This window comes from Schistocerca serialis, chromosome 2, assembly GCF_023864345.2.
Source record: "Schistocerca serialis cubense isolate TAMUIC-IGC-003099 chromosome 2, iqSchSeri2.2, whole genome shotgun sequence".
Classification (NCBI taxonomy): Eukaryota; Metazoa; Arthropoda; class Insecta; order Orthoptera; family Acrididae; genus Schistocerca; species Schistocerca serialis.
Genome location: NC_064639.1, coordinates 479,169,900 through 479,241,988, shown reverse-complemented (window position 1 = coordinate 479,241,988; position 72,089 = coordinate 479,169,900). Strand labels below are relative to the sequence as shown.

At 40.5% G+C, this 72,089-nt stretch overlaps 1 protein-coding gene across 5 annotated transcripts; it reads left to right on the top strand.

The window, feature by feature from the left end:
• The first annotated feature begins 16,824 nt into the window (after positions 1–16,824).
• LOC126457403 (gametocyte-specific factor 1 homolog) lies at positions 16,825–52,514 on the top strand. Of its 5 annotated transcripts, none has more exons than XM_050093667.1 (3): positions 16,825–16,963; positions 28,738–29,123; positions 51,283–52,514. In XM_050093667.1, the coding sequence occupies exons 2-3, from the start codon at positions 28,746–28,748 to the stop codon at positions 51,625–51,627; spliced, it is 723 nt and encodes a 240-aa protein (XP_049949624.1). In that variant the 5' UTR covers positions 16,825–16,963; positions 28,738–28,745; the 3' UTR covers positions 51,628–52,514. The 5 variants fall into 5 exon arrangements, with proteins under 5 accessions (XP_049949624.1, XP_049949621.1, XP_049949620.1 ...); XM_050093664.1 differs by having other exon boundaries at positions 16,911–17,060; XM_050093663.1 differs by lacking the exon at positions 16,825–16,963 and adding an exon at positions 17,099–17,254.
• The last annotated feature ends 19,575 nt before the right edge of the window (positions 52,515–72,089 follow it).

Here is a 72,089-nt window from a genome sequence, read left to right as displayed (position 1 = left end):
CATCCTGCAGATCACCATCAGCGGAGGCAATTCTGTGAGTGCTTCCAACACCAACATGAAGCCAACGATGACTTCGTGAACATCATAATATGATCCGATGCTGCAGCATTCACTCGTGAGAGTGTCTTCAATATGTGCAATGCTCACCATTGGTGTTAAGTTAACCCACACGCCACCCGCGACTGTGGATATCAAGTTCGCTTTGGTATCTTCATCTGGGCCGGAATGTTGGGCGACGGGTGTTTGGGCCCCTACATGTTGTCTAACCGGTTGACTTCATGAAGGTATTATGCATTCCTCTCAAACTACACTCCTGGAAATGGAAAAAAGAACACATTAACACCGGTGTGTCAGACCCACCATACTTGCTCCGGACACTGCGAGAGGGCTGTACAAGCAATGATCACACGCACGGCACAGCGGACACACCAGGAACCGCGGTGTTGGCCGTCGAATGGCGCTAGCTGCGCAGCATTTTTGCACCGCCGCCGTCAGTGTCAGCCAGTTTGCCGTGGCATACGGAGCTCCATCGCAGTCTTTAACACTGGTAGCATGCCGCGACAGCATGGACGTGAACCGTATGTGCAGTTGACGGACTTTGAGCGAGGGCGTATAGTGGGCATGCGGGAGGCCGGGTGGACGTACCGCCGAATTGCTCAACACGTGGGGCGTGAGGTCTCCACAGTACACCGATGTTGTCGCCAGTGGTCGGCGGAAGGTGCACGTGCCCGTCGACCTGGGACCGGACCGCAGCGACGCACAGATGCACGCCAAGACCGTAGGATCCTAAGCAGTGCCGTAGGGGACCGCACCGCCACTTCCCAGCAAATTAGGGACACTGTTGCTCCTGGGGTATCGGCGAGGACCATTCGCAACCGTCTCCATGAAGCTGGGCTACGGTCCCGCACACCGTTAGGCCGTCTTCCGCTCACGCCCCAACATCGTGCAGCTCGCCTCCAGTGGTGTCGCGACAGGCGTGAATGGAGGGACGAATGGAGACGTGTCGTCTTCAGCGATGAGAGTCGCTTCTGCCTTGGTGCCAATGATGGTCGTATGCGTGTTTGGCGCCGTGCAGGTGAGCGCCACAATCAGGACTGCATACGACCGAGGCACACAGGGCCAACACCCGGCATCATGGTGTGGGGAACAATCTCCTACACTGGCCGTACACCACTGGTGATCGTCGAGGGGACACTGAATAGTGCACGGTACATCCAAACCGTCATCGAACCCATCGTTCTACCATTCCTAGACCGGCAAGGGAACTTGCTGTTCCAACAGGACAATGCACGTCCGCATGTATCCCGTGCCACCCAACGTGCTCTAGAAGGTGTAAGTCAACTACCCTGGCCAGCAAGATCTCCGGATCTGTCCCCCATTGAGCATGTTTGGGACTGGATGAAGCGTCGTCTCACGCGGTCTGCACGTCCAGCACGAACGCTGGTCCAACTGAGGCGCCAGGTGGAAATGGCATGGCAAGCCGTTCCACAGGACTACATCCAGCATCTCTACGATTGTCTCCATGGGAGAATAGCAGCCTGCATTGCTGCGAAAGGTGGATATACACTGTACTAGTGCCGACATTGTGCATGCTCTGTTGCCTGTGTCTATGTGCCTGTGGTTCTGTCAGTGTGATCATGTGATGTATCTGACCCCAGGAATGTGTCAATAAAGTTTCCCCTTCCTGGGACAATGAATTCACGGTGTTCTTATTTCAATTTCCAGGAGTGTATCTGCCTAATGTGCTGGAAGATATTCCACTAAATGTTCGACAGAGGATATGGTTCCAACATGATGGTGCACCTCTATACTCTGGAATTAATGTGCGCCAGTATTTGGACAAAACATTTTCAAGGAAATGGCTTGGGCGTGTGGATTTCTTCCTGCGGGGACACCTGAAGGAGTACATGTACACTACTCTGCCGATGAATGTGGAAGAATTGGTAGCGCGTGTTCATGCTACTCTTGTTACTGTGGATGCAGCTTTGCTGTGAAGGGTCCAGTGCTGTATGATCTGGCGTGTTGCACAATGTTTGGATGTACAGGGAGGTCGCTTTGACCATCTGTTGTTCTGAGGACAACGTATTCTGTTGTGAAGGTCATGCGGTCATTAATATGGACATTTTTATTGTCACTGGTTTCTAATGTGCGACATCTTAGTGCTCATATTACATGCAGTATAAATGAAAAGTACTGTGCTATCATCTTTAGCGTCTCGAAATTGATATTGTTTTTGTAGTTATTCTGTCCTGTGACAGGTCGTTCGTTTCAGCTGTCTATTTCTTATTTTTCTAACCATGTGTTTGATGCTCAGCGTTACAAAATGTAGTAAATTTATGATACATGTGATCTAAGAAACGGTGTATATTACAGTATGAAATCCCAGAATGAAATTAGCAAATGAAAAAAATGCGCCCCAACCCAGGATCGAACCCTCAACCTCCTGAATGCTAATCCAAAACGCTATCCAGTGCACCAACTGTGCAGCACAATCTACTTCTGCTGATAGAGAAAGTTACCATGCATATGGTTGCAGTGTTGCCAGATTGCCACTCTTTAACTTACTTTTTCTGCTTGATGTACTCACCCAACGAAATTTTGTGACAGACATTTTTTTATCACTGGCATGTGAGGATTCATGCTGCGAAGCCCGAGTGCATGAACTTCGCTTCACCCTGTATGTACACAAGGTAACACTGTTTCTCAATGCATGATTGTTTCACATACATACAGCAAATATATTACTGTCTGCAAAACTTGCATCTTGAAGATGATGTGCAACAAATATAAAATTTTCACGAAATATACTCTATGTTTGCATATGCAAACGATCAGCATTTCAGTACAGCCGCACATTATGTAAATAAAGATTGTGCAGAGGCTATCTCATTCAGAAATAAAATTAGAATTTTGACTATTTGCAGCGAGATCGTGTTACAGCTCACAAAAGAAGAAGGCCAGGATCTGACCGCATGCATCAGAAATCGCCAGTGATAATATTATGGTCTATTGAGACTGCAGTTTATTGTTCCCTGATGTTGCTACTCTTGTTGGTCACGATCCCATGACTGTCATACGAGTATGGAACTACTGGGTTAAGGAGGGACGTAGTAAATGCCATGCAGGATTACAATGATCCCACATGACTAGTGCATGAGAGGCCAGACATACTGTCAGCTTAGCCATAAGGGATTGTAGAGGCATCTCAGGGACACTGAGTGAGGAAATGTTTCTACATGTCGTGTACATAGTTCCACGTAGTCAGTGTGTACACAGCTTTCCCACTAGAGCATGCCCCGCCAAGCACAACAGCACAGGCGCAGCGCTCGTCCGTCTCCGCACTACGAGATGGTGCTGCCTTAGAGACGGACAAAATTCTGCTTCCGCCAATCCACGTATTGATATGTAACGCAGCCAATGAGATTGCTGCTAATGTAGAACCTTTTCTCCTCGCGGATCACACTCGCGTAGTGATACCTGAACGCGTGAGGTATTATAACGAGTGTACAGACCTCTGATCAGTCCGTCTGCATTTGTCTGCATTAGTCTGTACTAGTCTGCATTTGTCTGTACCAGTCTATAGTCAAGTTTCAGTCTGTGCCAATTAAGATTACCATATTCCTGTACATAGCCATGAAGATAAATGAATAGACACTTTGTCAAGTGTCAGAGATATGTGAGAATAAGATTAACATACCAAGACCAAAGGAACTTCAGATTGTCAATTGTAAATAGCATCCAGAACCAAGTTAAATTACTTTTATGCTTGTTATTATTTTAATAAATGTGTTTGAAAATTAATCAAGTTCTGTTTAAAGATGGTCACTGTCAATCTGCTACTCTAAGCGTGCAAGTGGCATTTCTATCATCTGACCTAATGGCAGAAGATAAACACACCACGCTAAGACCACAAGACATATTGCTGACACTCGCCTACTTCTTTAGAGGGACAAGTCAAATAATCTGATGGTGTGTGTACCGAAGGTCTTACAGTGCGCACACCACATTACATTTTTGTAGGAAGACAAATATCCACTTGACAAGTGTGAAAACATTTGTAACATAAGTAGAAATCTCATAATTGGCTATACTGAACAAGGGGAGGGGGAAGGGGGCACTTAAGAGAACGCTATTAACTTTGCATTTGCTGAAGTCTTTATGGACATGAACTACAGACTAACAGACATGAGCACTGACGTAAATGCAGGAGCAGTCCTGCACAGAAACTTGTAATAGAAGAAAATTACTATATACAAAATGCCAAAGTAGACAGGAAAGAAATAATCAATGAAAACCCAGTACTCTGCAATGGAAGCCTATTTTCCCAGCTCTAAAAAGCTATTGTAACATTAAGGCACACACACACAAACACAAACACACACACACACACACACACACACACACACACACACACCAGAGCTTACTGACTTCACAAAATTCGAAATTTCCAACCAAAACACAGAAAACAAAATGATGGAACAAATGAATATCTGATAAACACAGTGCATGTAGTGATATGAAAAATCGAAATCAACAAAAATTAAGTACACTCAGTTTACATACAGACTGCCTCTCCCAATAACCAATCTACAAAGCTCATTCATGATCAACACATCCTCACAATATCGAAGAACTATTACTTTAACCTAACAATGGTAGTTAAAGAATAAAATAACAAATCAGTGTTGACAAAAGTATATAATAAATGGCAGTATTGTAATCTAATACTAGCAATGTGGAAAAAAGGGTTAGTTTCATTTTAGGCCAATGTTCTGGTAATATACCTACATAGTACAATATTGAAAAACCCTGACTAAGTGCAGATGCAAATGATAGACAGCCACATAAACATCAGTATATGATATTAAGATACACATTTTTCTGTTATGAATCTAAATACTGAAATATCAAAACTGGGTATCGTCATGCTAGACGGCTTTATATGTTATTGGAAACAGAGTAAATTAACCCACTGACATTGGTGAAACGTTACTGAAACATATTTTTGTGTTAAAAAAGGAGAAGTTGTCTTTACTCAAGGCAGAAATGTATTTCCATAATTATATAGTGACCAGTGTTGCAGCTTCCCTTGACATGACAGCAGAGAGTGCTACATCGAACATCAACAGTCGGATCTTGAGCAGCACCACATCACTGTTTCACATGAGTTTAAGTCCTATGTACAGCATAGATGTATCTATAGCCTATACATGGGGGGTGGAAGCGTGTCGAGCACTGCTCTTTAGAAAGGTAAACTAGAGTTTGAGCATAACAACATAAAAAGGCATTTCTGTTAAGAGCAATAAAAACAGTTAATTGCAAATTCTATAAACATTTTAGAATCTATATCAAAGACAAGTAAAGCTGCTTGCAAGTGCTAATTAATTCAAGCACATTTAAATAAAAGATATATGATTTGGATATTAAGACACATATTTTTGACAAAAGTAACAAACCTAAAAATGTAATTAGTCATGGTATATTATAAAAGTATATAATAAATTATGTTACACTACTGGCCATTAAAATTGCTACACCATGAAGATGACGTGCTACAGACGCGAAATTTAACCGACAGGAAGAAGATGCTGTGATATGCAAATGATTAGCTTTTCAGAGCATTCACACAAGGTTGGCGCCGGTGGCAACATCTTCAATGTGCTGACATGAGGAAAGTTTCCAGCCGATTTCTCATACACAAACAGCAGTTGACCGGCGTTGCATGGTGAAACGTTGTTGTGATGCCTCGTGTAAGGAGGAGAAATGCGTACCATCACATTTCCGACTTTGATAAAGGTCGGATTGTAGCCTATTGCGATTGCGGTTTATCGTATCCCGACATTGCTGCTCGCGTTGGTCGAGATCCAATGACTGTTAGCAGAATATGGAATCAGTGGGTTCAGGAGGGTAATATGGAACGCGGTGCTGGATCCCAACGGCCTCGTATCACTAGCAGTCGAGATGACAGGCATCTTATCTGCATGGCCGTAACAGATCGTGCAGCCACGTCTCGATCGCTGAGTCAACAGATGGGGACATTTGCAAGACAACAACCATCTTCGCCGACGTTTGCAGCAGCATGGACTATCAGCTTGGAGACCATGGCTGCAGTTACCCTTGACGCTGCATCACACAGGAGCGCCTGCGATGGTGTGCTCAACGACGAACCTGGGTGCACGAATGGCAAAACGTAATTTTTCGGATGAATCCAGGTTCTTTTTACAGCATCATGATGGTCGTATCCATGTTTGGCGAAATTGCGGTGAACGCACATTGGAAGCATGTATTCGTCATCGCCATACTGGCGTATCACCCGGCGTAATGGTATAGGGTACTACTGGTTACACGTCTCGGTCACCTCTTGTTCGCATTGATGGCACTTTGAACAGTGGATGTTACATTTCAGATGTGTTACGACCCGTGGCTCTACCCTTCATACGATCCCTGTGAAACCCTACATTACAGCAGGATAATGCACGACCGCATGTTGCAGGATCTGTACTTACCTTTCTGGATACAGAAAATGTTCGACTGCTGCCCTGGACATCACATTCTCCAGATCTCTCACCAATTGAAAATGTCTGGTCAATGGTAGCTGAGCAACTGGCTCGTCACAATAAGCCAGTCACTACTCTTGATGAACTGTGGTATCGTGTTGAAGCTGCATGGGCAGCTGTACTCGTACACGCCATCCAAGCTCTGTTTGACTCAATGCCCAGGCATATCAAGGCCGTTATTATGGCCACAGGTGGTTGTTCTGGGTACTGATTTCTCAGGATCTATGCAGCCAAATTGCGTGAAAATGTAATCACATGTCAGTTCTAGTATAATATATTCGTCAAATGAATACCCGTTTACCATCTCCATTTCTTCTTGGTGTAGCAATTTTAATGGCCTGTAGTGTATATAGTACAATATTGTTACAGCATTTTTGTTTATATTTCAGTTTGTGACTTTAGGCCATAAGTTAATGTAAACCTATAAATAATAATAATGAATATAATTTAAAGTTTTATAATCAACCTTTTATGTCTTATTGCTGACTTATTTATGATTTTAGAGCAAGACCAGTAAGTCTTTCAACTACCATTTTATTTCTAGTGCATGTTTGTAGCCTTGTTGGCGTGAAGTAACATCTTTAAGGGGCTGGAGTAGAAACTGGGAGTGTGGCTAAAACGATAAAGAGCTTTTTTTATCAAATGGGAAAATTGTTCACCACACTGGTCAATAGCAGATTTATGGTGATTGTGCCATATCTCATATTCACATACAAATATTGTACCTACATTTTCTCCCAGAAATATTTGTGTAAATTTACGACTTTCCTTTATGATGGAGTCATTACTGGCTCTCACAAGTAGAAACATCTGAATCTCTTTGATCGTTTCTTCATGTGGTTTAAAACGAGCAACTAGTCATATGGTCATATATTCAGTAAAAGGGTAAAATACGTTTTGACGCTAATATACACCCTAAGACAAAAATGGATGCACCTCAAAGGAATAATCTAACCAGAAGTTTATGGAAGTGATGTACACGTACAGGTGTACATATGACTATAATTTCAGAAAATTTGGATGATTCATTCAAGAGAAAGAACTTCACATGTTGAGCAAGGCTATAATACATTGATCCACCTCTGGCCCTTATGCAAGCAGTTAATTAGCCTGACATTAATTGACAGAGTTGTTGAAGTCCTCTTGAAGGATCTCATGCCAGCTTCTGTCCAGCTAGTGTCTTAGATCATCAAATTCCTGATCTGACTAGAGGGCCCTTTCCATTATGCTTCCAATATTCTCAATTGTTGAGAGATCTGATGACATTGCTGGTCAAGATATGGTTTGACAAGCATGAAGACAAGCAGTAGACATTCACGCCTTATGCATTCGGGCATTATCTTGCTGAAATGTTAAGGCCAGGATGGTTTGTCATGAATGGCAACAAAATGTGGCATAGATTATTATCGAAGTACTACTGCGCTGTAAGGGTGCAATGGATGACAAAAAGGGAGTCATGCTATGAAATAAATTGGCACACCAGATCATCATTCCTTCAAGCTTGCTAGGCAGTATGGTGGGTAACAGTCAGGCTTGTATCTCATTGCTGTCCAGGGCATCACCAGATATACCTTCACTGCTCATTGGGGCTAAGTCACAAGTGGGATTTAACACTGAGGATAACTCTACTACATTCAGATTCCAGGCTGAATGTGTCTGACACCACTGCAAATGGGCTTGGTGGCGTACAGTGGTCAATTATAGTCGGCACAAGGGACGCTGTGAGTTCAGATTCCTTTCTGTGAGCCACATATTAATGTGATGATCATGAGCACCTTGCTTTTTTCCACATAAAACACATACTTTGCAAAATGCTCCCTGCATGCCATTTGAATACACAAGTCATGATTGTCTCGTAGTCCAAAGATTTTGAAAAGGAAGGTTTTTCCTGCCAGTTACGAAACATGTAAGTAACCAATGGGGTTCAAAGCTCTTTTAATTCTTTCAATTTCCGCTCGTCATTTGTTGGAGGGTGACTGGCATATCACCCCACTATCATAATCCATGGGTGTAGCTGGAAATAGCCGACCTGGCTATAAAAGAAAGAAAATAATTAAAATTAAACACTAGAACTACATGCTTTCACTGTTGTTGGTGTACAGCTAGCTCTAACGATGGTAGATAAATCACTGTTTGCTTCTTTATTGCACATATTTTGATGTCACCGATAGGTTGGTGATGCACCTCCTGGAATTCCTGTGACTCTTTCACAGGATAGAGCATCCCCATTAGGTGATGTCCTGTGTCAAAAATAATGCCTGTAACTGAATTGTGACAGTCTGTAAATGCGACAATCATACAGATCCTCCCTTAACATCCAACATTAATGTAGTTTCCGTTTTACTGAGAAGATCGCCCAAAATAACCTCTACACAGCTGATAATACAAATAGCCATATAGCTGTCCTTGAAGGAATAACAATGACAGTAACACAACAAATGTATTATATGACATCTTTATACAATTTCTTGTCACTTTTCTATAGAAGAAACTAAGTAATTTTTAAAAACAAGTGTTATGGATTGGTTATAATTCCTTGCTCAACACGAGAAAGCCTGCTGCCCTTCTTACGTGCAAGGTTTCAGTAAGATTATGTGAAGGGAAAAGGTTAAAATTTTGGTAACTGAAGCTTTGAAAAATTTTGATTTCTGACTTTTATGCAGTGTGAATTCAATCAAAATCAAATTCTCGTACCGTTTACATGAAAGATATTTTAATTTTTAAAACTTTTTTCTAGCAATGCTGTAAATTTGTGTACCTCAAAACATGCATTTCAGAGAAAACTTCATTGGAGAACTGACGCAAAATCCAAAAGATTACTCTCTATGTTGCGTAAGATTAATGAACATGTTGGTATTATCTACAGGAATAGAGCAGTGATATAATCTGTCTTACTTTCCTCGAGTCATGGGCTCCATCAATAGAATTCTTAAGTGCTGCTACTGACAATCCATACTTAGTAGCGCTGTCATAGTCATTACACTATGGAATGCTTGTTATTTGATCTTTTACTTGACCTTAATTAATTACATTTCAGATTTCACATGTATTGGTGTGGTCATTAATGTTGTTGTAATGCACTTTCATAAAAGGTTATTTCTGCAAATCATTTCTATCACAACATGTGATCAGAATGTATCTGCCTGCAGATATTGTTAGCAGTGAAGGAGATCTTTTTCCATCCTCAACACAACATTTCACAGTTCACAGCTCCCAAAGTGCTTAGCGCCTCCCTCTTTGCATGCTGTGCAGTTCATGTCTCAAGAATAGTTAGACTAACTACAGCTTACCTTGCCTATAACTTTGTCACACATACTTTTCAGCCAGTAGATGGTCAGCACTTTGATGCAGCACCTGTGGCACAGAGAATATGAAGCTACTTCACACGATCTAATGATCACACACTCACTCTTATTGAGTTATTGATACATAACCAACACGGATTCAGAAAATATCGTTCTTGTGCAATACAGCTAGCTCTTTATTCCCATGATGTAATGAGAGCTGTCGACATGGGATCTCAGATTGAGTCCATATTCCTAGATTTCCAGAAGGCTTTTCATACCATTCCTCACAAGCGACTATTTAACAAATTGCGTGCATATGGAGTATCATCTCAGTTGTGTGACTGGATTCGTGATTTCCTCTCAGAGAGGTCACAGCACGTAGTGGTAGATGGTAAATCATCGAGTAGAACAGAAGTGATATCTGGCGTTCCGTAAAGTAATGTCATAGGCCCTTTGCTGTTCCTGATTTATATAAATGATCTAGGTGATAATCTGAGCACCCCTCTTAGATTGTTTGCAGACGATGCTGTAATCTACTGTATAGTAAAATCATCAGAGAATCAATTCCAATTATAGAATGATCTAGAAAGAATTTCTGTATGGTGAGAAAAGTGCAAGGTCATCCATATGGGTACTAAAAGAAATCCGATGCATTTTTGGTATATGATAAATCGCACGAATCTAAGGGCTGTCAATTAGACTAAATACCTAGCAATTACAACTGCGAGCAACTTAAATTGGAACGACCACATAGATAATACTGTGGAGAAGGCGAAACAAAGATGCACTTTGTTGGCAGAACACTTAGAAGATGCAACAAAGCCACTAAAGAGACAGCCTACATTACACTTGTCCATCCTCTGCTGGAATACTGCTGTGCAGTATAGGATCCTTACCAGGTAGGATTGACGGAGGACATCAAAGAAGTGCAAAGAAGAGCAGCTCGTGAGGGGTGAGAGTGTCATTGATATGATATGCGAATTGGGCTGGTAGTCACTGAAACAAAGGCGGTTTTCTTTGTGGCGAGATCTGTTTACGAAATTTCAATCACCAACGTTCTCTTCTGAATATGTAAATATTTTGCGACACCCACCTACATAGGGAGAAGTGATTATCATAATAAAATAAGAGAAATCAGAGCTTGAACAGAAAGATTTAGGTGTTCCATTTCCCACAAGCCATTTGAGAGTGGAATAGTAAAGAAGTAGTATAAAATGGTTTGATGAACCCTCTGCCAGGTTCTTAAGTGTGAATTGCAGAGTAACCATGTAGATGTAGATGTAGATGTAGACTCTTCACTTTTACTCTTTATAAGATTGGTATCACACTGCCCTGTCCCAGTGGTTGTCGCTCCAGATAACCACACAAGTGAACTTCAAAACAAACCTACTTTTGTTATTCTACAGGGCTGAGAAAAAGATACTTTAGAAAAATTATAAAAAATCGTTTTTGGGCGATCGAAAAATTCTGTAAGTTGAGATTTGCACTGTCAATACATGTCCCTATAATCTATTAAAATTTCATTAACACCAGACTAATATGTTTGAAGTGCTTTAAACTGATCACTTCCTAGCAGACTCCCAAATTCCGGACAGTTCTTGCTATAATCATATATAAGAAATAGGTATTGAACATCAAACTCAAATTCTCTCATCTAGTGTACTGTAGAATTAAACAAGAAAAGTATTGATATAATACAAGTTGTGATAGCCCTTTGGCTCACTTGTAATTAAAGTCTAAACTTCAATGTCCATATTTGTAATACAAACAAAAATCTGAGAATAGGCAGCAAACCCTCCTATTTGCACAACCAAACTATATACATGAAACGAGTGAAACTGTTATGGTTCTGTACAATATTCCAAAAGTTAGTCACTACAACTGGCAAAAGGTGTGAACTACAGATCAGATGCAAATAAAATGGAGGAATAGCTTTTTTATATTCTTGTAGTTAAAAATTAAAAACCCTTTACACAAAGGTAAATAAGAAGCTTGTTGTTGTTGTTGTGGTCTTCAGTCCTGAGACTGGTTTGATGCAGCTCTCCATGCTACTCTATCCTGTGCAAGCTTTTTCATCTCCCAGTTCCTACTGCAACCTACATCCTTCTGAATCTGCTTAGTGTATTCATCTCTTGGTCTCCCTCTATGATTTTTACCCTCCACGGTGCCCTCCAATGCTAAATTTGTGATCCCTTGATGCCTCAAAATATGTCGTACCAACCGATCCCTTCTTCTAGTCAAGTTGTGCCACAAACTTCTCTGCTCCCCAATCCTATTCAATACTTCCTCATTAGTTACGTGATCTATCTACCTTATCTTCAGCATTCTTCTGTAGCACCACATTTCGAAAGCTTCTATTCTCTTCTTGTCCAAACTATTTATCGTCCATGTTTCACTTCTATACATGGCTACACTCCATACAAATACTTTCAGAAACGACTTCCTGACACTTAAATCTATACTTGATGTTAACAAATTTCTCTTCTCCAGAAATGCTTTCCTTGCCATTGCCAGTCTACATTTTATATCCTCTCTACTTCGACCATCATCAGTTATTTTGCTCCCCAAATAGCAAAACTCCTTTACTACTTTAAGTGTCTCATTTCCTAATCTAATTCCCTCAGCATTACCCGACTTAATTCGACTACATTCCATTATCCTCGTTTTGCTTTTGTTGATGTTCATCTTATATCCTCCTTTCAAGACACTGTCCATTCCATTCAACTGCTCTTCCAAGTCCTTTGCTGTCTCTGACAGAATTACAATGTCATCGGCGAACCTCAAAGTTTTTATTTCTTCTCCATGGATTTTAATACCTACTCTGAATTTTTCTTTTGTTTCCTTTACTTCTTGCGCAAAGCTTAGCCTTCTTTATTCTCAGGTTTCCTGATTAGGTCTGCTCCTGCTACTTCTTCATGGTGGGATTCTGCATCATATGGAGCCATGCCACTGTCTTTTGAAAGAAGTTCATGAGTGTTCAGTCTCTTTTTTAGGAAAAAACCTGAAAGATATTTCTGACATGATCATTTCATAGTTTTTGTAAATGTGAATGTTTAACAATTAAACACACATAGTTTAATCTTGCTAGATATATGTTGTCTAAAACTTTCGCTGTTGATTATTAGTTGCCCAAAGTGAACTGACAGGTCAGACTGGCTTGGGTCCACTGTGTGCATAGTGAGGGTAGGTAGGAATACACGCCCTGCTTCAGGTCACAGTCATACTTTTTTGCATCATACCCCCAAATTTTGCTACTATGTTAACCAAATGCAGTGCGTGTGTACTACTTTGTGACTTGAGGTTTATTTGGTGCTACACTGCTGACGTTTTAAGGTCAGTGGCAGTGTCCTGTCTTCAAGATATCCATGACAGACCCTTTCCATGAAATAACCCAAAGACCACGCATTGTCCATGATGCCCTGACCTACCTCAATATGGAAGGTATTTGACTGTTGATCTGTCCAGCATGTCTTACAGGTCTCTCATCTACTAAAAACTGTCACGGGTAGCCGAGAGATTGGTTCACCATCATCTGTCAGGGACAGTGATTGATGAACTATGGCATAGAGTAGAAGCAATGTGGAATGACTTACTCATATTTGTCATCCAAATTCAATTTGACTCATTGCCCATCTGGGTTAGATCTTTTATTGCTGCTAGAGGTAGCAGTTCTGTGTACTAAATTTGGCACCCTGTATATTTCCTATCCATCTACAAATTTAATCAAGCATTCTTCCTACTATATTGTATAGGCACAACTATTTCAAATTGTCCATATTTATTCTCTGTAGTGTTGAAATTTTAATGGCCAGCAGTGTACATATACTTCCCTCATGTATATGATGCAATCATGCACTGAGCAACTGTTGCCTTGTCCTATAAGCGCTGTAGGAACGAATTACATATATTTGGGATGGCTCAGCAAAATACAGCATTTGTAAATGCTGGTTACTTGTTAGACAACATTATAGAAACGACAGTAAAGATAGTGTTCAGAAATAAGTTACAAATTCTTTACATTTATCTTGCCCACACATGTTAAAAAAAAGAAAAACTGTCTTAAAAATATATTCTTTCCAAACAATAATTATCTATGTACAAGTCAAAGAGAAAACACTTCACGGGAAATCAAGGAAATCTTAAATCTGATTTTGTCTCAGACCATTTCTGTGGTTTTTGTGTTTTGGTTTGTTTCAAGGGCCTGTAGAAGAAATGATGACCTACTAAAGGGCACTGGAGAAAGAAAAAGCAGGGAAGTGTGTTTGGAAAGTAATGAGGGAAAGGTTTGTTTTCTCTTTTGTGATATCAGTTATTTATCTTATCGTTTGTGTTTTCACCATTGTACTTGCATATTCTCACTAAGACTGATAAAACTGTATAAAGTGATGACTGATATTATTAAGTTTAGCTGTTAGTTGTCGCTACTGGTACCCATCAGCTAATAATCTGTTCATTTGTTTGTAATCTCTGGGAAACTTCTTACCTATATTTCACGAAATATAGCGAGGTTTCCACAGGCAATAAAAGATGACGCCATTAACCTGGCACTCTAGTGGCTTCACCAAGTTGTAAGTGGAAAGACCTTAATAATTCCTGTAGCACCACTCTAGTGGCATCACTTTTAGCCATGCCACAAATTTAAAAACTCTTTAATTTTACGACACCACTTTTGTTCTGTCACCATCAATTAGCATCAGAAGTGGCCACTATCTTTAAACCTAACATGTGATATTTTATGTTTTTAATTTTTATGTATGTGTATTTCGAAAAACTGTAGTTTCAATTACAGACAGCAATGAGGAGCTCTCCAAAACACGTTGTTTTGAATACGTTTTTTTTCTACAGTGGCGGGGTTGATGTTGGATCAAAAATAAAATAAAAAATTAGAGACATAAAAGGATGTGCCACTCCCGTGTATAGAGGTTTTGTCAGTATGATTGTGAGCAGATAATGGTTAATAGATGATATATGAGGCGTGCATAAAATTTATATGTGAGTAAACAAGTAGTATTTAATTAATGAAAGGTGATGTTTGGTTTCACAACAGCTCATTATATTTTGAAAATGGTAGAAATTAATGCAATAGTTTCTATATATTGAGGTTCTAGTACTGGAAACTTCAGTGTTATTTAAAGACTTGTGCAGTGCATTTTAAAAAGCAAGTGATAAGATTTCCATTTGCATTGTTATTTCAGATTGAGTGTAGCTTTTAACAAAGAAAATCGACTATATTATAGTGTCTTTTAATGCACTTGCACGAAGCAAAGCTCCAAAATTTGATATAGAATAAATTTAATATTTCATAATAGCCTATTTAACTTATGTGGGGTTCAAAAGTGAAAATATTAGCTTTTAAATTGTTCTTTAGTGCATCATAAATAGAAACCAATATAACACACAAAAATTCTGAAACTGTGCTTTTGAGAATGTGGTATAGACGTAAATATTGGAAAGGTATATTCGCCAGATGTCAGATACTGAAGTGTCACTTCTAGCTTTATTTGAGCTACCTTAGTTCTAATACCAGAAACAAAATGACAACACCAATATCTGTATGATTAATCCTGGCTGATGCCATATTAAAAACAGTGCTAGAACAATTTTGACAGGAGCATGTGGAAACAGCTGCAAACGGCGTCACTGCCATATCAGCTGCCATTTCGCTTGCTGTGGCGTCACTCCTTTGGTATGTGGAAACATGGCTGGGTCAATTTATACTAAATGTTCATGAAACTGAATGGAACGTCAGGCAACTGCAACATCAAATGGTGAAGTATTCGCACTACACGGATCCCCGACATGATGTAGGTTCGCCTAGACCAGTACCAAATGGTGAAAAACGGCTATGGTACAAAAAGTCAGAATGTAGTATCAGAATCAAGAAACTAGTGTTGATGAAGTTTATCAACAGCCAAAGGAAGCTTCTTAAAAGACATTCTTGATAAGTTCTGAATGGTAAACTGTTGACAAGTGAAATATTTCAGAAAATCGACATTGATTTGCGAGCGAAAATAACATACATACCAATACAAGAACATGAAAATATATTTATAAGGAAATAATTGATAATGTTTACCTTACCTATCATTTTTTTTCCTATGCGGTAAATAACGTCTGAAGTAATTGTATTTTTCTCCTTCAATAGAGATAACTTTTCCACTTGGGAAACATTCGTTTAACGAAAATTGCTTAATGTATTATTGTGTTCTTATTTACAGACTTTATGTGGGTCAGCTCTGTTCATTAGTATAAAACATAAATAGTTTTTCACATTCAAATATCTGGGCCCTGTTGCAAAAAATATCTAAGTCATTGTCGAACATTCCACTGTGTCGTGAAAACATACTCTTTCACAGTACGTTTTTTCGCTCATGAAGTTAGTTGTAAATAAAAAAAAGTTCAAGAGGAAAAATGTGGTGCATAATTACAATACCAGAAGAAAAAAACTGACATCCATTACTCAACATTAAGGTTGTCTTTAGCACAGAAAGGGGTGCACAACGCTACAAAAACTTTTGACCACTTACCCACTGATATAGAATGTCTTAACAGACAGCAAGGTAAAATTAAAAAATAAATTGAAAAAGTTTCTCCTTGACAACTTCCTCTATTCCGTAGAAGAATTGCTATGTTTTTAATGTGTAAGAAATGGTGGATAGGAATTGCTAACTCAATCTGTGTGTAAAAAAATTATTATATGGTGATGTTTAGAGTACAAATAGATGTACAAATTAATTTGCAGTGTGAGTGTAAAATAGCTCGTTCCACATCATGACGTTTTATCGTGCAAAATAATCCATGGAACGTGAAAGTAACTAACTAACTAGCAAACTAATGAAATAAAGCCTAAAAAGAAACAAAAGCGCAAAATCCATTACTATAATGGATAACGATTAGGGCGTTGAAGATTTGTTAACGTCTGATATTAGCAAACGACGACACTTTCTCCCCACCAATATAAAAAATTTCTTCCTGGCAGACCCGACCTTAATTTCCAATTCAGTCTTCGTTACGCGGACGTGGTATATTCCGTTCAGAGGGCCACCTACTCCTAAAAAAGGCGGGGGATTTCTCTGGAGGAAAGGTCTGATTGATAAGTCTGGGAATTTTTCATTGTCGGTGAGGATTTTTCTGCTTCGCGTGCGGCTGTGGTTTCTGTGCGGTCTCCTCTCAACTAAGAACTTTTTATTAATTGAAAATAACTGTGTTTAGCGAAGTAAGTGTTAATCCATATGGTAGAATTTTTTATGGTACTCCGCACTAATTGTATAGCAGGTCTATGTAATAATGTGGTACAATTCTTCCCCTGTGTCGAATGACGTGTCGTGTTTTTCTGCTGTTATCTTTGAACCAATGTCGAGCAGGGTTTTGTGTAAATAGTGGGCGAGAGGTGCTCCGAGCTTGAAAGTTGTAAGTAAATTTGTCTTATCGTGAAGGTCTGAAGATTATTGGGTTGCTGGATAATGAAGTGAAGTTTGGGAAGGCAGAGCGAGTGTTTGGTATAAATTAGTGTGCGCGTCATAAGAGGTTTTTTTGACGAAAAGTCTGAACATTTATTAATTTGATTTTCGTGATAATTTACTGGTCGGAGTTTTAAATCATTTAAAGGTACATCTCTTTGTATTGAGCAGTAAGTAAATCTTATTTGTGTGGGCAATGTATCGTCTTCGGAAGCTAATTTATGGTGGATGAAAGGCGGACGCACCTGGTTCGTATTCTGGCCATGTAATTTCATTGTGAACTGGTTGGGGTGATATTGGGAGTATAATCGTAGCGGTAGACCAGATTTTGTGTTACATGGTTCTTCAGTTAAATCGGACCTAGTAGGCTTCAATTCCGTGTGATTTTGGTACAAGTCATCCAAATTACTCCTTACAATATTGACAAAGGCAGCTCATAACATTGTACCCTCAAGCTCTGAACGTGAAATCCTTAACCTAGTATAGAGGCTACGATCCCACAGCCGATTCAGCCTCATCTAGATGTTGAGTCATGCTGTAGATAAATCTCCATCAGTAACTAAGATAAAACTGTGTCGCTTGTGAATTATCACACACTAGCATTCACAAGTGTTATATTTGTACCCAAATGTCCGAATTAGTGTTGGTCACATTTGGTCGAATTGTGCGAAATTAAATTTGGAGGTACGAAATCATTGGTAAAAAATTAGAAAATCAGATTTTCTCTAGGTTCTCAGTGTGTCTGTGAGAAACAGTATTGTAAGTCAATACCAGATAAACGAAATTTAATTATTTTTGGCTTTAGTTATGACCAATAGGCCTATTTCTGGTATTTTTTTAAATGATCGATAATACGTATGCAGTTAACAAATTCTAATGGTTAAGCTATAATCATTGAATGGTAAATCAAGTATACTTCCTCAGAAGATTTGAGTGTTATGAAGTTGGGTTGGTTAAAACTACTTTAACCAAAAGTGCCAGATCTTGAAGATGGTGGCAGGTTGCTTGCATTCTTGAAAAGGACAATAAATTTTAAGACATTTGTTTAAGATTATTTATATATTCTTATCAAATCCTTGAAAATATTAGCTGTTTGTAAAGGCCTGCTAGGAAAGGTTGAGCTAAGGATGCTCACTGGAAGGATCTAGACTTTGGTGAAAGCTGTCGTCATAAATTCATTTTATATATAAAAAATGAATTGAGAAGGAAGTGTAGAAGTGAGATTTAAAGCAAAATTGTTAATGAAATTGAACAAAATGGAAATTCCCCAAATAGTATTTTTATACCTCATTGGAGAAAATCGAGTAAAACGCTCAACAGAAACGCAGGTGGCTAAAATCATTCTTGTGAAGTTTTTTCAAGTAACTTTTGTTACTTGATTTATCATATTATATTTATAGTATAGTGTTTCTAAATATGTAGTTTACATTCAAGTAGCTCTTTTATGTAGGCTCCTAATATGTTCAGAGTTTTATATCATACAACCTGTTCTTTGTAGACATGTGGAAACTATAATTTTTTTTAGAGAGAACAGGAAGGGTGCTTCTGAGATATTCCAGGTATTTTAATTTTTTACATACAAAACTAATAAATAATGACGTTATGAGTTCCAAACCTTTGGTCGTTTTGATATAACTGACCCATTTCTAAACTGGTGCAATGTTGTAAACAAGTGCCTGCTGTGTCAGTGTTGGTAGCGTTAGTTTACAAAATAGAACAAAAGTCAGTGATTTGTCCATAGTGGTGTTTCACTGCTGACAGATTGAGAATGGATGGCTGTAAAAGATGGAGCGTAGTTCATTACAAAAGTTAACGCATGTGTGTCATATGGTGTTTCTGAATGTGGTCGTTGGGAAGCCAGAGGAATGTAAAAGGAAAAGTTTTGTAACAAGCACAACCCATTTTGGGATATATGTATAATTATTAATAGAAAATTGAAAGACTGTGTCATTCAGCAGTGGTGGTCACGGTCAGTGTTGAACTGTGTAGAAGCAGCAAAGCATTAGTGTGATGTCTTAACAAAACCTTTGTTGTGGTTACATTTGTATGCAACATGAAGGCAACAAATGTGAATACAAAGTAAAAGTTCCAATAACACGTTCATATGTAAAGTAATCCAAAGTCTTAATACCCTATATGTTACTCACTTTTCATAATAAATAATCAAAATTGCTTAGGTAAACCCAGAAGGTTAATTTACATAACAAATTATGAATATTTTGTTGCTTATTATGTATGTACATAAACTATAAAAACGCAGGGGGTAGTGGGATGAATGTAACTCACACTAAGAAAAATGCATCAAATTGCCTGTGAATGGTGCAGTTTAGTTTTTTGCATGGAAAATTATGGTAATTAACCAATTACATCCGTAGCATTGAAAACTACCAAGTGAGGTGGTGCAACGGTTAGCACACTGGACTCGCGATTCGGTAGGACGACGGTTCAAACCAGTATTTAGCCATCCTGATTTAGGTTTTTCATGATTTCCGTAAATCCCTTCACGAAAATTCCAGGATGGTTCATTTGAAAGGGCACGGTAGACTTCCTTCCGCATACCTTCCCTAATCCGATAGTACCGATTACATCACTGTTTGGTCCCCTCCCCCACAAATCAGCCAACCATTGGAAGGGGGGGGGGGGGGCGGAACAACCACCTCTCCCTCCTCCTCTGCCCCCCTCCCCCCACACTGTCTATTTCCTCCCTCACCGTCACACTCCCCCGCCTTCCTTCCTGTCCATCTCCTTTTCCCATCCTCTGACCTTGAGTCTTGTTTGTTATTGCCAACTAATCCTTGATTGAGAGTTTGTCACTTACTACCCAACAGAGATGGTATTCCACTTGGCCTTCAGTGACTGTTACAAAAACACATGGTGACTTTACAATCAACAAGTGCAGTGGCACTGTGAATGATTTCAGGAGTTGTGTGTATACTATCAAGTGTTTCGGTGTGTTTTTGTGAAGTACGATGATGAAAACTCATGTTAAGCTGCCCGAAAGGTCCTCCCTTCCAGGTGCAATAAAATCGTGGCCTACTAATAAAATGAATGGGTTAATCGCTTGCGGCCAATAGTATAAGGGCACGAGAGACCTCTCCTGGTGCTACTGCTGCTAGATTTGTGAACTGAGCGAGGTAGTGCTGGTATTAGCACACTGGAATGGCATTGGGGATGCCAGTTGAAAGCCACGTCTGGCCATTCTGAGTAATCATCTGTCAACACAACTTTGCTATTTTGTTTTAAAGTGGACTGTGAGGAAGAAAGTGAAACATTATATAGTTTGGTACACCTCTTCCCATTCCCCCCCCCCCCCCCCCCCCCCCACCTTAAAAATTATATATGCGGGAGAAACAAGTTTGTGTAATAGTTTAAATTACCTGCTATCATGCTTAAAACTGACTGTGAGGATGAAAGAGAAACTGCACATTTTCACAGCACACCAGTTTCTTTCCTGCAGTTGGTTTAAACGGAAAACGTGTAAATTTTTGTTTAAATGATCATCTTATAATTGTCAAGTAAATTTTTCGTAACATTTCCCATTCTTTCATATACATGACTTACTTTTGTATTGCAATATGGATAAAGAGACTTGGCATGGGAAAATATGCTGTAAAGTGTCTCCGTTATCACAAGGCTTCTGGGAATCCTGTGTTGTTGTACTGAGGCACGTGCAAAACTTTTGTGCACACAAAACCCTGTCTGAGGTATAAAATTATATAATGTCGCGTTATGTCAGTTTCACAGTAAGTAAACTGTCAGAATTCTACTGACTCATAAAGTTAATTTAATATGAGTGACATGCCTGGATGTAACAACAAAAAAAGGAAACTTGTGGAAAAATGCTTCAATCTGAAGACAAAAGAATCAAATACGCTCTTGTTTTAAAAGACTTTGAAAAATGTAGCATCTGCTGCCAAAGTGTACCTTCCTCAGCACCTTTAAAACTTTTGGCATATGAATATAACTGCACTTTATGTGCGAAGAGAAGAGCAGGCAGTGGCAGTGGCAGTGGGAAACAGACTGAAAAGTAATAAAGTGCACAGAAAGAGCTGAGAAGACAGTGGTAATGTGAGAGAAAGAGGGGTGTAGTGGCAGTGGAACATATGCTGAAGAGCCAGAGAAACACCTGCCTGATGTCGTGTAGGGGCCCCGTGAGTGCACAGAAGTGTCAAAACACGACATGCCATGGACTCAACCAATGTCTGAAGTATTGCTGGAGGAAACGGACACCATGAATCCTGAAGGGCTGTCCATAAACAGGATGTTACAAAAAGGTACGGCCAAACTTCCAGGAAACGTTCCTCACACACAAATAAAGAAAAGATGTTATGTGGACATGTGTCCGGAAACGCTTAATTTCCATGTTAGAGCTCATTTTAGCTTCGTCAGTATGTTCTTCCACCTACGCTCAATGGAGCACGTTATCATGATTTCATACGGGATACTCTACCTGTGCTGCTAGAACATGTGCCTTTACAAGTACGACACAACATGTGGTTCATGCACGATGGAACTCCTGCACGTTTCAGTCGAAGCTTCTCAACAACAGATTCGGTGACCAATGGATTGGTAGAGGCGGACCAATTCCATGGCCTCCACGCTCTCCTGATCTCAACCCTCTTGACTTTCATTTATGGGGGCATTTGAAAGCTCTTGTCTACGCAACCCCGGTACCAAATGTAGAGACTCTTCGTGCTCGTATTGTGGACAGCTGTGATACCATATGCCATTCTCCAGGGCTGCATCAGCTCGTCAGGGATTCCATGCAACGGAGGGTGGATGCATGTATCCTCGCTAACGGAGGACATTTTGAACATTTCCTGTAACAAAGTGTTTGAAGTCACGCTGGTACGTTCTGTTGCTGTGTGTTTCCATTCCATGATTAATGTGATTTGAAGAGAAGTAATAAAATGAGCTCTAACATGGAAAGTAAGTGTTTCTGGGCACATGTCCACATAACATATTTTCTTTCTTTGTGTGTGAGGAATGTCTCCTGAAAGTTTGGCCGTACCTTTTTGTAACACCCTGTATTTGTAAGAGTAAGAGCAGGTTGAGATCTCTTCTGAACAGCACATTGCAAGGCATCCCAGATATAATCAATAACATTCGTGTCCGGGGAGTTCGGTGGCCAGCGGAAGTGTTCTAACTCATAAGTGTTCCTGGAGCCACTCTGTAGCAATTCTGGGTGTGTGAGGTGTCGCATTGTCCTGCTGGATTTGCCAAAGTCTCGGAATGTACAATGGATATGAACGAATGCAGATGATGAGACAGGATGCTTATGTACGTGTCACCTGTCAGTCATATGTAGAGGTGCCAGGGGTCCCATATCACTCCAACTGCACACGCCCCGCGCCATTACAATGCCTCCACCAGTTGGAACATTTCCTTGCTGACATGCAAGGTCCACGTATTCACGAAGTTGTCTCCATATCCATGTCTGCTTGATTCAATTTGAAACCAGACTCGTCTGACCAGGTAACATGTTCCCAGTCATCAACAGTCCAATGTTGGTGTTGATGGGCCCAGGGATTGCGTAAAGCTTTGTCTTGTGCTGTCATCATGGGTACACAAGTGGGCCTTAGACTCCGAAAATCCATATCGATGATGTTTCTTTGAATGACGCTTGTTGATGGTCCAGCATTGAAATCTGCATAAATTTGCATTGTTGGTCCCATTCTTGCAGTATCTTTTTCCAGCCACAGTGATGTTGGAGATTTTTATGTTTGACCAGTTTCCTGATATTCACAGTACACTCTTGAAATGGTCGTACGGGAAAATCCTCACTTCATCGCTACCTCGGAGATGCTGTGTACCATCGTTTGTGTGCTGACTATATCACCACATTCAAATTCACTTAAACCTTGATAATCTGCCCCTGCAGCAGCAGTAACCAATCTAACAACTGTGACAGTCACTTGTCTTACATAGGCATTGCTGACCACAACACCATAATCTGCCTGTCTAAATATCTCTCTATTTGGATACACGTGCCTATGCCAGTTTCTTTGCTGCTTCAGTGTAGTAGACAATGACAGAACAGTGCTAGGAAACAAGTGAAGGAGACAGTATCAGTGGGAGAGAAATTGAGGAGGAGAATGTGGGTAAGAGATAGAGATGATGATGATGATGATGATGATGATGATGATGATGATGATGATGATGATGATGATGATGATGATGATGATGATGATGATGATGATGATGATGATGATGACGTCTATGATGATGACAGTGTGAAAGAGAGAGAGAGAGATAGTGACAGTGGAAAGAAGCAGCGGCATTAAGAAGGAATGAAAGAGATAGTGATAGTGAGAGAGAGAGCAAGGGTGAGTCTCTTGAGAGTCTGTAATAGTGAGAGGAGGTGAAGGTGGTTGGAGGGGGGGGGTGGAGGAGGAGGAGGAGGAGGAGGAGGACAGAACCAGAGAGACTGGCTGTGAGACAGAAGGCAGTGAAAGATAGACACTCAGATATAATGACAGTGAGTTGGGATGAATGAATGAGAACGGGCAAGTGGTAGTGGATGGATATGAGTAATGGACTAGCAATAGTGGGTGTGAGTGAGTTGCAGTTAAGGGTGCTTGTGGGAATAAGATGTGAGTTGCATGTTAAAGAGTGAATATGTTCACATACCATATTTTTTTGGGAAAATTTTTAGAGGTGCTGAGGAAAGTAGAACGAGGTAGCTGGTACCTCACTTCTCAGTCAGCCTTTTAAAAAGGAGCCTATTAGCCTTTTGTGTGCCCCGACAGCATTTTTTCTGCTTATCATTTTCGTGATAAATGTTACCGTGTGTCAGTTAAGCAAAATATTGGATAGACAAATTATTTGTGGGTTTTCATGTGTCTAAAAGCTTACCAGTCTAACTCATCCATGTTAAAGGAGCCATTAAGGAGAAACTACTTCAATTTACATTTGAAAACATTTCGAATATCTATTGGACATTTAAATTCAGTAGAGGAAAGTGCAGATAACTTTTCCTTTTGCTGTTGTACTTTTCCTTTTGCTGTTGTACTTTTCCTTTTGCTGTTGTACTTTTCCTTTTGCTGTTGTACTTTTCCTTTTGCTGTTGTACTTTTCCTTTTGCTGTTGTACTTTTCCTTTTGCTGTTGTACTTTTCCTTTTGCTGTTGTACTTTTCCTTTTGCTGTTGTACTTTTCCTTTTGCTGTTGTACTTTTCCTTTTGCTGTTGTACTTTTCCTTTTGCTGTTGTACTTTTCCTTTTGCTGTTGTACTTTTCCTTTTGCTGTTGTACTTTTCCTTTTGCTGTTGTACTTTTCCTTTTGCTGTTGTACTTTTCCTTTTGCTGTTGTACTTTTCCTTTTGCTGTTGTACTTTTCCTTTTGCTGTTGTACTTTTCCTTTTGCTGTTGTACTTTTCCTTTTGCTGTTGTACTTTTTTAATTAACTCCATTATTCATTTGTTGATAAAGTGCATTCTATAGATATAATAAGAACGTATACAATTTCAATTATATGTATAACACAATAAACACATCTTAATTCGATGAAAACTTAATCCTGCTTAGATGAATACCCACCACTAAAGAGTTCCTTACTATAAGCACGATAAGATAGAAATGTGGTTGAGGACCATTTCTACATCTACATCCATACTCCGCAAGCATTTCACAAAACAACCTAATGGATCCAAAACTTCATTATCCTCCAATGGTTCAATATCACATATCGTACCCACAGGTAAACTTGCCTCTACACTTACCCAAAGTGACTTCCCGGTGCCACTAGACACACACTTACTCGAATTAAGCCTTAATGCTAATGTACATGGCTCAGTTGGTTTGTTCATTACATTGAATGCCCCTTGCAACAGCTCTGCATTGACAACAGTTTCCCCTACCTGAAATAACATTCCACCATGTTCCACAGTTCGTTGTCCAAGGTCAATTTTGGCATGATGTTGATGCAAGAAATCTACTCTACATCTACATCTACATCTATATCTACATCTATATCCACACTCCTCAAGCCACCTGACGGTGTGTGGCGGAGGGTACTTTGAGTACCTCTATCGGTCTCTCTTCTAGTCCAGCCTCATATTGTTCGTGGAAAGAAATATTGTCGGTATGCCTCTGTGTGGGCTCTAATCTCTCTGATATTATCCTCATGGTCTCTTCGTGAGATGTACTTAGGAGTGAGCAATATACTGCTTGACTCCGTGGTGAAGGTATATTCTCGAAACTTCAACAAAAGGCTGTACCGAGCTACTGAGCGTCTCTACTGCAAAGTCTTCCACTGGAGTTTATCTATCATCTCCATTACGTTTTTGCGATTGCTAAATGATCCTGTAACGAAGCGCGCTGCTCTCCGTTGGATCTTCTCTCTCTTCCATCAACCCTATCTGGTACGGATGCCACACTGGTGAGCAGTGTTCAAGCAGTGGGCAAACAAGTGTACTGTAACCTACTTCGTTTGTTTTCAGATTGCATTTGCGACTGCTTTACCGATGATCAACTTTATATGATCATTCCATTTTAAGTCACTCCTAATGCCTACTCCCAGATAATTTATGGAATTAACTGATTCCAGTTGCTGACCTGCTATATTGTAGCTAAATGATAAAGGATCTTTCTTTCTGTGTATTCGCAGCACATTACACTTGCCTACATTGAGATTCAATTGCCATTCCCTGCACCATGCGTCAATTTGTTGCAGATCCTCCTGCATTTCAGTACAATTTTCCATTGTTACAACTTCTCGATATACCACAGCATCATCCACAAAAAGCCTCAGTGAACTTCCGATGTTATCCACAAATTCATTTATATATAATGCGAATAGCAACGGTCCTACGACACTCCCCTGTGGCACACCTGAAATCACTCTTACTTTGGAAGACTTCTCTCCATTGAGAATGACATGCCGCGTTCTGTTATCTAGGAACTCTTCAATCAAATCACACAATTGGTCTGATAGTCCATATGCTCTTACTTTGTTCATTAGACTACTGTGGGAACTGTATCGAACGTCTTGAGGAAGTCAAGAAACACGTCATCTATCTGAGAACCTATGTCTACGGCCCTCAGTGTCGTGGACGAATAGCGCAAGCTGGGTTTCACACGATCATCTTTTTCGAAACCCATGCTCATTCCTACATAGTAGATTTCTAGTCTCCAGAAGTCATTTCTTGCAAAACTGAAAATCTAAAAGAAATAAAATTTCAAGAAACACCTTTTATTGAATAACTTTAGAAACACATGAAACAGAAATGTAAAAACACATTAGATTTTTTTTCTCACTGGGGTATTAAATAAAAGTTGCATCCAAATAATAATTTTGTGGAAGTATTACAAGGAAATACGCAATGAAACCACAAAGCTTTTGCAAAATTGAACCACTACACGTATCACAATTCCTTAGAATAACCAATGGCCTGTTATTTGTGAATAACTGGAAAGTTAATATATTACAATCCTTGTAATAAATTGGTTCATCATAATCATATATTGTTGCAGCTTTAGCTTTGTCAGCGCCATTGTTACTGCGACCTTGAAGAGTTTCTATGTATAAAACATTCTTGAGTCATCTGAGTGTTGTCGTCAAAATACTTAAGGAGTTTCTTTACACCTTCAGTTTTCATAGCACTGACTTTATTTTTTAATCTTAGTAATGGCACACTGTCCATTTCTGTGAAGTTGTTTTTTCCATCACTTGAACCAAACTTGAATCTATTCTGTTTTTTGTTGTTTTTCACACACAATTTTTCCAGGCTTTTTGTGTATGAGAATTGTTGCTTCACTTTGAATGGAAACTTTTTTTTATGACATTGTTGCTTGTGGGTTTCATATCATGAACCCACCAGTCAGGAAAAGTGTGAAGTTATTCACATGAATACTAAAAGAAATCAGCTAAATTTCGATTACGCGATAGGTCACACAAATCTGAAGGCTGTAAATTCATCTAAATACTTAAGGATTACAATTACAAATAACCTAAATTGGAACGATCACATAGATAATATTGTGGGTAGAGCTAACCAAAGACTACGATTCATTGGCAGAACACTTAGAAGGTGCAACAGGTCTACCAAATAGACTGCTTACACCACACTTATCCGCCCTATTCTCGAGTATTGCTGTGCGATGTGGGATCCGCATCAGGTGGGACTGACAGATGACATTGAAAAAGTACAAAGAAGGGCAGCTTGTTTTGTATGATCGCGAAATAGGGGAGATAGTGTCACAGACATAAGTGAATTGGAGTGGCAATCATTAAAAGAAAGGCGTTTTTTGTTGCAACGGGATCTTCTCATGAAATTTCAATCACCAGTTTTCTCCTCAGGTTGCGAAAACATTCTGTTGGTACCCACCTACATAGGGAGAAATGATCATCACGATAAAATAAGAGAACTCAGGGCTTGCACAGAAAAATTTAAGTGCTCATTTTTCCCGCGTGCCGTTTGAGAGTGGAACGGTAGAGAGACAGCATGAAGGTGGTTCATTGAACCCTCTGCCAGGCACTTTTTTGTGAATAGCAGAGTAATCGCGTAGATGTAGATGTAACTTCTAGGCACTCTTGGGCTACATAGATGAAAAGACTACATTAATCTCTTAATTATTTCTGAATACAGATGCCCTTTCAATACATTTTATTGTTAGTGGTCACTTATTGTATACAGTATCCATAACAGCTAAAGAATCTTTCTTTGTTAATTTGAGCTACTTCCTATATAGTTAATTTGTTCCCGTTTCTCATTTTGTGATAGTGTATGTGTCTATTTAACTGTGCTGTACTATCTACTTTAAAGTGCATAATTGTCACAAAAAGCTGTATATAGTGAAGGGAGAGCTTTAACATAGTTCTCTGAATTTTTCTGCAGGATTGGTATTAAAATTTGAGAGCTGAAAGTTTGTAAATCTTTCTTTGGTCATTTAACAGATCTGCACACCAAATTTGAACAAATTCAGTTACGATAGTGAGACCTGTAGATTACTTGATATGGCTTAATGCAATGTAAATATTTAATCCCCCCCCCAGATTACAGGACTTGCATAATATCCCCATTACTTTGGAAACATCAAGTGTTTCTGTCCTGCATCTAGCAACATGGCTGAATTTGCTAAAATTTTTCTTGATTTTTGTAATGAGCTATAAAATATGGTAAAAGGGAAGACCTTAAATACTGAAAAAAAACCTGTCCAAAGCTGAAGTAAACTTGAACATACTGCTCCTATTTTTCTTATGGCCCATTTAAATTTCTTTGTTTATCCAATCTTCCATTTGTAAAATTTTGTTTAGAAAAGCTAAACCAATCTGAAATAAAATACAGGTTACATTTCCTTTGATGATAGAGTGTGCAAGAGTGTGTTAGATAGTAACTGCATAGTAAGAAATGATTTATTATAATAGTACTTGAAATTTGTGCTACAACTCTTTAATTGGCATTAACTTTTCTCCATGTGTAATTCCTCCGCAGGCATCATAATGTACACAGACCAAGATGACCCTCTTGAGACATGCCCTTATGAGAAGGCTCATCAGATACGAAGATCTAGAATGCAGATACATATAGTAAAATGCCGCAGAAATCATCCCATGGCAGAAATGCAGATCTGCCCATTTAATGCTACTCATGTTGTTCCTGTGCCTGATTACCAGTATCATCTGAAGACTTGTCCCAGCAAGAAAATAATTGAGCAGCAATTTTATCGTCTTACGGATGAGGCAGACTCGGGTGAAATAAAAGCAGCTCCATTTGATGTGCCAGAAATTGACTGTGAAGAGAACTGGGACACACAAGTTGGTGCAGGATATGATCCCAGTCTGAAGGCAGGACCAGCTCCAATTTTTGTAGCAAAGCAGGTTTGTAAGCTATTCATTATATAAATCTTAAGTTAAAATTCCTGGCTGTACATGTTTCAGTGATCAAAGTGTGTTAGCACTTAAATACCCAGTACGTCACTAACAATTGTTAGCAAACTTAAAATTTTTTTCTATGAGTTTAGTGTCGGACGTCTCAAGTGTAATTTTCTGTATTGTGGTGCAGTGAACACATCTTCTTTCAAATTGGCATCACTGATCTAGGGGGAAAGACTTCTTTCACATGATTAAAATCTTCTCTGTTTCTCAAGACTTTGTGTGATTCATCAGGCCTAACTTAATATTAAGTGCAAACAGTATAAATGTACTTGTACCTGGCCCAACTAAAGATTTGTGCTAAAGTTTTCTTTCCTGCAATATATATTTGTCCCATGTGTCATTCCTTGATGTTGTAGTTATTTTGAGGTCTTGGTTGTTCCATGCGCACAGAATGTACTTCAGTTCAGAATCTTACTCGTAGTGTGAAACACTCATTAAGCGATACAATTTATCCCATATAAATTAATGTAAAATACGATAATGCATTCCATGCAGAAAAAGTACTAAAAGTTTTAAGTTATTCATGCCATTTGTTCAAAGAAAATTACACATACAGTTATTATGTACTTTACTATTCATGATACAGAACTAATTCTTTTTTATTAGGAAACTGACACTTCAAAACTTGACGAAAATGCAACACAGCATTATCATCAAATAAATTTGTAGCATGCATAATGACTGCTTTATTGGGGTGATGATTTTCAATGTATTATGCGACTGATACCCATGCTTTCAGCATTCTCTTATTGCATCAGAAGACGTTTGCTTTGCTGTTACCACCTCCTCCTCCACCTCCTCCTCCTCCTCCTCCTCCTCCTCCTCCGAACTCCTTTCAACAACTTCCTGCTGTGTAACACACTGCAGCTCATAAGCTCTTTGGTGGTTAGGTCTTGGTTGTGATCTTCCGCAACATCATTGATATCATTCTAGTCCCATGCTGTTGGCCAAATACACAATTTCATTGACTACAGGCTCCACAGGTACTGACGCAAATGCTTTGTCACATTCGACAATGCACTCTGGACAAAGCTTCTGCCAAGTGTAAGTGAGAGTTCCTTGTAACCCCTTCCCATGCTTTCTTGATCATCTTGACGCAGACAATGTCAGTCTATTCTGAACAATGCTTGAAGAATGCTTTAGTGTAGAGCATCTTCTAGAAATAATCTGCTAGTCTGTAGGCTGGGATAACAGTGGTGTTGGGAGACAGAAATTATATCTTGATGAATTGAAATTTGGTCAGTGTTGTCCATAACGAACAAGACATGGAGTGGCAGATCCATCTCAAGAAAACGTTTTTATTCACCAGAGGACCAAACACTTCATTGATCCTACACAAAAAAGATCATGTATTACGCAATCCTTGTTGTTGGACCTCCACATCACATTTAACCTGCTCTTCTGGACTTAATAATTCTTGAAGGCTTGTGGAGTTTCTGAATGGTAAACAAGCAGCAGTTTAATTTTGCTGCGTTGGCTCAGAATAGCAGTGTGAGATTAACTTTCATCGGCTTGTGACTGGGCAGTGCATTCTCCTCTGCTGCTTCAAAGGTACGCTTTGGTACCTTTTTCCAGAGTAGACCTGTGTTGTCAAAATTACAAACATATTGTAGCAGATAACCCTCAGAATCTATGAGCACCTTGAAGTTGCTGATGAAATTCTCAGCTGCCTTTGTATCGGAACTAGCTGCTTCGCCGTGCCTCGCAGTGCTGTGGGTGCCAATTGTTCTTTTAAACTTCTCAAACCACCCACGGCTTTCCATAACACTTCTTCGACCACTGATGATTTAGGCGTCTTCTTAACAAGGTCAGCGAAAATCATTCTCACCTTGCAATTACTTTTCATTTATCCATATAAGGAACAGCCCTTCGACATAATCCAGAATATGAAGCAGTTGTTTAGCATCTGTCTCCTTAATTTTGTCCTTGTTCTTGAGGATAATGCAAATAGTTCATGTATGTACACGCTAAATCAGCAACGCTCACACTATGTTCACGTTTTTCAATGATTTTGTTTCATTTCTAAGGTCATTTTCTTTCTCCTATGATTGTCTGCCCCCCCCCCATGAACCATGGACCTTCCCGTTGGTGGGGAGGCTTGCGTGCCTCAGCGATACAGGTGCAACCACAACGGAGGGGTATCTGTTGAGAGGCCAGACAAACGTGTGGTTCCTGAAGAGGGGCAGCAGCCTTTTCAGTAGTTGCAAGGGCAACAGTCTGGATGATTGACTGATCTGGCCTTGTAACACTAACCAAAACGGCCTTGCTATGCTGGTACTGCGAACAGCTGAAAGCAAGGGGAAACTACAGCCGTCATTTTTCCCGAGGGCATGCAGCTTTACTGTATGGTTAAATGACGATGGCGTCCTCTTGGGTAAAATATTCCGGAGGTAAAATAGTCCCCCATTCGGATCTCCGGGCGGGGACTACTCAAGAGGACGTCGTTATCAGGAGAAAGAAAACTGGCATTCTACGGATCGGAGCATGGAATGTTAGATCCCTTAATCGAGCAGGTAGATTAGAAAATTTTAAAATGGAAATGGATGGGTTAAAGTTAGATATAGTGGGAATTAGCGAAGTTTGGTGGCAGGAGGAACAAGACTTCCGGTCAGGTGACTGCAGGGTTATAAACACAAAATCAAATAGGGGTAATGCAGGAGTAGGTTTAATAATGAATAGGAAAATAGGAATGCGGGTAAGCTACTACAAACAGCATAGTAAACGCATTATTGTGGCCAAGATAGATACGAAGCCCACACCTACTACAGTAGTACAAGTTTGTATGCCAACTAGCTCTGCAGATGACGAAGAAATTGAAGAAATGTATGATGAAATAAAATAAATTATTCAGATAGTGAAGGGTGACGAAAATTTAATAGTCATGGGTGACTGGAATTCGGTAGTAGGAAAAGGGAGAGAAGGAAACATAGTAGGTGAATATGGATTGGAGGGAAGAAATGAAAGAGGAAGCCGCCTGGTAGAATTTTGCACAGAGCACAACTTAATCATAGCTAACACTTGGTTCAAGAATCATAAAAGAAGGCTGTATACATGGAAGAAGCCTGGAGATACTGACAGGTTTCAGATAGATTATATAATGGTAAGACAGAGATTAAGGAACCAGGTTTTAAATTGTAAGACATTTCCAGGGGCAGATGTGGACTCTGACCACAATCTATTGGTGATGATCTGTAGATTAAAACTGAAGAAACTGCAAAATGGTGGGAATTTAAGGAGATGGGACCTGGATAAACTGACTAAACCAGAGGTTGTACAGAGTTTCAGGGAGAGCATGAGGGAACAATTGACAGGAAAGTGGGAAAGAAATACAGTAGAAGAAGAATGGGTAGCTTTGAGGGATGAAGTAGTAAAGGCAGCAGAGGATCAAGTAGGTAAAAAGACAAGGGCTAGTAGAAATCCTTGGGTAACAGAAGAAATATTGAACTTAATTGATGAAAGGAGAAATATAAAAATGCAGTAAATGAAGCAGGCAAAAAGGAATACAAACGTCTCAAAAATGAGATAGACAGGAAGCGCAAAATGGCTAAGCAGTCATGGCTAGAGGACAAATGTAAGGATGTAGAGGCTTATCTCACTAGGGGTAAGATAGATACTGCCTACAGGAAAATTAAAGAGACCTTTGGAGAAAAGAGAACCACTTGTATGAACATCAAGAGCTCAGATGGAAACCCAGTTCTAAGCAAAGAAGGGAAGGCAGAAAGGTGGAAGGTGTATATAGAGGGTCTATACAAGGGCGATGTACTTGAGGACAATATTATGGAAATGGAAGAGGATGTTGATGAAGATGAAATGGGAGATATGACACTGCGTGAAGAGTTTGACAGAGCAGTGAAAGACCTGAGTTGAAACAAGGCCCCGGGACAACATTGCATTAGAACTACTGATGGCCTTGGGAGAGCCAGTCCTGACAAAACTCTACCATCTGGTGAGCAAGATGTATGAGACAGGCAAAATTCCCTTCAACTTCAAGAAGAATATAATTCCAATACCAAAGAAAGCAGGTGTTGACAGATGTGAAAATTATCGAACTATCAGTTTAATAAGTCACAGCTGCAAGATACTAACACGAATTCTTTACAGACGAATGGAAAAACTGGAAGAAGCCGACCTTGGGGAAGATCAGTTTGGATTCCGTAGAAATGTTGGAACACGTGAGGCAATACTGACCCTATGACTTATCTTAGAAGCTAGATTAAGGAAGGGCAAACCTATGTTTCTAGCATTTGTAGACTTGGAGAAAGCTTTTGACAATGTTGACTGGAATACTCTCTTTCAAATTCTGAAGGTGGCAGGGGTAAAATACAGGGAACGAAAGGCTATTTACAATTTGTACAGAAACCAGATGGCAGTTATAAGAGTCGAGGGACATGAAAGGGAAGCAGTGGTTGGGAAGGGAGTGAGACAGGGTTGTAGTCTCTCCCCGATGTTATTCGATCTGTATATTGGGCAAGCAGTGAAGGAAACAAAAGAAAAATTCGGAGTAGGTATTAAAATCCATGGAGAAGAAATAAAAACTTAGAGGTTTGCTGATGACATTATAATTCTGTCAGAGACAGCTAAGGACTTGGAAGAGCAGTTGAATGGAATGGATAGTGTCTTGAAAGGAGGATATAAGATGAACATCAACAAAAGCAAAACGAGGATAGTGGAATGTAGTCAAATTAAATCGGGTGATGCTGAGGGAATTAGATTAGGAAATGAGACACGTAAAGTAGTAAAGAAGTTTTGCTATTTGGGGAGCAAAATAACTGATGATGGTCAAAGTAGAGAGGATATAAAATGTAGACTGGCAATGGCAAGGAAAGCGTTTCTGAAGAAGAGAAATTTGTTAACATCGAGTATTGATTTAAGTGTCAGGAAGTCGTTTCTGAAAGTATTTGTATGGAGTGTAGCCATGTATGGAACATGGACGATAAATAGTTGGGACGAGAAGAGAATAGAAGCTTTTGAAATGCAGTGCTACAGAAGAATGCTGAAGATTAGATGGGTAGATCACATAACTAATGAGGAGGTATTGAATAGGATTGGGGAGAACAGAAGTTTGTGGCACAACTTGACTAGAAGAAGGGATCGGTTGGTAGGACATGTTCTGAGGGATCAAGGGATCACCGAGTTAGTATTGGAGGGCAGTGTGGAGGGTAAAAATCGTAGAGGGAGACCAAGAGATGAATACACTAAGCAGACTCAGAAGGATGTAGGTTGCAGTAGGTACTGGGAGATGAAGAAGCTTGCACAGGATAGAGTAGCATGGAGAGCTGCATCAAACGAGTCTCAGGACTGAAGACCACAACAACAACAACAACAACAACAACAACAACAACATGATCGTCCGGCTTTGTTTGGGAACATATCTACGAAGGTTATGAAAATTTGCTCACAAAAAACACTGTGAACACAGGTTTAGGAAAATGTGTGATCACAAGCTGCACTAAGATGGCAGCGGGAGGAGTGCTAAACCCAGACTGCAGTTTGTACTAGAAACAGCATTCATATGACGCTGCCGGCAATGAGAGTTGTTCATATTGTTGAACGTTCCCCTGCTGCGCGTGAACGTCTGGTGACATCACAGTAAATCGTTGTCACTCATTATGCGAAACATTACTCATAAGTGTGTATTTTTGCAATTTGTTTTGTTCGTTATTTGAATTGTGCTTATGGGATGGCCTTAAGTGAGGGTTCTCTGTAGATTATTAGGGTATTTTCTAGAGTAAGGGAAGGAAGGAGGAGGAGTGTTAGTTGGGATGTGATTTGACAATGCAGGCATGACACATAATTACAGGACAACTTTATTTGCAACTCACTGCTTGGAGAACACACACAACTTGTAACAGTTAACTTTAAAACATACGCATAGTGACATTTACAGATAGTTATAAATTAGAAATTGAGTGTTACGTTCGTTGCCCTAGGATTGAAGTCAAAGTCTTTCAGCTTTAGTGCAAAAGGTACCTTCTTCAGTCAATCTGCCATCATGTCTTCTGTTGGCTACTACTCCAGTTTCAGTGGACACTCTTGTAGAGCCTGACATGATGTGATGTTTTATGTAAATGTGACTTGTTGAGTGAAAAACTGGGTTGTGTGCTAACTTTCCAGCTGATTGTCATTAAAAAGGTGATATGTAACATTTTTCCTATAACCAGCTCCATCATGAATGTTGACAGTGGAATTGCCTCTTTTGCTGTTTCCATGAGGCTCATGCACTCAACTTTGGTTGATGAAATAGTAACAAGTCTTTGCTTGCATGAACACTATGATATTGCTGCTCTGGATAAGGTGGAACTGTAGCTGAAGGAAGACTTCCCATCAGCAATGGACTTTCCCAGTCAGCATCTGCGAAACTGAAGATTCCTTCTTTTTCCTTGGCATAGGCAAGTTCCGTGTGTGTGGTTCCTTTGAAGTATCTAAGGATTCGCTTAGCATCTTTCCAGTGAATACAGTTATGGCTGTCATTGTACTGGCTTAGCTCGTTGACCGGGTAGTGTATGTCATGTCAAGTGCTGATGGTAATTTAAATCATTGCTCCAACCAGTTCTCTGAATGGATAAAGAGTACAATGTTTTTTTTATTTGTAGCCATTGCATCCAACTTGCTCCCAGTTGCCATTAGAGTTCTTGATTTGATTTGGTTTTTATCAGGGAAGCAAAAACAACATTGATAAAGTCCGCTGCTGCCCACACTGAAACAGAGTTTAGTGTGTGGTATCATTCCCTGTGTCTCTAGTAAAGCCAACCAATGCTCTCGAACAGTGCAAGGAGATCCTTCACTAGTGCTTTGCTAGACACAATTTCTTCAGGTCTGGTTGATCCAAATACTCTGTGTCTTTTAATCTCCAATGCTTCGCATTTGAACATAAAATGTGATGAGGTTTCCTCTCCCACACCACACATCCTACATTTGGGGTCTTCTTTTATTATCCCCATTGTATGTAAGTGTTTTTTGATATTCTTGTGGCCTGTCAACAGTCCAACCATGAGTTTCATTCTCAAGCCCAGGATTGAGAGACTTCTTAGAACATGGCGTCGGCGTCAATACCTTGCCATGTTTCTGCATTTGGACCTTAGCCCAGTATTCTACATGCTGTCTCCTTGTCCTGTCTTGTAGTTTTATTTTGATCGTTGCGTTGGCGATCGTCAGGACAGGTTCCTGTCCAATAAATGGTGTCTTCGCCCCATCCTGGCCAACCTATTGGCTTGCTCATTACCACTAATCCCTCAGTGACCAGGGCCCCACAATAGTTTTTCCCTATTGCTTTCCCCTAGCTCCACAAGGACTTAATGGCATTCTGCCATGATCTTTGATCTTGTTGCAGAGTCTGCCAGTGCTTTTAGGGCTGCTTGGCTGTCTGACTGAATGAAAGTGCTATGACCTCTGTAGCACCTCCACAAATTCTCCTCCACGCACACCCTGATAGCAGATATTTCTGTTTCAAACACAATGGCCATCTTCCGTAGAGAAATTGCACTTTCCAGCCTTGGCTGCACTCCGTATACCCCGGCCCCAACACCTTGGTCTGTTTTCGAACCATCAGTGAACCAGACTATGTCCCCAGTACGGTTTCAAAATTTGTCATCCCAGAGCTCTAATTCCTATTACTACATTGAAAGGCTTGTTGAAGCAGCTGGGGGTTATTATATAGTTGGCCGCCATGTCCCTCAACCGTACCTATGCCTACCTCACTCAGTATTTTAGTGTGAGATGCTGGATACCCCAGTGAGTTCCAGTTTTTGCCAGTCTTTAACCTGTGTGCTCCAGCTGCTGCCTCCATATTTACCACAGGTGTAAAGGGGTCATATCCAGCATGGTTCCCATCCCAGCAGTGGGTGTGCTGCTAATTCTGCCCGTAATGGCTAAGCAGGCCAATCTTTGCACTTTAGCAGCTACCTGCTGTTCTACCTTTTTCCAACACACTATAGCCCCATAAGTGATCATAGTCTTACTACCATGGTGTATATCCAGTCTATACTCTTGGGGCTTAAGTCCCAGTTTTTACCACAAGCTCTCCTGGTACTCATTAGGGTACCTTTCACCTTGGAACAGGTGCTCCTTAAGTGAGGGGTCCACAGTAGTTTCTCATCCAGGGTTACCCCTAAATATTTCACTACCTCTTCACTGGTAGTTTAATCGAGAAGGTTCAGATTTCAGCATATGTGCTGGATCTGCTTCCTCATAAAATGGTACGACAGTCTTCCAAGGGCTGACCATTAGGTCATGTTTTCTGCACCAATTTTGAACAATGTTCAATGCTCCTTGTGCCATAGCTCTCTGACTGTACTTAAAAATTTGCAAAGTAGTACTATGACAAGATTGTCTGCATATCCCTGCTGAAAGTACTGTTTAGAGTTTAATCCTACAAAACTGGGTGTTGTGTGCTGTCCTTAGATTAGTTAGGTTTAAGTAGTTCTAAGTTCTGGGGGACTGATGACCATAGATGTTAAGTCCCATAGTGCTCAGAGCCATTTGAACAATTTTTTTTAATCCTACAAAGAGTTCATTCACCACAAGGTTCCGCTATAGAGGGGACAGGATCCCTCCTTGTAGACAGCCGGCCGAAGTGGCCGTGCGGTTAAAGGCGCTGCAGTCTGGAACCGCAAGACCGCTACGGTCGCAGGTTCGAATCCTGCCTCGGGCATGGATGTTTGTGATGTCCTTAGGTTAGTTAGGTTTAACTAGTTCTAAGTTCTAGGGGACTAATGACCTCAGCAGTTGAGTCCCATAGTGCTCAGAGCCATTTGAACCTCCTTGTAGACAGCCTCTGTTGGTGTTGATTACCATTTTTTCTTGCATCATGGTGGCTTCCACTTTTCTACCATTAAGCGTGGCTCTAATCTACCTACAAATGGTGGTCTCCAAGCCATGTACCTTTGCTGTCTTAACCATGGATTTAAAGGCAATGTTACTAAAAGCCCCTTCGATGTCCAAGAAGATGCAGAGGGCTATTTCCTGAAAGGGTAGTGCTTTCTCCACCTTCCAAACGAGTTGGTGGAGTGCAGTTTCACATGATTTTTTTCTGGTTGGTATGCATGTGGTTTGTGTGTGGAGGGACTGTAGGTAACCATCTCTTCCTAATGTGCACATTGACCACTTTTTATAATGTTTCAAGAAGAAAGGAGAACAGACAGATTGGTCTCATATCCCCGGCTGTGGTATGTTCAGTTCTTCCTGGCTTTGGAATGAAGACAACCTTCACTGCCCTCCAGATGTTACGAATGATTCCTGTTGCTCGACTAATCCTACATAACCCATCCAAGAATTCTGCTTCAGTTTGTGATACCCGGAGCAGGTGGGATTAACAGAAGACACTGGATTTTCACAAGGAAGTGAAAATGTCATTGCAGTGTTGAAGAACATAGATAGACATATGCCTGAAGATAGGTGGAAACTATTCTGCGGAAGTGAAAATGTCATTGCAGTGTTGAAGAACATAGATAGACATATGCCTGAAGATAGGTGGAAACTATTCTGCAAATGCCTACTTAAAAAGTTTCAAGAATCAGTATTTAGGGAAGGTTTAAGGAGTATACTACAGCCCCCCCCCCCCCCCTCCCCGTTTCCTGCATATTTCTCCTGTAGAAAATGCGAGAACATTAAACTTACTACAGTGTGCCCAGAAGCATTTAAACAGTCATTTCTTTCATGCTCCGCATGCATTTGGAATGGGAAGAATCTGCAATGTTATGGATTCATGTATACCCTCTGTCATTCACTTCAGCATTTTGAATGTGTGTAGCTGGGAATTTCAGTTGCATGACGTGCTTTCATGATGTTCATTTCTAAGAACTTTTTTCAGTATAATTTTAGTAATGTTTTACTGTCCTTAAAATTCAGCAAAAGCATTTAGCAATTTTAAATCATTTTTTTTTCTCTACAAATGGACATTTGCAACAGGCCTATGTTTCGGCACTTGCCACATACAGTGCCAGCATATTGATACTCTTCTTGAGCGAGAATTAATTAAGTATGGAGCATTGCTACTTCTTGTAGTGAGCAGACTTTCATTTACTGCTCTATATTTATGACCACTGTAACAAAACTGTAGAAGTTTTTTTCCTCCGCTAATCTTCAGAAGTAGTAACAAAAATGGGTAGAAGTATATAATGTAGCTTGGCTTTCAGTGGTGGACTACAATGGACTACAAGCCCTCTGCTTTGTGTCCTAGTCTTCCTCATTGTGTAGACGTTGTCAGTTGCATATGTTGTTTGCTTTTCAGTTTTCACTTTTTGTGATATAGACTGGTTATCTTAAATGATTATTGGAAGTTACAGACTGCTATTTTGACTCTCGAAAATCTGGCGGAAAAAGCTAACTTTGCTGTTGGAGATACCATGGGAATGATTCTTTTTACATAATTATATTTTAAACTCAGTTTCAGTCTTTCATTGTTAAGTATATTTCTGTACCATCCCTACCTAGAATATGCCAAATTTACTGTCTTACTGCTATCAATGGTTGGGTAAAAATACATTATCTTCAGATAATTTGAAATGTGTTTCTCACCCACATAGAGACGATGGCTTCCACAAAGATGAGCTTTTATTAACTTGGGTTGCAAGGACTTCGGGTATATAAAATCCTACTTTGCAAGTAGTTATCCGTGGCACTTATTTATTTATAATGACACCATCATAAAGAACAATTACTTTCCAACAGCAACCAAGACGGCTGCTTTATGATGAGTACACCATGCTGGATTGTCATCACCATCCTACAGCATCATTCTGAAACTGGCTAGTGCTGTTAACTAGTGACGTGTCTGTTGCTTTTAGTTGTGGTGGGAGAACGATTGTTCAGATCTTTATCTGGCCATCCAGATTTAATTTTCTGTTTGATGAGGGCATGGCAAATTTCCTTCCCCATCCTTTTGTAATCCGAGCTTGTGCTCCATCTCTAATGACCTCACAGTTAATGGAACATTAAACTCTAATCTTCCTTTGAGTCGTTTACTTGTTTCTTGACGAAAATGCAGCTCCCACTAATTTTGATCTACCACTGATCACCTGGTGCATTTGGACTCAGCAGTTGGATAAGCTTTCATATGTCACCACTCACCTAATTGCTATGCTCTTCAATATACATGGTGTCCATAATTGAAGTTGCAGTTTCAAAATGCTGTAGAAAGAGAACCACTGCTCAGAATGACGTCATATTTGAACAGCATATTATTGACATGGCACTCTGTCTTCAGGCCACAAGTGGCCCATCGGGACCATCCGACCGCCGTATCACCCTCAGTTGAGGATTCGGATAGGAGGGGCGTGTGGTCAGCGCACCACTCTCCCGGTCGTTATGATGGTTTTCTTTGACCAGAGCCACTACTATTTGGTCGAGCAGCTCCTCAATTGGCATCACGAGGCTGAGTGCACCCCGAAAAATGGCAACAGCGCATGGCGGCTGGATGGTCACCCATCCAAGTGCCGACCACACCTGACAGCGCTTAACTTTGGTGATCTCACGGGAACCGGTGTATCCACTGCGGCAAGGCCGTTGCCCGAAGAGACATTAAACAAAAATTAACGAAAATTTGACCAATAGCTGGCTCTGTAAGCATCACAGTATTCATATCAGTAGATGCGCAGCACATGGCAGTTACTCGTTTGGCGTCAGGTGTCCAGCATGACTGTCTGTCGGAGGGCTCTTGGACTACTGGTAAAGCTCTTTCACAAGAAGTGTGATTGTGTGCTAGTATTCCAGTAGCCCTGCATAAGTTCCAGTCACTCGAGGGTATGAAAAAAGGCATGGCCTGATGTCTGCTAAGGGTCTGAAGAAAATATTACAGAATTCGAAGACAGGTTCTTTTGAAGTGCAGTGTGGCAGAGGAAGGAAAGCAGTAAATCAAACATCTGTCAAAGATATGGTCACAGGATTGCAGGATGGCTTAACTTGTGTTGTGCAAACATGCAGTACATGGGGAATTGCCCAAATGTTGGACATGCCTGTGAGCTCAGCACATAAAATCTTACGAAACATTGTGCATTGCTATCCATACAAAATCACTCATGTTCAGGAGTTGCTTCCTGCTGACATTAATGCTAAAGAAATATTTGCTGTGGAATTTCTTGCTCTTATGGAAGTTAGCAATGAATCGTCACGGAACATTCTGTGGACAGACTAAGTCCATTTCTATTTCCAAGAACATGTCAATACACAGAACTGCAGACTATGGGCAACAGAAAATCGGGACACACACCAATTTGTTACCACTTCATTCTGCGGAGTTGATTGTGCGATGCAGACTGATGGCATCATTTATTGTAAGGCTGTATTTTTTTTGAGGAGTTGAGTCATGTGGGTCTTTCTATCTCTAGTGTCACTGGTAAATGTTAAGAGAGTTTTGTGCACAGTTGTCATTCCAACCTTTCAACAACATGGATGTGTGGGTAGGCTCATTGTCATGCGAGACGGCTCTCTTCCACACATTGCACAGCCAGTGAAGTGGCTGCTGCAACGGTATTTTGGAAATGCTAGAATTATCAGCAGTCATTTCCCAACACCTTGCTATTGAGATCACCTGATATTGAGCTGTGTAACTTCAGGCTTGTGTTCAGTGCTCCAATTACAAATGTAGCTGAATTGGAGGTATGCATTGTGCAACTAATTCTGAATGTGACCTCTAGATCTGTTGTGGAACATGCTGTTTCTCGATTTCAACTAGTGGCTGAAAATGCTGGATAGCATGTTGCATATAGACTGTCAGTTCTTTCTCATGTGGTGTTTGGTCTCAGGAGAGTTAAAAACTGATCTAATTTTGCTTTTTATATGGATTTTGGCCTCAGGACAATTAAAAACGAAATTTTCCTTTATGATGTGGTATGACCTTGCTGTGGCGAATTGGCTTACCTAACAGTGACACAACTATTGAGTGCCGAACTTGTGCAGTCATGCACATTGAACAGTACAGATGATGTAATGTGCAGCTCAAACATGTCAGATTGCGATTCATCTGTCATTTGTAGCCAACCCCTTTTATGTTGACAGTGCCAGCCAGGTGAAATTTTCTTCAATTTTTTTTTCTATGATGTTTCCCTCTGAGCCAGTAATATAATTTTCAATTTTGACATCATTCTGAGCAATGGTTCACTTTCTACACTGTTTCGAAACTGGAACTTGATTATGGGCACACTGTACAGAAAACATAAACCATCTGGCAACATCCTTTCCACGCTAAATAGATAATGTTTCTGAGGCCTCCTGTTGATCGCCAGGAAGAACATCTCTACAGTTTTCCAATGCCCAAATGGGACTGCCCTTCAACATACAACATATGCAAGAGAATGGATTGTCACGGATCATTCCTGTCATGATCTGTGCTAAACCAATTGACAGGCTCATACGTGCTAAGAGCCTCATGGTCTCGTCTTCTCATCACATCTGCTTCCACCACAGTGTCATATCACTGCATGTCACCAAATGCCAGCCCCAGGGAGCCATCCCACTCTCTTTAGACCCATAGTGATGTGCAGAATGGCATTAAAACAAAACTTGCAGTTTTATTGGCTAGGAGGTACAAGACATGTGCAACATTCAAAAAATTTTTATTGTGGCCGGAAGGGGCTGATGGGAAGTATAATATATTATACTATTGTTCTTATGTTATATTATGGTCATACATACATATGTACTTCAATTACAGCTGTGCATGAAATTGTCTGAAGCAATTTGCCCCTCTGTATCTGCATCTGCTGAAGCCTAAGGATGACACGGAAGCCAGTTGGTACTGTTGGGCCTACAAGACCCATTCAGAGGGTATTCTCAACTATGGGAAAAATGTGTTTTGTTTTGGATTATGTTCAGCCACATTCACTCTGAAGTGAAACTGTTTGTTGCCCGCTGCTTTGTTTTGGTTCTGCTCACATATGTACTTATTACTCAATCTAAGATATCATCTGCCATGTTAGTGTTGTATTGAGGGACAATGGATGGCCAGTCTCTTTCTGCACTTTTTTACACTATTGTGTACATTTATCCTTGGGTTCAAAAGCAAACTTAGTTGAAGCCAGAAATGTCCTATTACCAGATCACGTAATTATGGCAATTTTTTCATTACACTGAACCATCTGATCATGGCTGCCTCTTCCAGCCCTCTTTATAGCAGAATCTTTCAGAAACAATATCTGTAGTCATATTCGATAGTAAAAAAATTAGTAATATTTCTGTGCAAGACTTAATAAAATAAAGGAATCAAGGTAAAATATGTCAGTCATAACCTTGCAGGAGCTGTCACATACCTTCAACACTGTCTTCTCTCCAATGTCTGTGTTTTGTGGAACAGAATTAACTGTGCTCTCAGAATATCATCCTTTCCACTGATACTCAATAAAGTCCTAGAGTACACCATTTCAAGATGCCATTACAAAAATCTTTATTCCAACAGGATTTAGTTTGCCTTTGGTATACTATCTCATAGCTCCTGGAAGGGGATCATTTGTTTGTCAGTACAGATGTTTGTAGATCATGAGATTTTCAACCAAGATTTTCAAACCATACTTAGTGTAAATTTCACCTTCCAGAAGTGATTAGATTATTTATCCTGTTGAGATAGTGTTACCATTTACTACTTTCAGGTTGGTTTGAAGAAGGAAGAATCTGTTTCTGTAAATGTCTGCTATTTCAAAATTCTTGCTACTTGAGCCCAAACTATTAGCAGATGTAGATAAACAATTAGTATTGTGTAAATGTACTGTGAAAAGAAAGTTTTCACTTCTTCTACATTGCTATAAAATGATTTTCCTGGATGTTCTAAACCCATTAAATTAGTAAATTTGGCTAATTTGCAAAAAAATGTAGACAGTCTAGAAAGTGCTCAAATGGCTTCTGAAGATTGTAATTAGACACTGGTTGTGGTGTAGGAATTAGGGTTGGTGAAAATCTGCTTGAGAGAAAAGAAAAAAGCCTGTAATTTATACAATCCATTATCTCAGCATTTTAGTTCCTCATTATTAAATAAACTTTGCTAGAAAAGGTTAAAACTTGCATATCCATTTGCTTGTAAGAATCCTGTTCGTTTCTTGTCCCGACTGGTTTAAAATTTCAGAGCATTTGCCTAAGAGTCCTTATTTGAAATTCCCCAAGAAGAGTTAATATTTTCCTGAAACAGTCACATACTTATTTCAAATTTGTCTTGTGTATCTTCAAACTAATAATCAGTGTTTTGGGTCTGTTTGATGTATTAGAGCCGAAATTGCATTGTCTGTAGGCCTAGGAGTGAAAGCAAACCATCGTCAGTTGGCATGTTAAATAACATTAGTATCAAATGTGATACTTTCACATTTTTGTCCTATGAAAGCCATAAAGAATTGTATTTCAATTCTACGACACAACTTGAATGAACTTCAGTAATCTGAAACCTCTTCCAAAACAGAAGAAATAATATTTTATTTACCTTTATTTCTGCTAGCAGCATGGGGCAGCTTGCACACTCTTTCACTATCCTGATGTCTCATGTGAAAGTGGTAACATTTGCAACAATTAGCAGTCATGTTCTGCATGAAGTAAAGCTTGTGACATTGTTGGTTCCAGTGACAAATATGCACTCTTAGCTGCGTGAAACATTTTGAAAGTGAGGTATAATATGTGATATCTGGGAACCAAAGAGGGTAAAACATGGCTTTGAATTCTTTCCACCGGAAACAGAGTTGTGCACTACCGTAGACTCAGGCTAGTACATTCTATCTCCAAGTTACAATTCAGCAACTAATTATTAGAATCTGTTGAATGACACTGCTTTTTGAGTCTCCTCCTTGTTCTTATGTGGCTGTGTCATTACACCAACTGTAATGATTATGCTCTACACACGTCATTAATACTATCCCACTTGGACTGTGATTAAATTTCATATGGATCTGAAGCAGCGTCAGTCTGAAGTAAGCTTGCCCCAGTTCGTTACAATGGTGGGAGACTGGCGACTCGAGCATTTTGTATGAACCTCAGCAGTCTTGATGGCACAGGCTGAGTTCCCAGTGCAAAAAGTCAATAACAGAAATTGCCCATAAATGATGGGGGTAACAATCCACCAGATGCCCAAATGAACCAGTCAAGAGCAGACCTTGAATCTTATAGAGCATACTTAAGTAATCTGTGAATGTCTTATATTTTGAGCTATTGATTTTTATTGTATTGTTTTGATAGCAGCTACAGCGGTACGAGGTGATCCTTGAATGAAATAAATAAGTAAATAGAAACTTTCAGAAATGACTGTAAAGTTTCACTGCAAGTACACTGGGGTCTTCTTTCAGTACCTCCATGGTGAGTATTGCTCCCTGTGATGTGTAGTCCTGTCCCATGGCTTAAAGATGACTATTGCTCCAATGACTTTCTCATTTATGACACACAAAGTGACTGCATTGATTGCTCAGAATCAATGGCAGAGTTTTCTTTGAAATCATTTACCCCAGAGGGTATGGAAAGAGATTCCTATGTAATGAGTGTTGCGTATTTACTGCTGAACTGCAATCCATCACCCAGGCCATGCAGTGCACCAGTAGTCGGGAGTGTGAGGTTACTATTATGTTACAATACTCGCGTAACATGCTGGCATCCAACTTCCAAGACTAGTTAACAGAGCTTCATCTCGGTCCCTTTTATTTGTACACCAAATTGTGTGTATACAGGGAAATAAGGTGGCAGATTGGAAGGCCAAGCAAGCTAAGACTAAAGAAAGGTTAGTCATTGAAATATCTGACACTGAGGTGCCATAATTTAAAATTATTGGTGGAAGGAAATCCACAACTACCCTCAACAAAATGAGATTAATGAAACCCAAGCTGTATGGAGTACTTCTAGAAGAACCTTCTGAGAATAATCCATTGGGCTCTGGCGACCACATGAGACGCACACACTTCTTTCCTGTAAAAAGAAAAAATAGGGTGTCTTAATCCAGTTGTGAATGTAGTGCATTCATCACTGTGGCTCATGAGTTTGTGGAATGCACCATTTAGAGATCAATGAGTAAAGAACTTAAGGTGGTTACTCATTTCTGTCACAACTTGCAGACAATGAAATGGATGGATTTTGTAATCACAATTGATTATTGTAATAAAAAAGTCCCACTGTTGCAGTGTTATAGAGGGTGGATGGGTGGGGAAGGTGAACTGCTCCCTCCAGCTCTGGCACAGTGGTACTGCCTGCCTGCCTGCCTGCCTGCACTCACTCCACGCCACACACTGTTTCTCCAGGGTATCTGAAAGCCAATCGTCCTACTTATCACTGCTCGTAGGCCTGTTGGTTCTGCTGCATCTACTTTCCTGGGAAAGAAAACAGCCATATTTTTCCCATTGCGTCAACTGTTGTGCATTTCATTTTTGGAGGGACAGATGACAACACAATTTGGTATCTTAAAACACCAGCATCATAATATAAAGTCTGAGATCTGAATGTTACAAACTATACAGAAAGCTTCAAAAACAGGGTGAAGCTATGTATTTGCAGTGCCAAAATCTTACAAGCTTGTTTCATTGTATTCAGCAAAATCAGCCCTATGACACTGTTGAAGATCCTCTGTAAAGTTGGTGTTGAAAAGAGAAAATTAGGTGTTTTTTGTGTCTTGTCTGACAAAATAATATTTTTAAGTCCTGTTGCAATTAACTATGAGGTGCTATCCAAAATTTTCGGGACTGGTGCTGTCATCCTAGAAGTAGTTCCCATCTGCACACACACATGGGTCCCAGTGCTTCTGCCACTGGTCAAACGTTTTCTGGAAGTCTTGTTTTTTGAGAGTGTTTATCACCACCAGTGATACTTCTTGAATCCCCTCTAGAGTTCAACTTGAGTTTGTTTTGGGAATAGTGCAAAGTTGCAAGCTACCAAATCTGGCAAGTATGGTGGGTGGGGTAAAACCGCCATGTTTTTTGCCGAAAAGGTCCTGGTGAGCAATGACGTGTGTGAGGGTGCATTGTCATGATGCAGCAGCCAGTTTCCTTGACAACAAAGGCTGTTGTCACTGCATGTTTTCACGGAGCCGTCGCCAAACATCACAGTAGTAAGCGGAATTCACTGTTTGGTTGGATGGGACAAACTCTTTGTGCACAATTCCCTTGGTATCAAAGAAAACAATGATCATGCTCTTCACTTTGGTCTTCACCTGTCTCACTTTTTTGGGTCTTGAGAGCCCAGGCTCTTGCACTGGGATGATTGTTGCTTTCTCTCTGGGTCATAGCCATAAATCCAGCTCTCATCGGTGATAACCCATGACAAGAAGGTTGGATCGTCAGATGCGGTCTGACGAAGGTCCATGCACACTTCAACACATTGTGCCTTCTAATTAGCAGTCGAAATCCTTGGCACAAATTTTGCGGTGACACGACGCATGCCCAATTTATCAGTCAACATTCGTTGACATGTCCCCATAACCAATACCCACTTCATCCACAAGGTCTTGAAAGGTTCACCGTCGATCCGTACGAACCAGTTGTTGAAGTTTGGCAACAATGTCCTGGTGTTGTGCGGCTAATGGTCTTTCCAGTGTGAGCATCATCTTTCCCGACGTCTGTACGGCTGGCACTGAACCAGTCATGCCACTCACACGTGCGTACGGCTCATGCTCTGTCCCCCAAAAACTTGTTGAATCATTGCAAGGGTCTCAGAGATTCGCACAGAATTTGATACACACTTGTTGTTCTGTTCGCGGATCCGTTGTAAAATCGCCACACACCAAACACAGTGTGTTACGGAAATCACTGTGGACATGCTACACGTCCTCCCAGCTGAATGCCACTCTGTACACTGACTCATTAGATAAGCAGCTCTCGCCATCTAGTGGTGCAAAGGTCTACTATGCCTACTTTCCAGATGGCAGCACGAGTCCCGAAAATGGATTCCACCTTGTATTGTCTGCTAGAGTGCACACACTTTCCACCTGAAACATGTAACAAAAAAACACAGCAGTAATTATACAGTCATCTTTAATCAGCTAAAGAGTGCCATTGAAATGCTCGTCAGTGTCCTGTGGAACTTGCAAAGAACTTTTCTCTCCAGTTTACACAAAACAGGCAGCAAAATCTAAACTGAAATTAAAGGTAATCACTCTGCCATTATTTCATGGAGCCCACATGGTAAAAATGCTCAAGGATTGGTTGAATTAAGTTTTGTAAGTGATCATCTTTGAAGCAAACGGAACTGTTACATTCTTTTCCCATGCCCCATGACAAGATTGAAGTGAGTATTTCACCTTAAATTCCTTATGGCACACACTTCTTTTCAGTTTTGACTGATTGCCTTGACAATCACTAATAGTATAGTCAAATGATACCAGATCTTTTCCTCTCTCTCTCTCTCTCTCTCTCTCTCTCTCTCTCTCTCTCTATATATATATATATATATATATATATATATATATATATATATATATATATATATATATAAAATCACACAAATAACTAGTGGTCATGTTTAAGTGATTGGAGTTGAATTCTCTGTGGCAGGTAGAATGGCCACTAGAGTGCATAAGTGCACACCAAACAGCCAAAACATGATGATGATCACTGCTCACCGTGATGTTGGATGCCACCTGGAGGCAATTGCAGGCTCGTGACACAGTAGGGTTAGTATGTAAGTGGAGCATACACAGATGGGGATCTCGCTAGCAAAGATATGGGCTGCAAATGGGGAAAACCATTGAGAAAAGTGGCTCTGACAAAGGGCAGGTTATCACGCAGAGCCTGTGAATGAGTATCTCGAAAATGGTTCAGGTGGTCAAAAGTTCATGTGCAACTGCGTGCGACTGTTGTGACCATCTACAGAAAGAGGTAGGACAGTGAAACTACCATTAGGCACTAAATGGTTTGACATTGATTCTTCGCAGAATATGGCGTTCAAGGCTTGTCTTCTCGGTAGAGTATGATAGATGGTGATATGTCAGGGCTCTGCCGAAAGAACACAGTGCTAGTGCATGCATAGGTATTTTGGAGCACACCATTCATTTTAAATTGTTGAACGTGGAACTCCGCAGCAGACAATCCTTGTGTGTTCACATGCTGACCCAATGGCATTGCCAATTAAGATTGCAGTGGGCAAGGGACCATCGGGATTTGACCATTTATCAGTGGAAATGTTTGGCTCTTTGAGTGACTCATATTTTTTGCTACACTAGGTGGATGGTCAACTCCACAAACGCCGTCACCGAGGTGAATGGTGGCTCGAAACGTGCAATGTGTCATGAATGCAGGCTAGTGGGAGCAGTATTATGCTATGGGAGACACCACCTGCACTCGCATGGGACCAGTAGTAGTAATCGAAGACACGCTGACAGTTGCAAACCACCTGCATCCCTCCATGCTTAGTCTCCTCTGATGGTAATGTCATCTTTCAGCATAAAAATGCCTGTGTCTCAAGGCCAGAATCTTACTTCTGTGGTTTGAAGAGCATGATAGTGAAATCAAGTTGATGGCTTGGCCACCAGTGTCACCTGATGTGAATCTGAGAGAACCCTTCTGGATTACCTCCACAAAACTACGATCAAATTTTAGAACAGGTGATAGACAGAATCAGCACTGTATTGTTTTCCAAAGATGGACAAAGAAACTGTTAAACAGGTGGTCATAATGTTCAGGCTTGTATGTGTATAGTGATGTTACCAGGCCTACTAGTGTAGGCTGCTGTTGACACCATTTGGAGTGGTTCTGTGACTGGAAAGCATGGACTGCTGATGACTGGCGTTGTTATATTCAGCAATAAATTGTGGTTCTGCCCTACCCTGGATCACCGTTCTCAGTGAGTATGGCTGTGATACAGGGAGAAGTCCCATTCTTCTAATGTTTTGGTGTTGGTCATGGTTTGAGGAGCTATTCGGTATGGCTTCAGTCATTACTAGTAGTTATTGAGGCAACTCTGATGGCACAATGGTAAGACATGGACATCCAGTATCCTCATGTTACCTCTCATGTGACAGTATTGTGGTGCCATTTCTCAAAAGGACAATGCTCATGCACACATGGCACATGTGTTTATGACCTGCTTGTGACTTTTAGGTACTCTTCTGGCCAGCAAGATCCCCGGATCTGCCCAAGTGGACCATGTGTGGAACCAATTAGAATGTCTTGTCTCTCCCATTTCCAATGTCAAAGATAACTTGGACCAGTTAAGAGTTGTGGGCCAGCTTGTTTCCCAAGATACAATAGGTCTGTCACCCTTCCAAACCAAATATGTGCGTGCATTCAGGGCATAGGGGGTGCAAAGTCATACTGAAAAGTGCGCAGATACTGTCAGGTTCTTTGTAAATTTGATTTGGACTTGTAATCACGGAAATAACATCACTTATACCCTCTCAACCTCTGAAGTTTCTCCTTCCTGTTCTGAGGTGCTTCACTTTAGTCAGGGCAGTGTTTATTGTAAACAGTAGCAAACCTTGAGGAATGCTGGATGGATTTAGTTTCTGATATGCCTACTTAAGAATGAATTCTGTATTGTGTTTCTTACAAAGTCTTAACAAAAGGTTCGCCTAAGCACAAATTTCATTTACTGGACAATGGTTTGGAATTATAAAGGGCTGCCTGGAAGTCAATACACACTTCAACTAGTAATCTGCTATAACTTCCAAAAGTTACCCATTGTACTCGGATGAAACTGTTGTTAAGTGCCAAAAGTGGTTAACATCTTTCACTATCCATGCACATTTTTACTAAATGGCTGTAGTAGACAAGAGGTTCATTGGAAGAAGCATAAAACTATCTCAACCCCCACCCCACCCCTCCTTGTGTTAATTACTGCTGCTTTCAGTGAGATTTTTAATGCATTGCTGAATTAATGTTTAATGATTGAAAATAGTGCTAAAACTTTTGTATGGTTATAATGAAGTTGGAGGTGTTGTTGGAATAATTAATGGAAAAAAATTCTTAATTTGGAGAATAGGAAATATGGCAACATTTATAAACTGAAAGAGTTCTACAAGACAAACTTCTAGAAGCAGTGAAGGGGTTTGTTTATGGACACATGTTCCGGTGTAAAGCTGTATTTAGTCAGATCCCTTTGCAACATTGAGAAGTCTTTATTATGCATTAATTTGTTATTGAACACAGTGTGTAAGCTGTGCCAATACATATATCTTAATTCATGTATCGATTGTAAAAATATGTTGAAATGATTTTCATTGCAGGGAGCAACAAAATCTGAAGCAAAGGAATTCAGAAAGCAGCAACGCATGCGGTTGCAAGAGGAATTAGCTCAACATAGCGATTCAAGACCATCATCTTCAGCAAGCACAAAAACACCCTCTGAATGCAGTTCACCTGCTTCAATTGCAAGTGATAGTACAATCCGTCCACGTGAACCGAAAACTCGTTCTCTGGCTCTCCAGGGAGTTCTTTCGAACCGGTCAAAAGACATCTCAACCTCATCTGCTCAGCAAGATATACCAGATGAAGTAGTGGCCTCAATGGGAGGACTTTCATTGGGTCGACCACTTGGTCGTGGTAGTGCATTGATAAAAAGGACTGTGTAAAATTAAAAAGTTACCAATGTTCTGTCAGCTCAGAAAATTCGAAGTCTTGTCTTGTAAATATAAATGGATCAGAGTGTAGTAGGGTTCTGGCTGTGATGAGACCTTGCATAAGCTGGAAATATTATTTGAACTTGACACACAGTTACATAAAGAATTAACTCTTTTTCTTGTAACTTAAATTTCAAAGGCAGTTACGCCAAATGAAATTACAAAAAGTTTTAAGTCACTTCTACTTGCTTGTGGAGAGGTGTTTCTGAGATTTTTTATTATTTTATGTCATGTGCAATTTAGAACAGTGTATATTTCATTAATGGGAAATATAATTTTAATTATATATTGGAAGTAATATCAAGTAATTTTATCTTTTTATTACTTTGCAAATACATGCACACCCATATTTCCAGGATGTAAGATAACATAATTAATGTTCTGTTTTCAGTAGTGGTACACCTCTGTTCTATCTCCTTCATCTCACATCGTGCATAATATTTTTTTGTGTGCTTTAGTTCCACTAGTACTATCCCGGTGATTAAATGTGTGAAAATGTTCTAATTTCTCAGTGAAATGAGGGAGATATTGTAATTGTTTCCTCACAGTTGTTGGCACACATTGTAATGGATTTATATAAACAAGGTGTGGTTGTGTAAAGGGATATATAATGAGGAATGTACTTAAGTTGTCACATTTTTTGTAGATAGCAAACTGATGTTCAGTGAAAGAATTGTTAGCTGAAACAGGAAGGAAATGACTTTAATTGTTCAGTAATTGAATGTGAGCTGTAGGAGAGAAAATAAACAAAGACACTTCATGTTTTCTACAATGTGTGTTCAGATAACATGGCTACTAAAAATTTAGCCAAGAATCCATATTTAGCGGTTTTTTTTTTTTTGGGGGGGGGGGGGGGGGGGAGACACTTTAAAACAAGATTTCTGTGTCATTGTAATTGATGTTATTGTGTTTAGAATAACCATTAAAATTATAAAAATCAGTTGCGCAAATGATTTCTAAACCCACATTTCCACTGATTTTAAAAACATGTTATGTTCACAACGTAGTCTGATAGTCTTCAATATGATTGCAGTTGTATTTGTTGTTTGTATCCTGTTTGCACTAATGTCAATGACTTTTGCATACGTATTCACGTTGTCTGATGCACTGAAGCTGGGAGCAAAGATGTCATATTATGTATTCTTATCATGTACTATGTTATGTCCAGCAAAGAGAATGAATTAATGATATATAGTGCTGCAGTTTTAATATTTGACAATATAAGCAGACAAAAACAAAAGGCATAGTCATTGTGTTGGACGAAAACATAATATAGTGGAAATAGCAGAAATGATGTTGCATGAGCTGAATGTGGAAAAGACACTGCTTCTTGTAACTTCAGCAGGATGTCACTGCAAGATTTTTAAATTGCGTTGAACTTGAGGGAGCAACTTTGTACAAAGACAGTTTTCAGAAAAGCAGTTTCTGTGCCGCAGTTTTTTGTTGTACGAGATTCCTTACAAAGCCTTGTAAATTTATTATATATTTCATTAGCAGCAATATCTCAAATAATTCCTGCAGTGTGTAAAGGATTTCTGTATTATATATTGAATACTTGCAGTGCATTATTAATATACTATTCATTAGCAATAGCTACCACCTCTTGCACAGGAGTCTTAAAATTGATACGAACAAATGAGATAGGGGATCTGCAGATGTTGTCGATCCCTCTGTTGCATCCAGGCTCACTGAAGATTTCTTCATTCTTTTATAAAGTATTCTACTGCAAAGATGACCATTCACAATTCATCTATACTTGTTGTCAGCAGTGACCTCAGTGTGTTTTATACTCCACTGCTGCCAGATTTTCTGTATGGAGCCTTGTTTTAACTTGGAATTTATGTAGTCTGCATTTTCAGTTCCAAAGGCACTCCATCTGCTTCAGTGTAATTAAATAAAATGTCCGTTGTCTTGACACGATAGTTGTTTGAACATGTCGCTCTCTGAGGCGACACAATTATTACAGTCTGCTACAAGAATTCACGAGGTTTGTTATAAAATAAGTGCTGGCACCATACAGTGGCATTTAGTGGTAGCGGGCCAGAAACAATATCCTATCTGTACCAACACAGCCATGGGTCACTGTTTTTATGTTTGCAACAGCTTGAAAACATTTATGTAGTGATACCAGCTGCAAACAATGTTGTGAACATTGCTGCAAAACCTATTTCAAGCTCAGTGTAAATGTTGCTTTAAAGCTTCCATGACAAGAATATTTTGGCAGTTCTGTGAAATTCTCTCTTCAAAAACAGAACTAAAGTTCTTAGTTTTAATTTTGTTCCAAGTTTTTGTTGCATTTCATGCATAAATTTGCTTAAAATTGGATGTGAAACATCAAAAATCTTTGTACAAATTTTGGAACCGCATCCAAATTGCTCTTCAGTTACATATAAAGAATGAAGTTTCCCACATCAAAACAAAATTTTAAAACCATCTTATAAACATATGGGATCATTGCTGTAGTTGGCTTGTTTGTAATTGAGAATGTGTTCCTGTCCACAAATTAAAATAAAATACCTGAGCTGATATACAAATATAATTGTATGTGGTGGTGGTGGTGGTGGTGGTGGTGGTGGTGGTGGTTGGGAGCAGAGGGGGGATTGACACAGCACTGATTTAGTGGTAATAAATGGTGCTGTGATACAGTTTGCATCCATGCTCCTGGATACACTCTGTGCTATAGAACACCAAAAATCGTTAGAATCTTTGAGACATGAGGGCATGTTTTATGAGGTACAGTCGTCAATGTCGTAAATTATTACAGGTATTTTAAATTGTGACATTCAGGCTAATATTATGATTAGTTAGATGAATTCTGTTTTAGGTCATGTATCAAACTGCTTGTGTAGTTGATCAGACCACTCAACATTGATACAAAATGAGAGGCATTGGTAAACTACGTACATTGTCTGAGAAAGTGAACGAGAGGTTAACATCATGAGGTGGTATAAGATTTCAGTAAACAGTATATCGAGTGTTTTTCATTGTTTTGGAATAGGGAACGAATGGGTTTACCAAGTATATTAAGATTTGTCTTGCCCTTACAAAGGACACAGCTACTTATTTTGCTGCATTTTTGATTATATTTGCTCATCACTAGCAACCTATAAATGGATTTGGGCACTGTTTCCCATCAAGTGCATTTCTGAGGTTCCCAAGAACTGAGTTAAATGGTGGTGTTTGAATTTTGCAATGATTAAGAGCGTGTGCGATATTTACTGCATTGAAAGAAGCCTTAAGAGTCTCACATGAGTTGTGTCCTATAAGATATATTATTTTCTGGAAAAATATTATTATTATTTAGTATATAGGTATGGTATTTGTCGGCATTGCACCAGTATAAAAGCCGTGCACCCAGCTCTTAAGACTTTTTTTTTAGAAAGAAATTTCCCACTTAATACTTCTATTGCAAAGCAGTAGCACGCGTGGGCACATACGTCCAAATAATTAGGCAATACAAGTAGAAAAAAGAGCCTGCCTTTTAATTTTCGTCCTCAAATCCACAAAATTCATACTCAGAGCTGAAGGTGGTAGTACTTGAAGCTTCCATATCAGAATCTGAGTCCTCAAACAATATATTATCCTCTGTACCATCCTGTGCATTACTGATTCCACACTTCTTAAATGATTTAATCACTGTTTCAGTTTTTATAGAATCCCATGAAGCTTTGACTCACTCACAAACTTGAGAAATGCAAGGCAGTTTCAAAATCTGTGCATTGCATCCACCTGTTTCATTCATTGTAGATTCCTTAACACTTTCGCTGCGGCGTCGGTCCAGGCGTGCAACTCTCCAGTGCGGCCCAGCAACATGCGAGTGTGGGCCGGTAACACTGAAACGGCAGGTACTGTCATGAAACGGATTCGAAAGCTGTGCTGCCACGCTATCATCACTCTGTAGTTCGTCTGCAGCCTCTAAATGATAATCTCCGTGGTATGCCTCGTCCTCACTACACAGAAAATCACTGTCGTCTAGTACACTAAGTAACTGTTCCTCTGTCAATTTAGCACTTTTCCTGCTCATAGGAAGGTCCAGGTGTCTGTTCATTAGTCTCCATTACGAACAATATATGTTCGATAACTGACCACACAAAAGTTTAAACGCTTTTATGCTATCTTAGACGCTGCAAGTAGACTGCGAAATCCGACAGTGAGCGCGGACGCTTATAAGCGTCAGCCGCACTGGCTCGTGGCTTGTTGTGACGCTTATAAGCGTCAGCCGCAGCAAAAGTGTTAAATGGTCTGTTACCTAAATCTAATGGTTGAAGGAAACTAGTTAACCCTTCTGGAATTACAGCTAACTTCAGTTGTCAATCCATTCAATCTACTTTTAATCTCTTCTTCAGTGAGAATGAAACTGATCCAATACTGGCACAGTAGACAGGCTTCTTCAGTGGGCCTCTGTGTCACTTAGATCAAATTTCAAATAAAAAATCATAACCTCATTCCTCCTCCACCTGTTCAGCTGTTATTGAGTACATGGACAAATGCTCCTTTCAGCAGTTGTTCCTTGGGAAACATCTTTCCTTTTATCAAAAGTTATGACAGATTTGTCCCATCAGCATAGCGGGATGAAACAGCTGTGTAATGAGCTTTTTCATGCCCCGAAACTTTAACAATAACACTTTTTTTGCCCTTGGAATCCACAGTTCTGTCAGAAGACACATCAAATGGTAGCAGTCTTGTCCATGTTTTCAGTCTTCGAAAGTTCAAACTTTTCCCTTTTCCATGCATTAATGACAAATTGATGAAATTCAACAATTTGTTCTTTGTACTTGGCTGGCAACTTACATGATATTTTTATCTTGGTCTGCATACAAAGCTGATAGCTCTTAACAGATCTTGAACGCCACGACATTGATCCAATAAAGTTGATGACCCATTTGTTAGTGGATATTGCTTTCACTTGGATCATTTCCATAGAAACTGAAATTCCCACTTATCTGTTCTCTAAAACCCAATATTGAGTTCTGCTTCCAATTTAACAGTTACTTCTCAGGTTATATTTACTGTGAGGTGATTTCTTTAAAACATCTTCCCAATTATACCAAATTCTCATAATTTTTTCAGTTACAAGTGACCTGAAATGCTTTTCTGCAGCCCTGTTTCCATTCTCTTTAGCATATGCAATCACTTACAGCTTAAATGCAGTAGTACAGCAATGCCAGTTTTCAGCCATAGTTTGCAAAAAAAACTCCAATATAGGTATGACGCAAAGTGGATGTTCACTGTAAACACGAGAACTGAAACTTGAATGAACGGTATAAAAACTACTAACTATAGTGCACTGAACTCTATACAGCTGAAATGCTCTAAATTTGCAAGGAAGCTACCAACAACCTGCTTCAAGCAGAAACAGAAATTTTGAAGAAATGGAGCTTACAGATACCTACGTTAACTTGCTACTGGCATATAACACACATCCAGTTTTTGGGCCTATTTTTGAAGGAAAAAGTGTCATACGCCTGCAAAAACAGTAAATATTGTGTAAAGATACCAATCTGGCACACCAAACATAAATTCAGTTACGAGCTGTTCCTGCTCCACAATGCTCGGTGATACTTCATACGGAATCCATGATTGCTCTCTTGATAATTTTCTCTGTCTCTCTCTCTCTCTCTCTCTCTCTCTCTCTCTCTCTCTCTCATGAAATTACCTTTGTTTTTGAAAGCTAATATCTATATGAAGATTTCAGACAAGTGATATTGAGTTGTAGTTTGCTTAACTGAGACATTAATTTGACCATTTCCTTCTTTAATTGCTCATAACACTATTGCTACACTGGTTACAAAATTATCTCATTTACAAGAATTATGACCTTGGTTGATTTACATAACAATACTACAACCTATTTAGCAGAACTTGAAATTTGTCATTAAGTTTCTGCTGGCTACAGCTGTAAACTTAGCTACTTCGTATTCAAACATCTTTTCATATGACACAAAATGCTTTTGTTTTGTCATACAGTGATGTGTGTTTGCTGTTATTTAAAATGTGTCAGATATCTGTGAATGTCAGGTGTTCTGAGCACACAATGAGTATGCATATTTGGTTACACAATAACAGCTTTCTGAGACACACAATGTGTTGAAGAGCTCAGTACTGTGTTCTCACAGCAGGAGATGCCTACTAGTCCTTCCCATATTTGATGTTTCTGAAATGCTGTACTTTATTTTTTTTCTTCCCCTTTTTCTGGCAGAATTTCTCCCATTGATACAAATACATCCTGTGAGCAATCCAGGTAATAGGTATTGGTTACTGTCTCCATATTTTTGTCATTCCTTTAAATTGATGACCTAAAATTGCAAGATGCAAGGATAGCAGGATAAAACAACTGTGTAATGTGTCTTTCTGTGCCCTGAAGTTTGCTGGTTCTTTTTATTTCACGTCATGTAAGTGAAACACAGAGATTAACATTTTGACTGCCATGAGGCTGCAAACACACACTACCGAGCCTCGCATCTGACACCACGTGCCTGCCGATGACCACAAGCTTCTATATGTTTAGTAAAGTATATCTTTGGATGGTGTGTTTATAACAATAGTAGTCACATGCTGCTTGTTAGCTGAACTTACGCTGTGGACACGTGTAAATGCAAACTTGGCTTGAAGATGTATCAGTTTAGCGTTGGTCACAGTTATGGCTTCTTAACAGTTCTATTTGATTTGAGCTGATTAATGCAGGGAGGCAAAAACAACAGTGGTCTTAGCCCACTGTTGCCTGCACTGAAGCTGCTATAATTGACAATGAGTGATTTACAGCAACAATGAATACCAGAACACCAAGTACAACCAAAACCAGCAGACAAGATTTATATCTTGAACAAACTAAAGAGAGAAATAGTAGTGTCATACCACAGTGAGGAATTTGAAACTTTGAGCTCAGGACAAGAGCGTGTAGAGGAACTAAGGCTCAAGTTTCAAAGCATAGTTGACCATGCTTGGGACAGATTTGTAGCCAGCAGAACATTTCTTAATGGGAGAGATCCTCCCTGCTATAGAATCACTGTAAAAAAGACTACTGCATGATCGGTATAAAACAAAGCAGAGCGCTATTGATAGATAGAGATGCTGAATTAAATGAATTTGACAGTCGAGAGCAATGTGTGAAGCCTTCAATGACAACCCTAGCAGAATATTGTCATATGATCTATTGGCGTTGACATAGAGGTCCGTGTGTGTTTTCTTTCTATACATTGCATGTCCCAGCAGCCAATAGCTGCCACCACCCTGCGCAATGCAATGCTGTACTCAACACCTTAGTGCACAGGGCCAGGTCCATCTGCGATAAGGAAAGTTTGCCAGGAGAATTGCAACACCTAAAGGACACCTTCAAGAAAAATGGATACAGTGAGAGACAAATAAAGAGAGCTCTGAAGACCGACCACAAGACGAGAGAAGAGAGACCGGATGAAGACGAAGCAATGGGCTGTGCGTTCTTGCCATACGCGGGTTCTCCGACGTCCAAGATCGCGAGAATTCTCAAGAAACACAAAGTGAAGACCGTTTTCCGCACAGCAGGAAAAATCAAAGACCTTCTCGGTTCAACCAAGGATCCACTAGGTCTGACGGCACCAGGTGTGTACAAGATCAGATGCGAATGTGGGGTGCAATATATAGGACAGACGCAGTGTTGCATCTCACAGTGCCGCAGTGAACACATTAGGCATGTACGTTTGGGTCAGACCAACAAATCTGCTGTGGCGGAACATAGCATTGACGAGAAGCACACCTTCGATTTCGAGGACACAAAGAAAATATGCAGTACAAACGGATTTTGGGACTCAGTAATCGAAGAGTCCATAGAAATACGATTACACGACAACCTAATCAACCGCGACAGTGGCTACCATCTCAGCACAGCCTGGGAGCTTGCAATCAAGAAAATCAGAGAAGATCGTTCCGTTCCTCCAAGGGCCGCGCGGACGGAGCAGACAGAGACGGACGCCGGGACTTGAACCCTGCGCACGTACTCCCCCCCCCCCCCCCCCCCCCCCCTCCGCCCCCCACCACCAATGGCCGATCCAGGCACATCGGGCGATTCCGCAGGCATGTGATTGGCTGGTCGCGGGAAGCGGAGAGCGGTCCAGCAGAGATATAAGCCCGCGACTGACGATATCCCGACTCTTCGCCTGAAGATGATGGAGATGCATTCCATCGAAACGTTGCTACGAGACGACGATGCTACGTGGCTGACAATCCGTGAAGACTTCATATATGAAATTCACCGAGAAAACCTGCACTCGCATATAAGGAAGGCGGTGTCCCTCGGGGAGGACAGTTCTACTTGCTATAGATTTCTCCTAGAACGGTGCATTATTTTATTTTTCTTGATTGAGTTTATACCAGTGTACAGGAAATCTGTTACAATATCTTGTTCAGCAACCTCAAGGAGCCACCAAAAGTTACCACTACCTCACGGTCTAACATCAGGGATTCAAAAGGTCACTGCCTGACAGTTACACGATAAAAAGATAAAAGAAATAGAAAAGTGTTAAAGAGATGCCAGGAATGTTCCTTGAAGATCTCTGAAACTCATAGAAGGTATGAAGATTTGAAACGAGTGAAGAAGTAGTCACACTCTGCCCGTCTTGGTAGTCAGAGTGGCACTAATTGCTGTGCACCTGCATCCTTAAGTGTACTTGTCCACTTGATAAACTATATGAGGCACTGAGAGCACAAGCGGACTAACCCACACTTTTTGTGAATTTGAGGTATTGACATGTTGTGATAACAGTATACGAGTATTATGCAATGCATGTTGATCTGTTTGTTTATCTGAAGGTTTGTCTAATGTAGCAACGTAAACATTGCTGTTGCACTCAACCGCCGATAGATACCGTTGAGAGCAGGAGTGGACTATGCGTCATAGTCCATTTGTGCTCTATGCTCTCCGTCCACTGCCATTGCGCGTGACGCCGGCGAACGAAAGACTTGTGTATTTAGTGTGGAACAACGTATTGGACCAGTGACCACGTGGACGTGTATTTCAGTTGATCAGCATGGCAGCCCCTGCGAAAAGCGTGGAGGAGCAATTGGAAGGTTAGTTTGTATTGTGTTCCATTCCTTTTTTGCGGATAACATTGTCGATTGTACACTAACGCGTTCATATGCAAACACGTCTAGATGTACCGTATCTCGAATGGTGACTTTGTTCAGAAAATGCAGGTTGTTTTCCATACGAAAACAGAATGACATACAAACAATACTTTATGTATTGCTATTTTGTGTAATCAAGTAACGATCACTTGTAATGTTATGTGTACAACAATGTTTTACCGCCCGCCGAGTTGTGTTGAGCAATTGCTTCGCCTGTGGATACCAATGCACACGTTGACCATTACTGTAGTGTAGTTAATATTACATTGAGGGATGGATATTGTTATTACAGAGATGTTTGCGTCCGATGGGGAAGTGCCGGGAGACGCGAGAGCGAGCACGGCTGCAGCAACAACTGTTCCAGAGGACGTGCCAGAGACGAACGACGATGCCGTGGTACGGAGCCGAGGAAAGAAGCGCCTTAGAAACGAAGATAAATGGCTTCGTAACGTTAGGAAAGAACGGAGAGCTCTAGGTCAAGAGTATGTAAACCGTAAGGGTAACCTTGTACCTCGAAAGGAATTGCGGAAAATCAGCGAGTGTACGTGCCGGTATGAGTGCCACAAACACATCAACGAAGAACAGCAGGAACAAGTGTTCAATGAGTTTTATAATTTAGGCAGCCACGATCTGCAGTCGGCTTTCCTGTTTACCATGATTAAAGTCGTTGATAAAGCACGGTCTTACGTAGGTCAGCAACATTCACGTAGGGAGAAGACGAGATTGTATTACTTGCTCAATTCAAATGGGTCTGAAACGAGGGTGTGCAAAAGATTCTTTCAGAATACTTTAGCCGTATCTGCTGGAAGAATCGATAGGGTACTCAAGAATAAAGGGGAAAAAGCCACCCCTCCTCGTGATGGTAGAGGTAAAGGTGAACCTGGTAATAAAACACCTCGCCACAAAGTTGATGTAGTAAAACGTTTCATAGAAAAATTCCCGGCGTATGAAAGCCATTATGCGTATCATAAAAATAACGGTAGAAAGTATTTAGGACCAGATTTAAATTTATCAGTCATGTATTCACTGTACTGTGCAGAGGAGCAAATGCCCGTTTCTCATTTTATTCTCCGCAAAATTTTTTACGAAAACTTCAATTTGTCATTTCATCCACCAGTGTCCGACTCTTGTCGAACATGTGATGCTTTGCAGGTAAAAATAACAGCTGCCGATAATGATAAGGAGAGGACGGAGTTAATTGCAGAATGTGAATTCCATCAGCAAAAAGCTGAGTATGCACGGGCAGGTTTACATAGTGATACATTGCTTAGCAAATCAGATGGTAACGTTACAGTGATAACATTTGATTTGATGAAAACTTTGCCTACACCGATCATCTCAACTGGAGTTTGCTATTACAAACGTCAGTTGTGGACATATTGCTTTGGCATCCACAATATGCACAATGATGATGTATACATGTTTCTGTGGCATGAATCCATTGCGTCGAGAGGGCCACAAGAAATTGGTTCTTGTTTGCTGTACTTCATACGCAATTTTGTCAGGACTGAAAAACTAATTATGTACTCTGATCAGTGCGGAGGCCAGAATAGAAACATAAAGGTTGCTGTACTGTGCCAATACATTGTCAACAGCTCAGAGTTCTCTGTGAAGGAAATAGACCATAAATTTTTAGTTAGCGGACACTCGTACCTGCCCTGTGATCAGGATTTTGGCTTAGTTCAGAAACGAAAAAAGTATTTTCCTAATATTTACCGTCCTAAACACTGGAATGATGTGGTAGTGAGTGCCAGAAAATGGAATCCATTCAAGGTAATTAATATGAATGCGGAATGTTTCTTTTCAACAAAACAACTCGAAAGAAACATCACGAATCGAAAAATGTCTTCTGGCAGTTGTAAAGTACAATGGTTGAACATACAGTGGCTGCGGTATGAAGCAACCAACAGATTCAAAATATTGTATAAATACTCGAACCAAAACCAAGAGCCATTTCAGGAAATTGATGTGGCCAAACGAACATCCACATGCATCAGCAATCTCGAACTGCTTTATCCTAATGGAAATGTAATTACAGAGGCAAAAAAGAAGGATCTGCTAAGTTTGCTTCCGTATGTACCTCCACTTCATCATGATTTCTACAAAACTTTACAAACGTCATCAAATGCTGTAGAAACATTGCCTGTGGATGATTTTGAAATGTAACACAATGCGTAACATTACAGAAACCAATGTAAAATGGTACATGTAATGTGTACAATGTATACTAGTAATGAATACTATTGTCACATGCATCAGCGTACTAACGGACCTGTCATTGAGAATGTTCAACTACTTGGAGCGAAAATGGACTAAGCCACAACAAAACTGCTAATATTCTACTATATAGTACTTTTGTAATTTATCTATGTCAAAATATTGTTCAATAAAACCACAGTTACATCATATGCATGTTACAAGGCTGCAATGTATCACAAACATACATTATTTGTGGGCCCGTATTATGAGACCTGTTTCCTCCATATTGACTTCTCCGGGGTTAGTCCGCTTGTGCTCTCAGTGCCTCATATATTGCACACATATACGCAGCACAAACATGGCAACGTTTCATCAACTTAATCTTATGACAGTTTGAGTTTTGATTTGCATATCTGGATGGCATACTCATGTTCAGCAACTCGGCTGAGGAACACGAAAATCATTTATCCTAGGTCCTCCAGACCTTGAACTCCAATGGCGTTGAGGTCAACAAGGACAAATTCCAATTGTGCCAGTCTTCTGTCACATTTTTGGGTTACACAGCCTCCCAAATCCCATGTGCAGGCCATCACGTCACTGCCGCCACCGGCTACTTACAAAGAATTCTGACGTTTGTTGGGTACAATAAATCACTACCATCGACTTCTGCCGCCGCCGTGAACGCCCCGCTGACAGACTTGTTGTTTGGCAAACAGACTTCAGGCCTTAAACCAGTTCACTGGAATGAACCTATGCTGGAGTCCTTCAAGGCTCTAAAAACTTGCTTAGCTGCTTGGGTCACCCCATGACACTTGCCCATCCTGACCCGTTGGCCTAGTTGTTCATCACTACGGATGCCAGTGACATCACGGTGGGGGCAGAAAAAACTATCTACAGCTCAGAAGAAATATTCCGCTTTTGATAGGAAACTTCTAGCAGTCTGTGAAGCCATCAAACACTTTCGCCCTGACGTCAAGGGCCGTTCTTTCTTCATCCTTACTGATAACAAACCACTAGCGGATGCTTTCTGCAACCCTCCTGAGGACCCACCCCCTCAGCATTTCCGCCACTTTCATTTAGTCTCTCAATTCACAACAATTGTTCGCTACATCAAAGCACAGAAAACATCCCTGCTGATTTTTTTTTTGCAGATCGATACTGTCTCAAGCGTCGTTGACTTATCCAACCTGGCCGCTCTCCAGGCCTCTGATGAGGAATCTCAAGCTCTCCTCACAGGTCCTCAAACATCTCTTGTGTTTACCAAAGCCAAGTTCCCCAGTGTTTTGGACGAGGTGTGGTGTGATTTTTCTACCGACACCCCGCGGCTCTTGCTCCCACTCACATTGCGCTGGCAAGCCTTCAACGCCTTGCATAACCTCACCCACCCTGGCATCCGTGCCACCACATGGCTCATATCCAAGCGTTTCATTTGGAAAAATATTAAACGGGACTGTCAGACATGGGCATGCAGCTGCATCTCCTGTCAACGCAACAAAATCAGCTGCCACACCTCCCCTCTACTAGGCAAGTTCGACATTCTGCAAGGAAGATTTTGCTATGTAGATATTGATCTCTTCAGACGTCTCGATCTGCATTCAGGGTGGGCATGCCTGCATCATGCCACAGACCATTCCACACGCCTGCTCTTGGACCAGCCGACACATTGTCTGCCCCCATTGGTTGACTGACTATGAGGTGGACCTGTGGTCTATCATTCTGTCTTGGTACTCCTCCTCGACCGAGATGGAAAACCTGGTCGTGCACCTGCCACCTCGCATGACTTCTACTGATGCTGATGCCCACTTGACCTACACGCAAACCTCACAGGTGGGACTCCATACTGCGGGGAGGGGAGGGGGGGACTGTGTGGCATCAATAGGTCGTATACATGTGCTGTGTACATGTTTTTGACTAACTACAAAATACATCTCTAAGTGGAATTTAATGGGGATAGTTATTGAATTCGACCGATAATCGTATCCGGTTCCCACAGTACATAATGACTACAGTGGACCAACTCTCTTGTTGAAGAGTAATGTTTTACATAGCAGGCTTACAAGGTGGGCCTTGTTCCTACAAGGATTTGATTTCACATTGCAATGTGTCAAAGGTGTAGACAATTTGATACCAGATGCCTTACTGAGACTACCTTAGGATTGCAATCCAATCTGAATATACAAAGTGAGGATATTTTTGCAATTTATTTTTTAAAGGTGTATACATATAAAAAGAACATCAGATCTCTTTGTCTCAGTTCAGACTTAGCAGAGTGTAAGGGTGATATGTCAGAAAGACCCACACAAAATACTGAGCAAAACCCAAATAAGATTAATGTAAGCTGGAAAGTATACAAGGCCAATTATTTCACTTGAATGACAAAACAAATAGCTAGTTATTATGAATTCCAAATAAACATATGCATTATTAACGAGTTATTTACGTCTGGATTATGTGAATTTTGACCAAAGAAGTGCATCCTGTATGTAAGGGGGCACTATTATTTTAGAAATTTGTCATGACATGTTAAGCAAATATCGCAATACTGTGAAGTTTACCAAAAGGAAAAAATTCAGACAACAGAGATGAATAGCTTGCTCTATCCCATTATTACTGTGGCTTCATGAGATATGGTGGCTGTGTAAATTTTTGATCCTCTACCTACAGGAAGGGGAGGCATGGAGTACATCTTCTTCATCTTAAAATATTGGTCTAAGGTAGTGACATTGTATCCTTTGAAATGAGCTACTACACTCAGTATTATTTCCAAACTAAGAGATGATTACTTTTAGAAAATAGGTAAGCCTAAGAATTTATTTTCAGACAGACAGACAGTTTACTGCTAAGCAGTTCCAGGAATTTATGGGCCGAGAAAGCATGAACCACATATTGATTTCACAATACTGCCCACAAGCCAGCCAAGTTGAAACAATTATGTGAGGAAGGGACAAGTTATGCAGAACTTATTGTGCAAATAACCATTATATGTGGGTAGATTTGGTGAGGGATTTTGAACAGATAAAGAATGAATTGCCACATTCTGTATGCAGATTTCACTGATAGAAGTATTAGGGAACATATTGTGGTGTCATCTGTAGAGCAAGGTCTGATGCAAAAGTTGATACCTCAAGACAGCACCACAAGCAAAGACAGTTGCTGCCAAATGCAGCAATGTTTTGGAGATGTTGGCATAGACACACCCCCAAGTGTTTCCTTACACCATCACAGCTGGAAATTTATTTAAGTCTGAGCACAGTGCAGCTCAGCCCACACACTATGTAATCAGCAGTCAGTTGTAATCATCATTTATGATGACAGTATCATAATAATACAGACCCAGCAGCATGTGAATAGAACAGTTATTCTGAACTTATAGTCAGTTAAAGACTGTTGTTCTCAGATATGAAACTATTGTTCTGTAATGAAGTATTAAATGTTATAAATGTCAGCAACAAGCATCAATTACATGTCATCTGTGTGGACACTATTTGTTTCCAAAGTTAAGTATTGACCATATTAAAGTTTTAATAAATTACTGATAATTTGTGTGTATGTTGTAGTATCTGCTTGATGGCCTGCTGAGCTAGACTTGCTACAGTATGCCAAAATGGCAATGAAGCTGGCCCATTTGAGCTTTTTGTATGCCACAATGGTGATGCAGATGGCCCTTTTGAGCTTTTTCGTCCACCTCATAAAGGCAATGCTGAAGGGTGCAAGTTTCTTCAGTGAATAGTCTTCCCACACTTCCTTGTGGCTCATCAAGAACTGCTAGTTACAACAGCATTCAACTGCATCTTTGTTATTGTATATAACATAGTGTTAACCATGTGTGAACTCCCACAAGAATTGTCTCTAAGGGAAGCTTTTCAGTACCAGGTGCAGCAGATTGAATGACTGCTGCTGCTCAGCATTAAACAGATGAGCTTGTTGTTGTCCCAACAAGCAGCACCAAAACTGGTTGCTGCTCCCAAGTTTCACCAGTTTAACAGTAAAGTGGAAGACTGGCCTGGATATCACATGAAACTGGAAGCCCACTTCACAGCTTACAACATTAAAAGTACGCTGCATGTTGCTTATTTCCTGTCAGTGCATTGTTGTCTGATTCATTTTGATACTGTTGTGGATAGGCAGGAGGCCAACCCGTAATATTAGAGGAAGCCGAAAGGCACGCATTTTAGCTCACGCAGGCTGGCGTGAGGTCTGGAACAGGACAAGGAAATTAGCCTAGCAAAAAAGGACGTAGCTGTGGAATACTTAACTTTAATCCATAAATGGTGAACATCGCTCTTGACGGTACGTGTTTTACAGCATCAATAGTAACTGGTAATGGCGCCTTGCTAGGTCGTAGCAAATGACGTAGCTGAAGGCTATGCTAACTATCGTCTCGGCAAATGAGAGCGTATTTTGTCAGTGAACCATCGCTAGCAAAGTCAGCTGTACAACTGGGGTGAGTGCTAGGAAGTGTCTCTAGACCTGCCGTGTGGCGACGCTCGGTCTGCAATCACTGATAGTGGCGACACGCGGGTCCGACGTATACTAACGGACCGCGGCCGATTTAAAGGCTACCACCTAGCAAGTGTGGTGTCTGGCGGTGACACCACATATACAGCTAAGTCTGTTGTGTTAATGGTGGATGCATCTTCTTACGGAATTGGGGGTGTGCTCTCCCATAGAATGGGAAGTTTGGAAGGTAGGAGAATAGATACTGGCAGAAGTAAAGCTGTGAGTACCGGGCGTGAGTCGTGCTTCGGTAGCTCAGATGGTACAGCACTTGCCCGCGAAAGGCAAAGGTCCTGAGTTCGAGTCTCGGTCGGGCACACAGTTTTAATCTGCCAGGAAGTTTCATATCAGCGCACACTCCGCTGCAGAGTGAAAAATCTCATTCTGAGAGTAAATGTTAGAGAAACAGTAATTAAGGAAGGAAAGGGAAGAAGAAAGAGATGGTAAAAGGTTGTTCTAGGATCATATTAGGTTAGCAATGTTGTCTTAGTTAAGATTCACAAGAGAAGTGTAAAAAATGATAAACTAATAAATTCTGTCACTGGAGGAACTTCTGTAATTACTAGAATGCCTTATAAATAACGAACTGTATTAGCTGATCCAGAAATAGGAAGGGAGAATGGCAAGCATAGTATATAAGACTTATGACCTTTTGTTAGAAGTTAACCATGGTCATAAATTAACATTTTCAAAATTTAAAGTAAATGAATGTCTGAAAGGCCATACATCCAAACTGGTCCAGAGAACAAGAGGGATATGGGTATTAGCTGGCCTCATCTACACTATATAGTCTTTCGAAGTTTGGTTGTTGCAAATAGGATATTGGAAGCTTTCATAGTGACCAATGTTGGATAAGGTGTTAGGGTGTTGGATTTTTATCTAGACTCTTGAGCCTGAGCTGAGGGATGGCGCTTGATAGAGTGAGTTAAAAGAATTACTGATGGAGTATTAGTGAAGCTGTGGTATAGGTGTAAGACAGCATGGTACAAGCATTATTTGACTTTATTGGGAAACTACTGGGTCTACAACTTTGCTTCTGCCATTTTTTCTTGAAGTTTGGGATGTTATTGTGAAAAACTTACAAAAAAATTATGATTCATAGTATTGCCCATTGCTGGCCACTACATTCTCCTATCTTTTGGATAGCATATGAATCCTGTGGCAGAAGAACTGGGCATCTTTTCAATTTTGCACTTGTTCATATGATCGGAAGTGCTGGTCAGCCAGACTGTATGCCACTGATCAAAAAACGTGGTATTCAGAGAGAAAAATGTATGGAGAATATGGCAGGAGGGATAAGACTTCTCATTTTAATGTTTCCATGTATATTTTGATGGGTTTTGCGACATGGGGTCGAGCACTGACCTGCTGTAAAATTATCTTTACATGTCTATTGCTGTATTGTGGCCATTTGTGTTTCAGTGCTGGGCTCAAACGCATCAGTTGCTTTCCATAATGATGTCCTGTGACTGTCTTTGTCTGTTTCAGTAGCTACGAAAACATCTTGTCTTCCCCCGCCATGCCAGTTGTAAGGCATTGAAAACATTCTTTGCATGTTCTTCCACTAATAGTTCTCTCACCATTGGTCTTACCCAGCATTTTAATAGCCACAGCCACAGATTTCTTCATGTAAAAGCAGAAAATTAAAACTTCCTGCAAAAGGCAAGAAATGGGTACGTAAGTTGATTTACTTAATTGAGAATAACCTTATGATGCAATCACAAATCGACTAATATTTTTATGGCATTATGTTTACAGATGTGTAAGCTTATTGTATTACACCTATGACCAAGCACCTGAACCCCACTTGCCGCTACTGCCGTCTACTGCTGTTGTTTATTTGCTACACAGGTTTCATGTCTGAAACTCCCCTCCTGCTTTTGGTACTGTTCCTCACATACTTTATAGTCATAGAAATCGAGTACAAGCATTATTTGAAGTATTAATTTCATATTTTACAATTAAAAATTGAACAACAGAAAGTTTAGGGTGGAATATCAACAATTATGAAAAGGAAAAATTGCTACTCACTGTAAAGATGACGCATTCATTTCCAGACAGACACAGTGAAAAGAATTTTACACACTGAGCTTTCAGTCAAAGTCATCTTCAGAAAAGAAAGACGACACACACACACACACACACACACACACACACACACACACACACACACACACACATGTACACAAGCAGGCACACGCCTCATGCGTATATGACCGTTATCTCTGGCCATTCTAACCAGACTGCAGCTGTTGCATAGAATGAAAACAGCAATCTGGAGTGGAGCACAGAAGGGTGAGGGAAAGCAAAGTATGGGTTGAGAGGGTGGTGGAGGAAGAGCACTATCTGGCAGACCATGCAGGGACTAGAAGGCAGCAGGTTAGGCTGCCAGGTGCAGCTTGGGCAGGTTGTAGGGGAGTAGTAGAGGGGGGGGGGGGGGCTTAGGGGAATGAGGAGCAGGAAAGGAGAGGACAGAGAGGAAGACAGAGAGGAGAAAGCCGGTGAGTGCACTGGCAGAGTGTGGCAGACAATGAGGGTGAGGGGATGTGAATTTGGAGGAGGTGGTAGGGCAAGGAGGGTGGAAACTTTTGGATGGAGGGTGTGAGGACAATAGGTTATGATAGGTTGAGGGTGGGATAATTTTTGAAGTGGAGAATGTGTTGTAAGTGTAACTATTATTTGCACAATTCAGAAAAAGTGGTGGCGGAGAGAAGGATCCAGATGGCCTGGCCTCCTTAAGCAGTCATTGAAATGGAACATGTTATGTCAAACTGCATGTTGTGCCACAGGGTGGTCCATTTTGCTCTTGGCCACAGTTTAGTGAAAGCCATTCATATTGGTGGACAGCTTTTTGGTAGTAATATCTACCAATATAAAAAGCTGTGCAATGACTGCAACAGAGCTGGTGTATTACATGATTGCTTTCACAGGTGCCCTGGCCCATGATGGAGCAGGATAGGCTTGTGAAAAGACTGGAATAGGAGTTAGTGGATGAGTGGATTGGACAGGTTTTGCACCTGGATATTCCACAGGTATATGACACATGTGACAAGGAGCCGGGATTTAGAGTACCATAGGTATTGAATTGGATGTTATGGAGATAGGGTGAGGGACAAGACACTATTCTAGTAGGGATGGGAAGGACCTTGGGTAGGATGTCCCCAATTTCAGAACATGATGATAGATAAACAAAACCCTGATGAAGGATGTAGATGAGTTGTTCCAGTCTGGGATGGTACTAGGTGATGAAGGGGCTGCTCTTTTGTTACTGGTTGGAGGTCATGACATGGGAAATCTTTTCGCAAACTAGGTATGGTGGATAGTGCCTGTCTGTGAGGGCCTTTATGAGACTTCCACACTGTCACTGCAGATGCGTCATCCCAGGAGGCCAGGGTGTGTGGGAGGGATTTTTTGGTGTTGTGGGCATGGCAGCTGTTGACAAGCTGTCAATAGCACCAAAAGTAGCCACATTTTGACAGGTGCCATCACTTCACACCAATTTTCCACCCACACAGCCTGGCCACCCAGGAACAGCATGTGTGTAGGGACAAGAATTCCCTTGCCCAGTATGTGGAAGATGTCAGAAAGGTCTTCCTTCAGACCTAGTCCTCAAACAGATTTGCTGTGCCATATCCCTTCACCCCCCCCATGAACCATGGACCTTGCCGTTGGTGGGGAGGCTTGCGTGCCTCAGCGATACAGATAGCCGTACCGTAGGTGCAACCACCACGGAGGGGTATCTGTTGAGAGGCCAGACAAACGTGTGGTTCCTGGAGAGGGGCAGCAGCCTTTTCAGTAGTTGCAAGGGCAACAGTCTGGATGATTGACTGATCTGGCCTTGTAACAATAACCAAAGCGGCCTTGCTGTGCTGGTACTGCGAACGGCTGAAAGCAAGGGGAAACTACAGCCGTAATTTTTCCCGAGGGCATGCAGCTTTACTGTATGATTACATGATGATGGCGTCCTCTTGGGTAAAATATTCCGGAGGTAAAATAGTCCCCCATTCGGATCTCCGGGCGGGGACTACTCAAGAGAATGTCGTTATCAGGAGAAAGAAAACTGGCGTTCTACGGATCGGAGCGTGGAATGTCAGATCCCTTAATCGGGCAGGTAGGTTAGAAAATTTAAAAAGGGAAATGGATAGGTTGAAGTTAGATTTAGTGGGAATTAGTGAAGTTCGGTGGCAGGAGGAACAAGACTTCTGGTCAGGTGACTACAGGGTTATAAACACAAAATCAAATAGGGGTAATGCAGGAGTAGGTTTAATAATGAATAGGAAAATAGGAATGCGGGTAAGCTACTACAAACAGCATAGTGAACGCATTATTGTGGCCAAGATAGATACGAAGCCCACACCTACTACAGTAGTACAAGTTTATATGCCAACTAGCTCTGCAGATGACGAAGAAATTGAAGAAATGTATGATGAAATAAAAGAAATTATTCAGATTGTGAAGGGAGACGAAAATTTAATAGTCATGGGTGACTGGAATTCGAGTGTAGGAAAAGGGAGAGAAGGAAACATAGTAGGTGAACATGGATTGGGGGACAGAAATGAAAGAGGAAGCCGCCTGGTAGAATTTTGCACAGAGCACAACATAATCATAACTTACACTTG

Coding starts and splice junctions, on each gene's coding strand:
- LOC126457403 (XM_050093667.1), top strand. CDS start 28,746: ATGTACACAGACCAAGATGACCCTCTTGAGACATGCCCTTATGAGAAG. Junction 29,124..51,282: donor CAATTTTTGTAGCAAAGCAG/GTTTGTAAGCTA, acceptor TTTTCATTGCAG/GGAGCAACAAAATCTGAAGC.